The sequence below is a fragment of the Lactuca virosa genome, chromosome 4 (assembly GCF_052849685.1).
Source record: "Lactuca virosa cultivar CGN04683 chromosome 4, Lactuca_virosa_CGN04683_v6, whole genome shotgun sequence".
In the NCBI taxonomy this organism is placed as follows: Eukaryota; Viridiplantae; Streptophyta; class Magnoliopsida; order Asterales; family Asteraceae; genus Lactuca; species Lactuca virosa.
Genome location: NC_136429.1, coordinates 248758224 through 248830312, shown reverse-complemented (window position 1 = coordinate 248830312; position 72089 = coordinate 248758224).

The following is a 72089-nucleotide window of genomic DNA, read 5'->3' as shown; positions in this document are numbered from 1 at the left end:
CCTCCACCGGTCAAGGAAGCGGTGAGTGAGAGTGGACACCCATTAAACTGCCATTTTATAGGCAGTAACCTTATACCCCCCTTATAGACCGGCTTCGTGAATGAGGCCTACTAATGGTAAGACGACTTTATCTTATACATATCTATATAATTAAAATTATAATAATAGTATAAGGGTTGAATTTTAAACTTTTAAAATTCTAAGGTCTAGTTTGGAATTAAAGTATACATGGGGGGTAACTTTACAAATTCCAAAACTTGAGGACAAGTTTTGAAACCTTTCAAAACTCTTGGATTTTTCATAACTTATGAGTTTAATTAAGGTTTAATGAAAAAAAAAATCAAGTTCCATAACTTGAGGACAAGTTATGGAAGACATTAAATCATTTAATGATGACATTAAAAATAGCGACTCTTCTATTTTCATAACCTATGAGACTTAATGACACTTTAAAAGGAAAAACTCTTCACTTTCCATAACTTGAGGACAAGTTATGGAGTTCATAAAAACCATTAAGATCAAATATTCCAATTAACACAATAATCAAATAATTTTTCTATGATCTAGATTAAACTCATAAGTAAAGATAATTCACATCAACAATTTTCAAGAAATTAGATAATCATATAAACTAATACAAATCTTGAAACTTTGACAATTATCCTTTGAAGACTCTTGGAATTCATAACCTAAAGAGTTAATAAATGAGACATTTCACATCCATAACTTATGGAAGTTTCAAAACTCTTAAGATCATAACTTAAAAAAAAAACTTTTGAGTTCCAAAATTTTATGACAAAATTTGTAACTCCTTAAAACCATTTAGATTAAACTTTTAAAACAAATAAAATAATCATATCATTCTATCTTTTAATAAATTAACCTAATTCAACTCTTGTAGTAAAGTGACTCAAATTTTATAAATAATTAGTTTTTCACAAAACAAGTAATTATCTTAAAATTTGACAAACGTCATGTTTTTTTTTCCTTTTTTTTCCAACTTGAAAATAAAACATTTGCATCAATATAACAGAAAACAACCCATGACTCTGATACCACTATTGGGTTTTGAGCATTCTAACACTCCTATGGTGTACATGCAACCCTATAAACCTTGGATCTATGTTTTCTCTATTATACATGCAAATATTAACTATTCCAAGGTTTCATCCTAACTAGCATATTATGAAGCACCTATACTACAAAGTTCTAGTTAGATGACATACCTTTTGATGTAGCTTGATGTCTTCAAGCTTTAAGAGCTTAGCCCCAATAGTGTGGAAGCCTCAAATGGAATCACAAATCACCAAAACACCTTGGAAGAACTTGAGAGAATATGTATGCACACTAAAATCGGCCCACTCTTATTTTCACACACTTGTGCCAATTTTGTGAGCCAAGGACCCCTTTCTATATTATGGAGGATTACGGTTACATCCATGTAAACCCTAATACCCATGACCTTTCATTTACATAGGATCCATGGGTTAAAAGCTCCTTGGACCATCCATGAAAGCTTGGCCCAACCTAAATGAACTTGGCCCATTCATATATATAAGAGTCCATATTTAATTAGTTCTTTTTGATCACTTAATTAATTCTAAATTAATTCTTGATCAATACTAATTAAATAATATGATTCCATATTAATATATTAGAACTTATAATATATTAATATAAATCATAAATATACTATTCTCAAAAGACTATCCATATAAATTGTGCCGGTGAAGTGCAACCCAAATGGACCATGCCGGGTCGGGTCAAGTACATACCAAATATAGTTATGGACTTAGACATTAATCCAACAGTCTCCCACTTGGATAAGTCTAAAACTATTATTGAGTATGACTTCAAAACCTAACTGGCAATCGTAGCTCTTAAAGCCGCTGTCGAACTCTGACCTTGTCAATGACTTGTCCATTAGATAAGAGATCATATATTCCTCCATTCTAGATATCATATGGACTGAGACTTGTGAGCATAAAGAAGGTGTTTTTAAGTGCTTTGGAGTGTTCTTGGTGCATCTTGGAGAAGAAGGAACTCATTGGAGAAGTGTTGGTTGCATTGGAGCTTGTAGATCCAGACCTAGTTATGGGTGTTATGTTATTGATGCATTTGTTAGATTTAGCTAGTTTTGGGTGTTATGAGCTTTTGGCCACTTTAGTCCATAAAGTTTAGATCTTGAAAGTTTGTGGCCTTTTTATGGATAAATTTGGAAACCTTATCCATCTAAACATCCTATTGATTCAGATCTAAAGGTTGGAGACTTGGACTTAAGGAATTAAGTTGAAAAAGATGCACTTTTGGTCCCTTTGAGACTTAAAGACTAGATCTTGTTTGCTCTGATCATTATAATGGATAAAGTTGGAAACTTTATCCATTATGAAGCTATTAGGAACCATAAAATGTGATCTTGGTCTGTCTATCCCTTCCATGCAAGAGTTATGATTTCTTAATGGATTAATAAGTTAGGGTTTTGGCTTTTGGACTTTTTCTTGCCATTTAAAAGTCATAAAGGTGGAAACTTTATGATATAAGTCGCTCTTTTGAGTCTACATCTAAGCTCTAGACAAAAGGTCTTAAGTGATAAACTACTTAATGGAGAAATAAGATCCGGTCGCGTACGTTGGGCATACGAGGAGTACGTTGGACGTACGCAACTTCAATGGACTCTGACTTTGTTGACTTTTGTTGACCTTTGACTTTTGACCAAGTTTGAATTTAGGTCAAAATTGAGAGTTTTGGACGCTTAATTAAAGTTTTACTTGATTTTGGTGATTAGCGGATTCGCGGTAGAATACAATACATAAAGGGAAACACGTCTCAATTTCTCAGGTTTCTTCATTTCCGGTGAGTTTTGCCTCATTGTACCCGTAGGTCGAAGGCACCAATGTCGGCCCACTAGTTTTGATTATCTTTTAGTAGTGGGATGCCATAGGGACTGTATATAATCATGTAGGATAGACTTAGGACTCTTGATCCAGGCTTTCTTGCTTGTTCCTTGTTTGGTTGTGGCTCTAGGGTACGATCACCTATCCGGGTGTCTATCTTACCTATCAGTATATACGGTTATGTATTCCTTAGATCGTTGGTATTTAGTATGGTTCTATGTTGTAGTGATCTGTTAGATCTTTATCCTACTATATAGGATGTTGTTATGTTGTAGTGATATGTTAGATCTGTATCCTAGTATATAGGATGTTGCTATGCGGTAGTGATCTGTAGATCTATACGTCTACATGTACTTGTTGGTTATCATCTAGTGCAGTTCCCTAGGGATAATATGTAGTCATGTTAGGATAGCCTGAGAACTCTTGATCTAGGCTTTCTTGCATGTTCCTTGTTTGGTTGTGGCTCTAGAGTAGGATCATCTGTTCAGGTGGCTATCTCACCTCTGGTTACTTATAGTTACGCATCTCATGGAGGTTAGCTGGTAGAGGGATAGTACGTTAAGGAAAGGACTAGTAGGCGGTAGTGAACTGTATGATTGTTGTTTTCCTGTATTCTATGCCTACTTGATCCTTGATTGTTTATATGTCGACATATGGTGGTAGTGGGTTGAGGTGGTCATGATTTGTGATGTAGGCCAAGATACTTGGTGCGGGCCGACTATAAGTCGTAGGCACGGAGGCTCAGGAAAAGCGTTTGGGTTGAGGCAGTATGCCAACAAACCCTGGGTATTCCATCCCGATGGCAGATTTGACCCGTTGCATGTTGGCATTCCAGTATGTTGGCTGATTTAGCCTGTGCATTCCAATCCGATGATTGTAGGCCATTATGCATGCTTGTATGTTTATCGTATGGGGTATTTTGGGGGAACTCACTAAGATTTGTGTTTACCCAATTGTTTATTGTTTCAGGTATCATCAGTTATCATGGGAAGGAGAAGGTGTGACTGTACACATTCATCAGTAGCAATGAAGATTCCGCACTTTAATATTACTCTGATTTTAAATAAATATATTTGGAATAAACGGTTTTCTTCATAATGGATTTATAATTGGGAAGCTTTACTTTAAAAAATGAAAAAAAATTGGTTGTGAAAATGGGACGTTACAAGTTGTATCAGAGCCCTGGTGTGAGTGAATTGGAGGAACACTTGTGTGAATCCAGTCTCAAACTAGGATCCGATTGAAAAAGAATTTATAATAAAAGGGTTGGGTTAGGAAGATAGGATCGGTCTCTTGTCATGTTCTTGTTTGATTATTGTCCTGGGATAGGGAACATGGACCTCGACTTATCTTTGGTTGTACAGGAAGACATAGTGTGTACAGTCAGCCGGATCCCAAACAGGAAAGTGGTTCCCAAAATACCCATACTTGTTATGTTTGCTGAGTTTTGATTTTGTTGATATATGGATTGTTAGAAACACATGCTAGTAGCTAAGGTTCTTTTAGAATCTGTTGAATAGAAGTGCCCGAGTTTGGTATTGCCTTATGATATAGGGAACTGCTTGTTATATGTTACTTGATTTTATGATTATGTGTATGTTGATTAGTTGTATATGGTCGGGATTGAATAGCCTTCGAATAGTCGACTTCCCCTTACTTCTTGTTCCTTGTTTGATTGTGGACTTAGGTCAGAGTCGATTATTCGGCAATCTATCTGATCCCGTATTGTGTACAACAAGCATGCACAAAAGCAACAGGTGGTGCGGGAACGAGGATAATCCTAGGAAGAGTTCCTAAGAAGTTAGTTGTGGCTCGTAAGAGAAGTAGGTGTTAGCACGCCTAGGAGTGGTCTGGTGCAGTGACTTTTGATCTTGGGTTGAATTCTGAATTAATTACAGATATGTGTGGAAGGTAGTATGGGCCCGTACTACTGAAAGCACAGGATCCGTATGAGGTTCGGGAGGAATCCCGAGGTTAATAGGAGTGTGCAATGGTATGTTGAGCACTGTGTTTCGATGTCTGATCTTTCCTTGGTATATTTTCAGAATGACGACTTTTGAAGGTTTGAGATCAGAAGTTGGCGGCACTAGGAGAGCAGGTCAGGTGAGGAGGAGATCTGTGGGATCATTGTTGCAGAAGTGGTTAAGGCATTCGGGGAGGCAATTCTGGAGTTGTGTGGGCCGGTCAAGACCATGTTGATCGAGGAGTTTGAATGACACTATGCCGCCATCACGCAGATATCTATTGTCGAATACACAAAAACAGTCACCCTTGCAGGACCTTAGAGAGGCGAGGCGATGCAGTGCCGGGTGTTCAGTTATACGAAGCCTCCAAATTTTAGAGGCGACAGGGAACCGATCATCGCTTCAAGGTGGATTTTTTATGTGTAGGGATGTTTCTTCACGTGTTCATGTCCCGAGGGCCAGAAGGTGAAATTTGCACTGAATCTTCTTCGCTAGGGTGCGGAGGATTGGTTGGTGTTTTTTGACCTAAGGCTTTTCGCAGGCCGATCGAGCCGCTGTGACTTGGGAGCAATTTATGGACATGTTCCAAGCGGAATATATTCCTCTTGTGGAGCAGGAGTGATTGACTCAGGTGTGCCTGGATTTAAGACAGACGACCGAGTCTGTGACGGAGATCACCAATATGTTCACTGAGAGGGCTTTGATCTGTCTTGGGTTCGTTGCTTCAGAGTAAGCTCAGATGACTCAATACTTGAGCATACTCAAGAATGATATTCTGTAGTTTTTATCTACCCATCGATACAATATCCTCACTGAGCTTCAGGATGTCGCGAGGAGGCGAGAGATTGAGATAGAGACATAGACGAGGGAGCAACGTCAGGCTCCAGTTCAGTCCCAGCTTGCAATAAAGCGGTTCAAGTCTGTCGGCCGGAGTTCAGGATTCGCTGAAGGGAGGTGCAAATCTTTTGTATGTCACAAGTGTGGCAAGGAGGGTTATTTAGGTAGAGATTATTGGATTAGTGTCTAAGCCCATAACTATTTTGGTATGTACTTGACCCGATTGCGAGCATGGTCCTTTTGGGTTGCCTTCACCTAAGCAACTTGATAAGATGATTTATGGAGAAAGAGATTAATTATGATTTATTAATATATTATATGAATAATATATTAAAGGAGAAATCATATTGTTTAATTAATATTAGTCAAGAATTAATTAAGAAATTAATTTTGTGGCTAAAAGACTTTAATTAAACTTGGGGGACTGATATTGTAATTATAAGATTGTTGCAATTGGGCTATGGATCACCTTGGAACATAGGTTAGACAAATTGTATGGGAAGCCCATAAGGAATTCGTCCAAGGGGTGTTCTAAAGGGAGTCCATGGGCTGCTTAGGGCCTAAGCAGTCAGATTAGGGTTTCCTAGTTCAAAACCCTAATAGCCTCACATATATAATGACCCCTAGAGCACCAAAAACGTGTGGAATGATTCCTTAGGGTTTCTTGGACGTTTTTAGTGCCTCCTTCTCTTCTCCTAAGTCATCCTCTTACTCTTGGTGTTTGTGAGCCATTAGAGGAGTGACACTTGTGACTCTAAGCTTTTAGAAGCCAATTACAAGAAGGAATAGATTGTTATTACTACATAACAATCAAAGGTAAGATCTAAACCCTATTCTTATGTTAATATTAATTATCACATGCTAGATCTATGGTTTATGGATTTGGATGATTATTGCATGTTCATTAGACAAACTAGATCCAAATCTTTAGGGTTTGCTTGTGCACCATAGGAATGATGTAGCGCTCAAAACAATTAGAGATTGTAAGCGGAGTGTGCTAGTATGTTTGTATTGTGGCCATGAGGGCCACATCAGAGCTCGTTGTCCCTTTCTCATTTTTGGTGAGGTGTTGGACCCTTCACCCCTAGCTTGGCAGTTACCCGATGGTCGTCATGGGACAGTGGGAGTTTTGACGGTCGAGGTTTGAGTTGTCAGTTCTTCTGTTTAGTCGGTTGTTGCAGTGTTGGTATTCATCTGTATTATATGTTTAAGTTTTGAAGTTAAGTTGTAACCTTGGATGATCAATCGAATGTAATTTCCTTATTAGCTCTATCCTAATTGAATTCTTATTATGCATGGATTAATTATCATTGTCCTCGATTGTATGTGTGTTGGAATTTGTGAATATTGTGTGGGAGATTATCCTGTGTATGTGGATATCAGTGGCTGGGATCAAGTAGTAGAGTTCAAGTGGGTCTGGGTATCAAAGGACTATGAAGTTGTCAGATTCTAGCATATTTCAAGTGGGGTAGAGTGGAATCTCGCATCAAGAAGACCTTGTGCCAAGGTTCGGTTCTCAGTCGAATTTCTCCAAGCTCAAGACTTTGGCACAACCTTTGAATCGTCCGATTTTTGCTTCAAGATCATCGTCAGCTATTGGATTTCCGTTCGCTTCGTATTAGTTTTAGTTGTGATAGCATCAATAGGGTGTGCTTGTTCTTTACACTCTAGGATGTTAGGAGCCCAGGTTAAGATATGTGATGAGGGCTTCCTTGTTTGTTCTTGTTCGGTTGGGGCTTGGAGGTCTAACTCACAACCCGAAGACCTGGTAAGGTCAGTTAAGTCTTGTTGGGCTCGATTATTGTCAGCGGTTAGTACATCGGGGGTAAGTCAGAGTGTTTTCATCGGTTAGTTGATCAGGGTTAATCCCGAGTGTTGTTGTTGATTAGTAGATCAGGGGTAAGCTTGAGTTTTGTCAGTAGATAGCTAAGCATGGCTGCGGAGCCGAGTAGGAGTGTGGCCTAGTTTGGTATGTGATCAGTTGATTATCGTTGTGATGGTGCACTTATGTGCGAGATTAACATGAAGGTGATTGGCCGAGGGGTTTTACAGCCAATCAAATCCTCAGGTTTTTGGTTAGGTTTTCGATCGTGAAGCAGAAGCGAGAGCTGATTTCGAGGACGAAATCTAATTTTAGTGGTGGAGAATTGTAACATCCTGTTTCCTGCCATTTCTGAGTGGTGTGTCGGAATTCGATTGTGTACGCCTTTAGGCCTTATAGAGTAAAAGTTTAGTCCTCGTGGAAGGAGGTAATGATAGTTAAGATATTTTATCCTTGAATTACGTTTTAGGCCGAAGGGTAGAAACAGAAAATTCATAGCCCGAGTTCTTGAATGAAATATGGATTTTTGTTTGAGAAGCTTTTAGTCCAATATATCTATATAATATTGTGGGGATCTTCAACACCTTTCTGTGGATATAAAGAACGTCGAAAATGAAGTTGTAATGAAGAAGTCACGTCCGATTGAAATTAGGACGATTTTGGGTTAGTCATATATGATGGGCGTACTGGGTGTACCATGGGCGTACTAGGCATCCCAGGTACATTGGGCATACCAGGACTACGTTGGGCGTATGCGATCAGAACCCAAACCATATTTTCGTTGTTTGAGCCCTTCAATGTCCTCCCTTGAAACCCTAACCCTAGTTTGAGCCTCGTAAGCATAAAGAAGGTGTTTTAAAGTGCTTTTAAGTGTTCTTGGTGCATCTTGGAGAAAAAGGATCTCATTGGAGAACTGTAAGTTGCATTGGAGCTTGTAGATCCAAACCTTGTTCACTTTGATCTTTGTTCTGGAGGTATAAAGTTTGAATATTGATGATGCATTTCTTAGATCTAGCTAGTTTTGGATGTTATGAGATTTTGGTCACTTTAGTGCATAAAGTTTAGATCATGAAAGTTGATTGTGGCCTTGTTATGGATAAAGTTGGAAACTTTGTCCCTCTAAACATCATATTGATTCAGATCTGAAGGTTAGACACTTGGACTTAATGGATTAAGTTGAAAAATGTGCACTTTTGGTCCCTTTGAGACTTAAAGACTAGATCTTGTTTGTTGGGACCATTCTAATGGAAAAAGTTGGAAACTTTATCCATTATGAACCTCTTTGGAACCATAAAAATGTAATCTTCGTCCGTCTATCCCTTCCATGCAAGAGTTATGATGTCTTAATGGATTAATAAGTTAGGGTTTTGGCTTTTGGACCTTTTCTAGCCATTGAAAGTCATAAAGGTGGAAACTTTATGACTTAAGTCAGTGTTTTGAGTCTAGATCGGAGCTCTGGACAAAAGGTCTTAAGTGATAAAGTACTTAATGGAGAAATAAGATCAGGACGTGTACACTGGGCGTACGCAACTGCTATGGACTTTGACTTTGTTGACTTTAGTTGACTGTTGACTTTTGACCAAGTTTGACTTTAGGTCAAAGTCAAGAGTTTTCGACTGTTGATTAATGTTTTACTTGGTTTTGGTGATTAGCAGATTCGCAAGAGCATGTAGTGCAGAAAGGGAAACGCGTCTCAGTTTTTCCGGTTTCTTCACTGAGTTTTGCCTCATTGTACCCGTGGGTCGAAGGCACCAATGCCAACCCACTAGTTTATGTTATATTTTAGTAGAGGGATGCCATAGGGACTATATATAGTCATGTAGGATAGATTGGGGACTCTTGATCTAGGTTTTCTTTCCTGTTCCTTCTTTGGTTGTGGGTCTAGAGTAGGATCACCTGTCCGGGTGTTTATCTCACCTCTGAGTATATACGGTTATGTATTTCTTGGATCATTGGTATTTAGTATGTTGTTATGCTGTAGTGATATGTTTGATCTTTATCCTGGTATATAGGATGTTTCTATGTTGTAGTGATCTGTTAGATTTGTATCCTGGTATACATGTTGTTTATCATCTGGTAGAGTGACCTAAGGACTATATGTAGTCACATAGGATAGCCTAAGAACTCTTGATCTAGGCTTTTTTGCATGTTCCTTGTTTGGTTGTGGCTCTAGAGTAGGATCATCTATTCGGATGGCTATCTTACATCTGGTTACTTGTGGTTATGTATATCATGGAGGTTAACTGGTAGTGGGACAGTATGCTGAGAGAGGACTAGTGGGCAGTAGTGAGCAGTATGATTGATGTTTTCATGTATTTGGTGCCTACTTGATCCTTGATTGTGGGCCATTATGAATGTTTGTATGTTTCTTGTATGGTGTATTTTGGGGGAACTCATTAAGCCTTGTGCTTACCCAGTTGTTTATTGTTTCAGGTATCATCGGTCACATGGGAAGGTGAAGGCGTGATTGTACACATTCATCAGCAACAATGAAGATTTTGCGCTTTAATATTACTCTGATTTTCAATAAATGTATTTGGAATAAACAATTCTCTTCATAATGGATTTATAATTGGGAAGTTTTACTTTAATAGAATGAAAAAAATGATTGTGAAAATGGGACGTTACATCCTACCTGAGTGGCACAAGCACTTCTGAACGCCATCTCTGTTGTCCTAGAAGGGACAACCGGCTACCACAAGGTCTTTTCCTGAAAAGCTTCCAATGCGAGGACCACATGCACATCCCTGAAAACATCTCGAATTCTAATAATCCAATGAACTTACACTACAATAAATCCCTCTAACCTATTGCGCTGAAACCAACAAATTGATCCGGTTCCTAATCCTCCGAGCAGGACACTCAAATCACTCCCAGTTAGGGCTCACACTAACAATGACTTTTAATATTCCATATTTATACATATTTTAGGCATTATTTTAATACATTTAAGATACATTTTCGTTAAATATAAAGATATCTGGTACTTATTGAGTTAAGTTGTATTTTATAGTAAATAAGGACACTCTTGAAGAAAAAGGACTGAAACCGAAAAAACCTAGAACCTGGGAGGACTGGAGTTGAAATTTGGAGCTTAAAGGAGAAAATCATGCAAAAATACACATCCCACGCTGTGGATTTATCAAGTCAACGACGTAGCACCTGGAAAGATCTCGATACATTGTGTGACAAAGAAGCTCACGACATGACAATTATCTCTTAACGTCGTGACCACGAATGTCCCAAAAGATTTCTACACGGAAAAACAAGTTTCCTTGTCGAATACGGATATCTACTGAACTCACATCATGAAACCCTATTGGTAACAACCTGAGGAGCGTTTTAAGGAAACTATAAATATTTATTGTTATATCGACTTGGAGGAGGATTGGAGACATATTCTAGAGATCTTAGTCGAATTTTGGGACAGAAAGTTGCGCAAATCAACCTTTAGGAAGAGAGGAATATTGAAGTTAAAGAGTTTTGAAAATTGTTGAAACCATTGACACATTACAATCGGTTTGCATTATATTAATTATTTCTAGCTTAAATTCTTATATTTTTATGTGTTTACTTTCTAAAATGAGTAGCTAAATTATTAGGCTTTTGTTTAGTGTAGATGAACCCTAATACTATGTGTTAGTTTCTAGCTTTCATGGATTTTGATGAAGTTGGTTTAGCTTGTGTTTGATTATCAATTTCTAGCATGCTAAAGTTTTAATCTTTGTTGCTTATATACAAGTTAAGTGTAGTTGAATGACCAGTTTAAGTTCATGAACTTGTTGTTGGATTAGGTGTCTAAGACCATAACTATAATTGGTATGTACTTTACCCGAGAGTAGCATGGTCCATTTCGGGTTGCTTATCACTAGGACAATTTGATAGGATGGACTATAGAGAAGAGGTTATTTATGATTTATTAATATATTATAAGTTCTAAAATATTAATATGAAATTATATGATTTAATTAGTATTGATCAAGAATTAATTTGGAATTAATTCAGTGATCAAAAGAGACTAATTAAATCAATGGGGAATAATTGTGTAAATTAGTCATATATATATATATATATAGTTAGGGCTTCTGATACATGATGGACTAAGTTTATGGAAGAATCCATAAAGAGTTAGCCCACTTCATGGATCATGGATAATAAGCCCAAGGGTATGGATTAGGGTTTACCCATGACCTTTGGAATCCTACACTATATATATGTTACTCCATACCCTAAAATCGGCCCCTACATGTTCTAAGAGTTCCTAGAGTTGATTTCTAGTGCAAGAATACTCTCTCTCAAGTTATCCTTTGTCCTAGGTGTGTTGTGAACCGTTTGAGGCATCACACTTGGGGTGTTAAGTTCTTAAACGCCAAATACAACAAGTTCTACAAGCTACATGAAGAGTTAAACTCATAACTAGTATTTTATGTTATTTATGTCAATTGCATGCTAGTTGTACGCTTAATGCTTTCGAAACAATATTGCATGTATAATTAGAGAAAACATAGATCCAAACAATTTAGGGTTGTATGTGCACCATAGGATGTTGTAGTATACAAAACCCAACAGTGGTTTCAGAGCCTAGGGTTGTTTTCTATTTTATTTGATGCTTTCTGAAGTTTCAAAGCTTGAAAAATCGTTTTTCTGCATTCTGATTGGTGAACTCGCCGACTCCACTGGGTGACTCGACGAGTCCACTTAGAAATGGACAAATTCGACGAGTCTAGTTCATGTACTCGCGGAATTGGTGCTCCAGTGTGCAGAATTTCGAGTTTTGGCCAGAAATTAGATTAGGATCATTACCCAAACTGTATTTTGAACCATGAAGTCTTTTTTTCATAAGGTAATGATCATGCTTGTCCAATTTAAAGATAATTGTCATAATTTCAAGATTTGTATTAGTTTATATGATTAGGCTAATTTCTTGAAGATTGATGATATGAATTATCTTGTTTTTATAAGTTTAACTAGATCATGTATGTATTATTTGATTATTGTGTTAATTAAAATAATGATCTAAATGTTTTTAGTGAAATCCATAACTTGACCTCAAGTTATGGAAAATGAAAGGTCTCATTTTTAAGAGTCATTTTAAATGGTTTTAAAGTCTTCCACAACTTGTCCTCAAGTTATGGAACATGAAAAGTTTTTCATAAAATCACATTAAACTCATAAGTTATGGAAACCAAAAGTTTTGACAAGTTTCAAAACTTGCCCTCAAGTTTTGGAATTTGTAAAGTCTCACTTTTGAATACTTTAATTCCAAACCCTAGAGTTTTAAAAGTTAAAATTCAACCCTTATACTATTATATTATTATAAGTTTAATAATTATATATATATGTATAAGACAAGTCAGTCTTACCATTAGTAGGCCTCAGTCACGAAGCCAGCCTATAGGGGGGGGGGGTACAAGGTTACTGCCTATAAAATGACATTTAATGGGTGTCCACTCTCACCCACCGCTTCCTTGACCGGTGGAGGGTCGTTAACCGAACGGGTAGGATAGGACATTAATTCTCCCTCATTAAAAGTATAATGATAAATATAAAGTAACTAAAATTTTATTAAATTCCCACTCTTAGTTACTTTAGGAAAAATGTGAAAATGGTGCTAATCCATGATATTACACTTTGTACCTTGTTAAGTCGTTAGTGGAGCATGTGTGGTTAACCGGCACACTAATCTGGGACTGATAATGTGTGGCAAAGGGTAACTTGATGTTATTCATAGATCAATAGAGCGTGTGTGGTTAACCGGCACATTGATTAGGTGATTTGTAACATTAGGTGTACCAAGCTAATTTGCATGGTTATTCACACCTTGTTTGTGATCCTTGACATCCCAATCACGAACTTGAAGGGCACAATCGAGATTTAAACATGCCATTGAAAAGTTCAATGAATCTCAAAGGATCTAGGAATTTCAAATCCAGTTAAAACTTAATATTCTATTTCGTTTTTCATGGTGGAAATTGGTAAATCGTCATTTACCTACCTTCAAATATTCTACAATTGGATTACGACATCCCTTTTCGCAATTGTAGAATATTGTGTTGGGTCCTAGCCTTAATATTTCATTTTGGGTGTTATATTAAGGACTTAAATCAACTAACTTGAATTTCTCCCTCATAGATGTCTAGTTCTGACAACTATGGTCTTCCTTATGCTTTTGGAAAACGATTTCTAATGATGATGATATCTCACATGGCGATCAAGGTGAAAGATTAATCCCTTTGTCATGCATTAATGGGACTAGAAATCATACTTCACTTCCTCCACCTCCTCCAATTATTCTCCCTAACTCACAAGTTCAAAGACTTGAAAAGTTTAAGGTCATTCAAGCCCTATTGGCAAGCAAACACAAAGATGGAAGTATGTATGTGCCAACATCTTGAAGATGAAGTTACATATTGACAGACTGGGATAGTTGGGTGTCGAAGTCTCAAGGAAGTTGGCTGTTGACTGGGTTCTTCAATCACTTCCTGAGTCATATAGCGGGTTCATTAAGGACTACTATATGACAGACCGCGACATGACCCTTATCGATCTTACCTATTTGCTTGTTGCTGCTGAATCATCAATGATTTGGTGCACTGGTAAAGCAAATTTGATTGGAAGGTATACTCCCCAAACTTCCATGGACATTGACAATGGTAACATTGGAAGTCCAGAAAAGCTTTCTCTTCCTAATGGAAAGGGATCGACCATGGTAAAGTCAATTGACCAAATGGTAAAGAGAAAGGCTAAGTCTGAGATAGTCCAGTATACTATTCCCAAAAGGTCCATAGGTTCCTAATGCCAAGACAAGGGGAATTGGTTGCGAAGCTGCTCTATTTACCTGAAAGATTATAAGGATGGTAAAGTCAAAAAGTTTGAATCTACTTAAGGTAAGTCTAATATCTAACTCTATTAAGTTCCTATTTGGAGATTCTTAATACATGATGTAATGTAATTACATTTTGATGTTTTGGAGAATCGAAGAAAAGAAAGGAAACTTAAAGGAAGAGTAAGCTGATTCTGATCGCGAAGAGATGGATTTCGATCGCATGGTTCGATGATCAGAATTTTGAGCTGTTGCTTAAGAGTTGTGATGGATTGCTTCGGAATAGATAACAACATATTTTTCATTTGTAATTGCATTGTAAGGAAAAGTTTTTCCGCGGTTTTATGAATAAATAATTTTTTTATTATTTTATCTTATTTTATGTCACACCTCCAAACCAAGGATGGCGGAAACGTCCGGGGGTGGAGGACTTCATGTATCGTATCACAACACGAGTATAATAGTGCTCAAAGTAAATACAACCATCATAAATATAATTGAAAAGGTTACACCATAGTATATGTTTACATGTTTCAAAATCAATTACATTATGATGACAAAATGAACTGTTTGACGATTTAACGTCTCATCCTCAAAATGCTGTTGGTTTCCTGTTTCACTGATTTCCTGAGAATACAAGTAGTTTTGAAAAGTGTCAACAATTAAGTTGGTGAGTTCATAAGAGTTTTGTTTGAGGAAAGAGCTGTTTTCCTTGTAAAAGCGATAGACTATGATTCCAGAAAATTCATTATTTTCTTTGTTAAGTGTGAAATGAATGCTCCTATGTTATGCGATAATGAACCCTAGAAAGACCTGTAAATTCCTTCTATAATCACCCAATGTATATAAGTTATATAAAACTTCAAGTTAAATAAATCGTCGAATATAATGGAAGTAAGGCGGGCCCACCAATTCTAAGTCGATTGTGACTAGATTCTTATATAACTCTAGCATATACACTTAGCAATTTTAGCTGAAGCCTAACGATTCTAGATGAAATGTAGTTTTAATAGTAATGTGTTTCCAAAGAAAATCCAATATTTTCCTTATGAAAGTCATGTAGTCCTAAATCCCAGGACCGAGAATATGTGTGTGTTTTGTACTTATAATGTTCCTAATAGTAGTGTGTTTCCAAATAAAATCCAATATCTTCCTTATAAGAGTTATGTAGTCCTAAATCCCAGGACCGAGAATATGTATGTGTTTTGTACTTATAACATATTTGTAGTTTTAAATAGATAAAACCCTTTTTCAAAGTGGAATTTTCCTGTAAACTTGAAAGATTGTTAACTCCCTATGTGAGTCGCTATAACCATACTATAACATAGATGCCTGCTGCGACGTTCTTCAGACGTCGAAACGTTAATAACTTTTGTCACCCGTAGACCTGCAAGTCTTGCTGTAGCTAGCAGCGAGGTGTGGGGTGTCAATCCCAATATAGATCTATACATAATTATCACGCTCTCCCTATAAGAGACTCTGGTTATAACTAATTCAGGAATTTTAACCAGTACTCAAAGAGTACAATGAAGACGTGTCTCACAATATACGTTAACTAGTTTACATATAGTTTGAGTATTAAACCCCTTCCGTGGTGGAAGTGAAATCACCTTTTATAAAAATGATTTAGTTATATGAATCCATAAACTATTACTATTATAGTTTATCAAGTACTATGTGAAAAAAAATAAATGAAGAGTTCTTTTTATGAATGACTAAATTTCAGTTTATGATGATAAACTAACAAGAAAATACATTCAACATTTAGAACTTATTGTTATACACTTTGCTCAACATACTACAAAGTGTTATGAAAGTCATAAGCTGTTAACTAGTTTTTAACCTTTCTGCACTGTTCTAGAAAAATCATAGAAAAATCATATGAAGTCGAAAACTGAATCCGTAAATTCGGAGAGTTCATAAAATGTGTCTAGTTTATTCATAATTTTTAGAAGTTTTTAACTTGTGCTAAAATGTTCATATTCACAGACCGGTCCGAATTCGTTTCTGAAAAGATAGGCAGTTTTGTAAAAATCACCATAAATCCTAGAAAAATCGTAGGGAGATGTGCAAGTAGTCAAAACAGTTTGTGAATAAGACTCAACTTTTCTGATGAAAGCTGTTGGATGAGCTTAGTTGTGTTCTTGGTGTTTTAACTTGTATTCCCCCCCCCCCCTAAAAACTTGAAGAAAACAATGAAAATGTAGGGGTATGAACTCACCTTGAGTGATTTCAGTAGATGGATGATGGAGAAAAGAAGTGTTCAACTCAAGAACACTTGAGAGATGCTTGAAGATTTGAAGATCTAACAACAAATATGACGATATTTGTGTAAGCAATCTATGATTTGGATGAAGGATAGTAGAATATCTAAGTGTAGGAGGAAGATACTTACCAAATGTGGAGGAAATACCCAAGACCAGCCTTTGAATCTCGAATTTTAGAGAGAGAAAGTGAGAGAGAAATGGGTTTGATCCTTCTTGAGAAAGAGTGAATATTGAGGGAAGTGAAGTGAAGATTTCTAGCCCTTTGATCTGATTATGGGCTAGTGAAATAGTGTGAAAAGACAAATAATTGACTAAGCATGGAGGGATAGTGACTGAGGGTTGTACTATGAAGGTATGGGGAGGGGTTGCTTGTGTCATACTCTAGATAAAGTCAACACTCCACCCATAAATCTTACCTACTAGATTTTTATTCTTAGGCAAGGATTTTCCCCAAAATATAGTTAAAATATGAATATTTAGGGTTTATTATGTTAAAATACGAGTTTGGGTGAAAATCCCGCGTTAAAATCTCGAAAAACGGGTTTAAAACGAAGTTTGGGTAAAAAACCGGCAATAGGGACCGAACCTGCAAGGTTCGGCTCTTAGAAGGGTGAGAACTGAGAGAAGGGGAGAAGGAACCGAGAGAAGGAGAGAAGATCGAAAGTGCGAGGGGGGGAGGGCCGAAGGTTAGGCCTCGGTCCGAAATGGCTATGGAACCGAAATAGACCGAACCCTCGGTCCATTTCGGCTGAGAGGGTTTTAGTTCTGCTGCATGTTCGGTCCGAGAGTTCTGACATCTTCGCTTCTGACAAGTTCGGTTCCTAAGAGGTTCGGTTCCTTAAGAGGTTTCGGTTCCTTAAGAGGGTTTGGCTCCTTAAGGCTGTTTTTCGCGTAAACTTCCGTTTTCGAGCGGTTTTCGACTAAATTGAGGGTCGGGATGTCCCGAGTGATTATAAAAAGTTGAGAGAGATTTTGAGAGAGAATTGGGAGAGATTTCACACACTTGGGAGATTTCTCATACAGAGAGAGATTTGGGAGAGATTTCATGCTCTTGGAGAGATTTCTCATACAGAGAGAGTTTTGGGAGAGATTTCGCATACTTAGAGAGATTTGGGAGAGATTTCACACTCTTGGAGAGATTTCTCATACAGAGAGAGTTTTGGGAGAGATTTCGCATACTTAGAGAGATTTGGGAGAGATTTCGCATACTTAGAGAGATTTGGGAGAGATTTCACACACTTGGAGAGATTTCTCATACAAAGAGAGATTTGGGAGAGATTTCACACTCTTGGAGAGATTTCTCATACAGAGAGTTTTTTGGGAGATATTTCGCATACTTAGAGAGATTTCACACACTTGGAGAGATTTCTTATATAAAGAGAGATTTGGGAGAGATTTCACACTCTTGGAGAGATTCCTTATTCAAAGAGAGATTTGAGAGAGATTTCACACTCTTGAAGAGATTTCTCATACTTAGAGAGATTTGGGAGAGATTTCGCATACTTAGAGAGATTTGGGAGAGATTCCGCATACTTAGAGAGATTTGGGAGAGATTTCACACACTTGGAGAGATTTCTCATACTTAGAGAGATTTGGGAGAGATTTCACATACTTAGAGAGATTTGGGAGAGATTTCATTTGCGACCTTTTTGAGTGTTTGGCTTCGTAACGCAAGGTTTGTACATCCCGTTAAGCCTCGTTATGAACGTTATATGCCCCCGAGGGTTAAGGAATAATGTTTTATCGAGTAGTTTCATCACTTGCCCTGATTAGGGTTTAGAATTTCCGAACACGTGAACACTCTAAGTGATACTTTGTATTTGCACAATAAGAAACATAATGGAAACCCTAATATACAAGGGTTAGATGAGTTGACCGGTTTGACTTGTTGACTTTAGTTGACTTTGATTTGGCCAAAATTGACGGTTGTCACATCATCCCCCCGTTAGAAAGAATTTCGTCCCGAAATTAGTGTTTTGACTGGAACTTCAAAAATCTGGAGGAAAAATGGGGGAACTTTTCGTAGTACAAGAAATTTATTATGGTGGGGACCAACCCGCCTGTTGTTGAATGACGACCTTGGAATTTCTTATTGTAACTTGAGCTGAGTCGATTTAAAAGAAGTTATTGTTTTGGAATGATAGAGTATTCTGTGTGTGCCTTTATGTTCCCCATTCTATCCTTGTTGTTACTATTATGAATATTCTAAGTTGTGGTTAGTGAGTACTAGTATTACGAATGCTTCAACAATTTGTGATGAAATTTGCATTATAAGTCCTACCATATCTTTTACAATCGCTTGGTGTAAACTAGTCGTATATCATTAAGATTGCAAGGGCATTCCGATGGGTGACCCCGCCTTAAGCCCATAACCAGACAAGGAACAGGAAATAAGGCGAAATCATGCATCCTAAGTCCATAGAATATTAATGATATATGACCATAATGTTTACACTAGCCATCATAGATTCACTAGTAAAAACCCTGTGTTTTTATATAGATGATAAGACTTATTCGGGTTTTGCCGTGTTCTCGAGATGCTTTCAGCCTTTCTCGAATTTGTACTAAGTCATAGGTGATAACTTCTCCTCAGAGCGCTGCATATGGTTTGCTTTATTGTTTCTCGTTTGATTAGATTGGTAGGGAACATATGGGTTCGGCTTACCCGACTAGACTTATTTGGATGGTGGAACGTTCACTCGCTCTCCTGGGTAGCCTTGTCCCGAAGTTCATGGTAGGACTCGTACCTGGTCCATCCATCATTAACTTGCGCATATAGGTCATATGTAATTAAGGTTGGTAAGACAGTTGGATGGGTGACTCTGCCCCAAGTCCACAACCAGACAAGGAACAGGAAACAGGGCGGAAACACACATCCAATGTCCGTAGAATCTTAATTATATATTATCCTTGCGTATACACTTAGTAGTGATAGACTAACCGTATTTGTCCCAAGCTTCTGCGCTTGAACCTTATCTGTTGTATGCGTGGCATTCCCGAAGGGTCTTCTAGAAATACTTGTGGAAGGGTTTCGGAAGGTATAATACTCCTCTGGTGAGTGTTTTGGGGTTTCACAGCGAGAGATGACTCGAAGGTTCGTGTCGGATTGGCGTTTATAAGAGACGGGGGTTTCGAGGTTAGGTGAAAGGTTTTTTCATAGCTGTTTAATCGAGAAAGTGAGGATTATACCAATCGAAATCGAATGACGACAACAATATCTTTTTAGGTAAAACATGTGTTAAGCTGTATTCGCACAAAATGTTCGTTAGAGTGATAGAGTATCTTGTGTTCCTTTTCAGTGTGTTCCGTTTTGATCGATGTTATTATTACTGCAGATGATTTATACCACAGCAGCTAGCACTGGTAGTGAGTGTGTTCTGATTAGGTAGTAATGATACTTTATATCATGATCCCCGACAAGTTACTCTATGATCGAGCCGTATATACAAGTCGCATGCGATTTGGTATCGGTGAGTTCGTCGAGTGAGTGGCTCTACCCTAATCCCACTACTAGACATGGAACAGGAGTCGGGACGGAATTATTCTCTTTAAGTCTTTAGTATCTTGATTATAATTAACCCCGATGTATGCCCAAAGTCATCACCGCTTACCGGTAATGATTCTAAGGTCATACATGAGTGTCTTTGATTTGATTTGAACGAGAGAGTATTTTAACTACTTTTTGAAAGACGGTAATTTTAGCAAGCATACCAAATTCATTACAAACATATGGTACTTAAACGTTTTTGTCGTTGGAAACATTACAAAAGTCCTAATAGGGTTCCCTTGTTGCTCCTGCTGTTTTGTTCGTCATATTCCTCCTGCTCCCCTGTCATTCTTCTCAGTTGGACATTCTCTCTTGAAGTGTCCCGTTTCACCGTATAGGTAGCATACTGGGCCTACCCTGGTGTTGGTGATTGAAGGGAGGTGCTGGGTCTGGTTCCTGCAGAAACGTATGTCCGTTCTCATTGCAGTTTTTACAGTGCATCACCCGGCAAGCCCCATTGTGATGGAAGTTACACTTGTTACATTTTAGGAGTGTTCCATTATATGGTCAGGCCGGTGCTTGGGTGACAGACCTTGTGGCTAGTGTTGAGGCATGTGTCGTGACTGATGTTGTAATGGCAGGGGCAGCCTCAGATTGTTGTCTGTTCATGCGTTTTTGAGATAGGTTGCGCTCCTTTTTGTTCCAAAACTTTCGTTTCTTGTCCTTAGGTTTGCGGCCTGAGGCGCCTTCGTTGGTGGACACCCGCCGGTGTTCCTGATTGTTACAGCGATTCGTATTGTCGATACCACTTCCATATCTGCTGGCATTGTTAGCATTGAATTGCGCCATAACGGCTATCACGGCAGCCGTGACTGCAGCTTGAAAAGTAGCAGGATCTATCTGCAGGATTGCTGCCTTGCTTGTTGGCTGGTTACCTTCTTGTGAAGACATAATCCTGTTGCATGGAGAGAAACGATGTCGTGAGTGAGGATGATTATCTCTAGTTATATCCTTACCATTTATATACACATATATAAATTTCACACTTTACTAAACTATTCTCGGTGTTTCTGCTGACGCTCCTGTGACGGAGTTATGGTAGTGGGTAGAAGTAGGTTTCGTATAGGCGTTAAGCTTTACCCATCTTAGGATCATGTTTGTCCAAACACACTTAGCTGAGGAGTTTTGATGGGATCCGGTGCATTAGTGCTGGTATGATCGCACCCTCATAGGTCTACGAAAAGGGCACCTTTTAACTATGAGGCTTAAAAAGGTGAGATAATAGTGAGTCTTGAATAAGGGCTTATACGTCGGGAGTTATTTATCTTAGTTCTGAGTGTATCGTGTTCCGGTTGTTTATGGTGTTCTGAAAACAGTTCATAACGGGAGTCTATATATGATAAACTTATGAATTTTTGTAGTATTGCTCCCAATGAAATAATACGCATGCCCCTTTTATTTGTATGATTTTAGCATATTTAGTTTTTAGAGGAAGGTTTTAAGCCTGATGCAGGTCCACACCACATCATTGCAAGAAAAAGTTTGGACCGCAATTAAATCTTTCGACTAGTGTAATCACTAACTCGTGGGGTCGGGCCTACACATGGAGGGGAGTAGCACCAACGCATACTCATAGACCTAATCTACAAGGTCTTGTGAGTAAAATGAACTTTGCTTACGACAATATGTCCCCAAATGGCGATTGCTGTTGTTGATGGCGACTCCATCCCTCGATCAATGCTGCCCAACGAGGCACAAGTTCGATGGAGTCGAGACGGTTCGCGAGAGCCCAGGCTATGTGAGGAGAGTTGCCGACCTTTGGCTCCACCTCCGACTCTTTTCCTCATCACCCACTAACTTTCCAGGTTCGGAAAGTTGGGGCCTCATGGTATATGAGATCTTGTCGTGATGTCCATGCGAGAATAGGGGTGGAAGAGATAATTAATAGACGTCTAGTCCTATAATTACTTATAGGGGGTGATCCTTATTAGTCACGTCTATAATCACATAGTGCATACTAGTTATACATAATCTGAGATAGAAGTAGAGCAATAGCCATAGATTCTGAGTCCACAACCAAACAAGGAACATGAAGTAGAGCAATAGCCATAGATTCTGAGTCTATAATATCTTTAATTATGTATAACCTTAGCGTATGCACTCAGTCATTTATAGACCCACTAATAGGGGTCTTTAGTTTTCACATAAGTTGATTATAGTATCACCAAATACTCCTATAGTATTTCAATGTTTGTCTTATGTTTTCAATGTTTCTTTGTAGATAGAGTTGGTAAGTTTTTAGACTTGTTGCAACACCACAACCATTCCCGGGCATATGCTAATCACTTCTGGGATAGACATAGTTGATCAGGCTATGTCATTCCCAGACCTGACTATACATCCCCAAGCCTACTTGTTCCATTCAACAATCATTACTTTTGTTTTGTTCTATTATGATGATGTCCTTAGTATGTATGCATGCATGTATACTTTTAACACGAAACTATTTATTTCTGAAAGTATAGTCTTTTGAAAATGTTGAATCAGAGACTTTAGTCCCATTGCATTTATAGTTTGTATATCTTATGTGGTTCGATATACTTTGTTCACTATAAACAATGCTCTGATACCAATCTGTCACACCCCCAAACCAAGGATGGCGGAAACGTCTGGGGGTGGAGGACTTCATGTATAGTATCACAACACGAGTATAATAGTGCTCAAAGTAAATACAACCATCATAAATATAATTGAAAAGGTTACACCATAGTATATGTTTACATGTTTCAAAATCAATTACATTATGATGACAAAATGAACTGTTTGACGATTTAACGTCCCATCCTCAAAATGTTGTTGGTTTCCTGTTTCACTGATTTCCTGAGAATACAAGTAGTTTTGAAAAGTGTCAACAATTAAGTTGGTGAGTTCATAAGAGTTTTGTTTGAGGAAAGAGTTGTTTTCCTTGTAAAAGCGATAGAGTATGATTCCAGAAAATTCATTATTTTCTTTGTTAAGTGTGAAATGAATGCTCCTATGTTATGCGATAATGAACCCTAGAAAGACCTGTAGATTCCTTCTATAATCACCCAATGTATATAAGTTATATAAAAGTTCAAGTTAAATAAACCGTCGAATATAATGGGTCTGCCCTAGGTCCACAACCAAACAAGGAGCAGGAAGTAAGGCGGACCCACCAATTCTAAGTCGATTGTGACTAGATTCTTATATAACTCTAGCATATACACTTAGCAATTTTAGCTGAAGCCTAACGATTCTAGATGAAATGTAGTTTTAATAGTAACGTGTTTCCAAAGAAAATCCAATATTTTCCTTATGAAAGTCATGTAGTCCTAAATCCCAGGACCGAGAATATGTGTGTGTTTTTTACTTATAATGTTCCTAATAGTAGTGTGTTTCCAAAGAAAATCCAATATCTTCCTTATAAGAGTCATGTAGTCCTAAATCCCAGGACCGAGAATATGTGTGTTTTTGTACTTATAACGTATTTGTAGTTTTAAATAGATAAACCCCCTTTTCAAAGTGGAATTTTCCTATAAACTTGAAAGATTGTTAACTCCCTATGTGAGTCCCTATAACCATACTATAACATAGATGCCTGCTGCGACATTCTTCAGACGTTGGAACGTTAATGACTTTTGTCACCCGTAGACCTGCAGGTCTTGCTGTAACTAGCAGCGAGGTGTGGGGTGTCAATCCCAATATAGATCTATACACAATTATCACGCTCTCCCTACAAGAGACTCTGGTTATAACTAATTCAGGAATTTTATCCAATACTCAAAGAGTACAATGAAGACGTGTCTCACAATTTACGTGAACTAGTTTACATATAGTTTGAGTATTAAACCCCTTCCGTGGTGGAAGTGAAATCACCTTTTATAAAAATGATTTAGTTATATGAATCCATAAACTATTACTATTGTAGTTTATCAAGTACTATGTGAAAAAAAAAATGAAGAGTTCATTTTATGAACTCTCCGAATTTACGGATTCAGTTTTCGACTTCATATGATTTTTCTAGAACAGTTCAGAAAGGTTAAAAACTAGTTAACAACTTATGACTTTCATAACACTTTGTAGTATGTTGAGCAAAGTGTATAACAATAAGTTCTAAATGTTGAATGTATTTTCTTGTTAGTTTATCATCATAAACTGAAATTTAGTCATTCATAAAAAGAACTCTTCATTTATTTTTTTTCACATAGTACTTGATAAACTATAATAGTAATAGTTTATGGATTCATATAACTAAATCATTTTTATAAAAGGTGATTTCACTTCCACCACGGAAGGGGTTTAATACTCAAACTATATGTAAACTAGTTCACGTAAATTGTGAGACACGTCTTCATTGTACTCTTTGAGTACTGGTTAAAATTACCGAATTAGTTATAACCAGAGTCTCTTGTAGGGAAAGCGTGATAATTGTGTATAGATCTATACTGGGATTGACACCTCACACCTCGCTGCTAGCTACAGCAGGACCTGCAGGTCTATGGGTGACAAAAGTCATTAACGTTCCGACGTCTGAAGAACGTCGCAGCAGGCATCTATGTTATAGTATGGTTATAGCGACTCACATAGGGAGTTAAAAATCTTTCAAGTTTACAGGAAAATTCCACTTTGAAAAGGAGTTTTATGTATTTAAAACTACAAATACGTTATAAGCACAAAACACACACATATTCTCGGTCCTGGGATTTAGGACTACATAACTCTTATAAGGAAGATATTGGATTTTATTTGGAAACACACTACTATTAGGAACATTATAAGTACAAAACACACACATATTCTCGGTCCTGGGATTTAGGACTACATGACTTTCATAAGGAAAATATTGGATTTTCTTTGGAAACACATTACTATTAAAACTACATTTCATCTTGAATCATTAGGCTTCAGCTAAAGTTGCAAAGTGTATATGCTAGAGTTATATAAGAATCTAGTCACAATCGACTTAGAATTGGTGGGCCCGCCTTACTTCCTGTTCCTTGTTTGGTTGTGGACCTAGGGCAGACCCATTATATTCGACGGTTTATTTAACTTGAACTTTTATATAACTTATATACATTGGGTGATTATAGAAGGAATCTATTGGTCTTTCTAGGGTTCATTATCGCATAACATAGGAGCATTCATTTCACACTTAACAAAAAAATAATGAATTTTCTGGAACCATACTCTATCGCTTTTACAAGGAAAACGACTCTTTCCTCAAACAAAACTCTTATGAACTCACCAACTTAATTGTTGAAACTTTTCAAAACTACTTGTATTCTCAGGAAATCAGTGAAACAGGAAACCAACAACATTTTGAGGATGGGACGTTAAATCGTCAAACAGTTCATTTTGTCATCGTAATGTAATTGATTTTGAAACATGTAAACATATACTATGGTGTAACCTTTTCAATTATATTTATGATGGTTGTATTTACTTTGAGCACTATTATACTCGTGTTGTGATACTATACATGAAGTCCTCCACCCCCGAACGTTTCCGCCATCCTTGGTTTGGGGGTGTGGCATTTTAAGTTTCCTTACAATGGCATTTGTGAAAATTGTTGTTTATATGATTCCATTAATAGCATTATTGGAAAATGGATTTGATTCTTTCATTTGTGGCAGCGTCATAATTTACCAAATAAGGAAAGATTCTCATCACCCGAAGTTCAGTTGGATAGAAACTTAGAATCATGCAAGTTGTATTCTGTGATGAATGAGATTTCTCATCTTTGGAAATAAGACTAATTCCTTGTTCACATGTATATGTGAGTCAAGTGAAGGACTAGAGGATTGGGTACACTTGGTTGTGCGCTGGTCAGGTCTACCACAAAGAGCGATAAGACTATTCGTTATAATTTACTAAAATTTAGTAAATATGGTTATGCTTACAAGTTTAAGTGTAATTCTGAAACATTGGAATAGTTTCAATGTTTGGCAGAACGAATGAGAAGAATCAAATTAGGCAGAAAGATAAAAGTTTCTCCAATCTGAAAAGATGGGAGAGTACTTTAGTATCGTGTTTTATGATCATCTTAATGATTATGGAAAACCATATCACAATTGATCCTCTAAGGATATCTTAGTGCATTTCTATGGCTAAGAAGAGCAATTGTGAGATGTTGAAATGGTTAAGTCAAGAAGATGAGTCATACTTCATTCCAAAAACATGTCTTAGAGTCATACTCCAAGATTGTGCCTTGAGTGACATAATATTAAGAAAGGTTTATGACACTTATCAAATGTAGAGTCTAATGTTTTCTACTTTTGTACATTTGAAATTGGTAGGTTGTGATGTCTTGGATAAGACAAAGACCAACTAAGACTAATTATGTAAAGTGTTTTTCTTGATAAGTAACCACACTAACTCTTGAATATTTGTTTGTCAAGTAATGTCTCTTGAAAAAAGAGAATCTTATATGTCAAGAGGTCAGTGGGAGTCTTAAAGATCTTGAAAAGGTTCAAGAACTAATCAAGAGTAAACCTGTTGTTAATCACTAGCACACGACCTGAGGTTTGTAACCTATCGTGTTGACATATTCTTGTTTCTATGCCCATTCCAGTTAAAGTTGACTATGCCATTGAGTTCTATGAGTTCTCAGTTGTTTGCGTAACAACCTAGGAAGCAATGGTAGGCCCTTGTGCTTCCAGGTGGCAAGAAATTAAGATTGAACAAGTTCAGTCCATATAAGTTTGGATTTGTCACTAACCTTGTCTTGTGATTATGGTTATGACAGATTCACATGGATAGGAACACATACACCATAAAAAATCTAAGTTTCATAAGGTTTCTCTCCAATTCATGAAAATGATTGTGAGGAAATGCTTTCACTAAGAAGATTTTAAAGAGTTATTAATTATGATATTTGCATTCTCAATTTCGATTATGATTAAGGCATCCCTCTTCGTAGTTCGAATTGTGAGAAATGGAAAAAGGTCTAAACATTTCAGACTTATGGCTGTAAGTTCTAAAAAAGTTTAGAAATACATGTGAGCTATCTAAGGAAAGATTTATGAGTTTGAGAAGCCTAGATAAAGTCTTATCGAAGCATCTTATATCAGATATCTGAAATTTGGTAAGAAAGTCAAACTGATTTCTGGGTACATGTCAAAGCTAGTGGGATCATAAGTCTTACGCTAATAAGAATATAATTATTATGCTAGTGGAAGCACAATTATTACGTTAAGTGTTGCGAGTTAGCAATGTTAATTATAGAAAACAAAGTTTCAATTCGCAAAGTTGCATGGTTGAAAAGTTTTTTTGCTATAATTAAGGGAGAGGAATTCATACTTCATTTGAAATCTAAAAGCTTAGATTGAGATTTTTTTATCAAATTTAGTCAAGGATATATATGAATGCTATGTTGGAAATGTTAATTGTGTTCTCAAATTCGATTATGATTATGGCATCCCTCTTCATAGTTCGAATTGTGAGAACATGACAAATATAAATATTATAGCAAAAGACTGATCAAGTATCATGTCTTTATGTAAGACATTATGAATCGTGTCCCATATGCTTCGGGTATAGGATCGATTGCATATGCTATAATATTCTCGTGTTCTAATTTTTCCAAATGCCTAGGGCATTAGGAGAGAAAAACGACTAGAACGAGATATGACTAAAATGGTTAAGAAATTGTTCAGGACAATCTGAGGTTCACCAAAGATGGGTTCCTTATGGACAATTGGAAGTATAGTCAAAATGGGAATATAGAAATGTTTCCATAAGTGGAAGTTACTCTTTAAATATGTGTAAGATTAGAAAACTTAATGGAAGAAGGATGTTCAAATGAATGTACTTTGAATGTGAGACTTCGTTTCCTTGGAATTGCTCTCCATTGGAATACTTTGTAATGTCAGTTGCCAAGTCTCTATGACTTTTGTGCATAGTCATTACAAGAGGATCATTGTATATAAGCTTAGAATCTAACATATTTTAGTAAATGACAAAAATTTGGTATTCTTACATTTATCATAAGGCTTTGGAATTGTGAAATGAGCGTCATTGAAATGTTGTCAATTGATCTATTTCACAAAGAAAGGACCATAGGCAAACATAGCGGGCATGCTTGGAGCATAGGATAACTATTGTTTTAATTCAAGTATTAAGTTGATTATTCGAAACATTATACAATGAATAAAGAGTAATCAATATGGCGATTAGATAAAAAGGTGTTTTATTTACACTCAAAAGTTTTGGGGCTATATAGGATTAGTATTATTCTTGTGTTTCACTTTGCATGTTTTGACTTCCCGAATAACTAGGTTATTTAAACCATCCACAGTCGATCATACTTTGGAAGTAGGTATTGAGGCAAGACTGTAAGATTATTTAACCTTTCGACTAAAAGACCCAACCCTACAACAGTTAGACTCATAATTGAGTTGCACAATATGGCCAAATTAATCACTCTAAGATTATTTAACCTTTCAAGCATGTAACTGAACATATTCATGAAATAATCAAATCACATCAATATGAGTCCTACAAAGCACAAATCAAGAAATATTCTAGCAGTAGAACTTTATAGGCCACAAACATCAGAAGGCATCCCCAACTCACTTGCTGCTACGATAATAGGAACTTCCACTAACACTGTCGCTTGCCTTGTGCACGAGAATTATGCACAATACAAGATCAAATAGAATGTCGAATAAAAGATTCTACCTTAAGCCCACAACCATACGAGGAATAGGAAATAAGGCTAAATCAATAATTCTAGGGCTATATGATCTGAACCATATAGAATTTTCAAACATACACATAGCAATCAATTCCAACAACATAGACATAACATCCTATTCCACCTGGCTACAAGGCATCGCGAATCAGGGCATTCTATCATGAAATACCTAAATGTATCCTTAGCCTTATGCTAGGATGCAAACATTCCATATCATATAACATATACACATGTATGGGTATTTTCGGAATCACTTACTTGAGCTCGGTTGATTGCACGTATCGTACCCATTTCTTCATAAAAGTCTTTTTAGAAAACTTTCTTTTCTTTTCGAAAATATTACCAACTCATCAGTTTGAGTTCAGACGCACCCGAGAGTGTGCCCGAATCCATAAAACCAAGGCTCTGATACCAATTAGTAACATCCCAAAAATAGTAGAATTTTTTTTTATTTTCAAATCATTGAATCCATACAAAATTTGTTCCAAAACCAATTAGAGTCAATCGTATTTATCAACGTCAAAGTAAAACATTAATAATTAATGTGGAAAAAGCAATCAGGGGATGTTGTGCAGTCAAGCCAGACCCTTCCCTTTGGAACTGGAAGTACTTGAAAACTATTAAACCGCAAACCGTAAGCACAAAGATTAGTGAGTTCCCTAAAATACCACATATCATACAAATTAGTGGGCCCAACCCTGGGTGTATTTTAACCCAATACACATCCATGGGCCTAGCCCTGGGGCCCAACCTTGGGGTATATTCCAACCCAAACATACAATAGTGGGCCTAGTATTGGGGTGTTTTCCAAACCAAACATACATACAAAAGTCACAAAGACAGCTACCATCATACAGAACACTATCTAGTGGGGCGACAGTGGTGCCTTCGACCCACATGTATAATGAAGAGACTCACCTGTCTCATGAAATCAGGAAAAACACAACTCACAGTCACCGTAACGATGCTATGACCCACCTATTACCTCAAACAGGGTCCTACCTTAGTCTAACCTCTAAATTGGACCAAAGGTCAAACTAGGTCTACAAGTCAACGTTCGAGGTCAAGGTCAACGATAAATCCTTCCATCAGTTGACACTAACGTCGTGACCATCTCATGGCCACGTCGTGAGAAACAGATCCCACCCGGCCCCAACCGATTTACGATTCAACCCAAATCGGCTCCACTCATAATCATTGATGTTATATATTTTGATGGCTTCCGAAGATCGGCACCGATCGCAAAAGCTCCGACGGGCTTCAAAGATCGGAACCAATAGCAAGAGTTCTAACGAGCTCTGAAGATCAGAACAAATCGGAATCAAAAAAATCTTAAATGGATTCTGTTCCAAAAATCGAAACTTAAAAACGTTTTTCCAACAGCTTCCGTTCTGAACATCAGAACCAATCGCAACTATAGCAGCAGTCGTGACAGAGCCAGCCAAAATAAGTTGGCGAAATTCTCATTGTCACGTCGTGACCACCAAATTGCCAGGTTGTGATGAACGTAGAATGGCCATCCTAATGCATTTATCCCTAATCCTTTAACCCATGCATTACAACTTTAGAGAAGGTCTTATAACCCATGCTTGTCGAGATCTCATTTTGGGTAAAAATAAAGAAAATCACCAAAGCTTCCTATACAAGGGTCCAAATTACAATTACTTTCCAGATCTGACCATAAGATAAACATAAGACCTTAAGGACCGATAAAGTTTCCAACTTTATGGAATCCCATCACTTCAAGTTGCTCAAACTTGAAGATAAGGTACAAGGGATTAGCTCTAGCAACCTAGAAGTATAAAGGTTGAATCTTGGACATTTACAAAGGCCCAAAATATGCACAAAATGATGATGATGATGCTTCTTTGATGGATCAACACTCTAGAACTCTTATTCTTCTTGAAGCCACCAAAACACCAAAATAGGTCAAGAACCACCAAGAGGGATTAGGGTGTCACATCCCCAAATTCACGACCATTTTAAAAAATTTATTTATGCTTATTTAAAAAGCAGAGTATTCATTTTAAAGAATAATATTACAGAATTTGTTTCCAGAAAACATGATAAGTATATTATCAAAGCATTTCTGAAGAAATATATTTTGTTTATATTAAAACTTTGGGAGTCATCGTCAATACAGAAACATAAGCAGAAACAGACCTTACATTCATTTACACTAATGATTTACATCTCCTTTAATCTCTCAGTGTAATGTGTCTTCGTATCGATACATGTGATACAAATAAACTGAGTGGGTCAGGTTAGGAAACCGGGTGAGTACATAGGGTTTTCAACCCACAATAATAAATTTATTATGTTTCATCATCAAACAATTAACCCAATTAACCATCCCCATTATCTTCTTTATTCTTAAGTATCTTCCCTAAGAATCATCTATTCCTCAATATTTATTCCTAAGGATTGTCCTAAGGAATAGGCACGAATTCCATCGCTGACATGGTTTATATAACAGGCACTAAGTCCATAGTTGTCGATGTTATCTGTTAGGCACTAAGTCCATAGCTGCCAACGTTTATTTGTAAGGCACTAAGTCCATAGCTGCCAACGTTCATTTGCAAGGCACTAAGTCCATAGCTGCCAACGTTCATTTGTAAGGCACTAAGTCCATAGCTGCCATGGCTTTTATAGTACATTTGGCGAACGTATCATTCACAAAACCTACAGGTTGCGAGCCTGCTAGCATTCTACTGGACTGACTAGAATAATCTGTGGTTTTCATCTATACTCTGCTAGATGACTGGGTCATCGCTTGGGTCAAGGCTTCTCATCATCTTTCACCTCTCATCATCTATATCGTCTTTCATCTCTCATCATTCATATCATATTTCATCTCTCATCTTTCATTTACCCATCTTTACCCATCATAATTATAGGTATAAAATACGTATACAATTTAAATCGAATCAAACATGTATATTTTGTTCATCCAGCATAGATATTAAGAACACAGATAATATGCACACATAGCAAGTAATTTATATTAAATACTTCATATCTATATGTAAGATGAAAGTAACTATCCAGTCACTTGTTAAAGTGATGACTCGAATTTGGACAGCGTTTCGCTTATAACAATCGTCTTTTCCTACGACGAAACCTAGCATTATTATTGCTAGGTTTAAGTCTACTATTTATTGTGACTAATTAACTCAAGCTCTACGAACGATATTGTTTTATAAGTTTTAAATAATACTTTTCAACTGCTATGTACAGACAGGGGCCAGACATGAAACACCGGAGGGCTGGACCATTTTGGCATTTAAGCCGTTCTAAAATCCAACAACCCTATGCGGCCCTTCAAACCAGATTCCCCGTACCGCGAGCAGTTACAAGGTATTATAATAAAACTTTTTATATTTTATAATACTTACATATATTGTTTATAGTATCATAATAACGATAAAGAACTTAAACATAAGCTATACTTTTAGTAGGGTGAGCATAACTCACTTGCAATGGAGTTTAGCGAAGAACCGGTCTCTGCGCGGGAAGAACTTCTGAGCCAAAATCTCTTCTTCTTGGAGCCTTCTTGCACTCTAGGACTCGCTTCTAACTCCTAAGAAGGGCTAGAGAAAAACCTTGAGGCTTTGGGAGTGTTTGGGAGAAGAGAAGTGGAAAGGTGTGAAGAAATGGGATGATTTGCGCCTTTATTTATAGGATGGAAATGGCTCAACATGACGTGTTATTAAGCCCAACACATCCTGTTGGGGTTCCAAGTGTCACCATCTGGTGGCAAGTCGTGGGGAGGAAGCAGTGGTCAGGATTGTGCCATGTGTCACTCGCAGATAACTCAAAAAACTAATTATCTTCTAAAACATGTAACTTTTGCATACGAGCTCCGTTTTTGACGTTCTTTATATCCACACGTAGGTATCGACAGGATGTACTACTTTCATTTAGACGCTGTTGGCTAATTTTGAATTTATTTTTAAAGTTATATTTTAACAGGCGTAGACAAATAAAGTCCATTAAAAATTCATAACTTTGTCATCCAACGTCCGTTTTCATCTATCTTTATATCGTTGAGCTCCTATTAATGATATATTTTTTTCTTATTTAGGTTGTGTCGGCTAGAAATCAATCGATCTAAAATTCGATTTTCAGGCTGTGTATTGTTGTGCAAAATCTTAGAAAAATCATAACTTCCTCAAACGAAGTCAGATTTGGACGTTCTCTATATGCACGGTTTCGGTTTAATGTCTACTACGACTTTCGTTTAGATCACTAAGGCTAAAAAGTAATTTATCAAAAATTCATTTTTTACGTTACGCAGTGCCATGCCGGTTTTGTCTAAAAACTTCGACGGGTCATAACTTCTTCGTTATAACTCAGATTTTAGCATTCTTTATATCTACGAAACCCTTGTGACATATAATATAACTTCATTAAGATTATTTATTCTTAATATTCTTCTATCAAAAAAGTCATTTTTGACGCTTATTGTCTTTGAATCGACTAGCCCGAATCTGCAGGCGTTACAATTATCTCCCCCTTAAGGATATTACGTCCCAGAATCATCAACAAAATAGGGCTTGTATAATGCCTCCATAAGTTGTCTTTTTCATCCTAGGTAATAACGTAACTCTTATGTCTTTTCTAATTAGTTTCTAATTCTTGGACTTCTTGACTGTTGGCGGTGCTCAATCTTGCACCCGCTCTCTATCTCACGTTGGACTTTCAATCGTGACCTTCAAGTCACAATCTCGATCCTTATTGGAGACTCCTTCTCATTCGTAATGATCTCTCGTCGTATGATGCAACACTTAGACTCAGGTCTTTTAGAGTCAAATTCCAGAACAGAGTATACCTTCCTTCATGTTCTAATGTGATACAATCACATTCTAGCATGTAGCATTTCTAGATACAAGTTTCTCACTTTCATGGTGATTGTGATACTTCTATTGATCGCTTTGATTATCTTTCACTTAAATCTTCTAGCTTAAGTCATATGCTACATCGATCTTGGTTCTCTAAACCACGTAACATACTCTTCTTATTTGGATTCAATTTGATATGACCACTAGGGTCGGAATAATAATCATCTTCTTAGTCATTACCGAAACGATGGTAACGAAAGACATGAACAAAACATAATCAATTACTAGCGCCTTGGTAACCTTATGACTTTCCCTGATCCAAGTGTGAGTCCTATGCTTCTGTAGTATAGGCCTCTACTACCTTTCACACCTACTCATACTTGTCCCAAGTATTGTCTCGCAGTTCTCCAAGTCACCATACAAGAAATTTACATAGTCATTTAACACATCGGATAACATAAATAAAGTTTATATTATTTCTTTAAATGATTACATAGATGTTCAAGTTGACTCCACACTTGGCCTCTTCTAATAGGCTACACCACATGATACTATCAATATGGCTACTTCATATTGTAACGCCCACAGATTCGGGCTAGTCAATTTAGACATAATGCGCGTAAAAAATGACTTTTTGATAGAAGATTATTTAGAAGGAATAATCTTAACTAAGTTATAGTATATGTCAAAAGGGTTCCGTACATATAAAGAATGCTGAAATACGAGTTATAACGAATACGTTATGACCTGTCAAAGTTTTTCGGCAAACCCGACACGACACCGAGAATCGTGAAAAGTGAGTTTGCGATAAAATACCTTTTAGCCAGAGCGATCTAAACAAAATTCATAGTATACGTTAAACCGAGTGCATAAAAAGAACGTCCAAATCTAGCCTTGTATGAGGAATTTATTATTTTTCTAAGAAATAGCATAACAGTATGCAACCCAAAATTCGAATCCTAGATCGACCGATTTTTAGCCAACACAAACTAAACAAGAATCGAATATCTCGTTAATAGTAGCTCAACGATAAAAAGGCAGACGAAAACGGACGTCGGATTAAAAGGTTATGAATTTTTAACGGACTTTACCTGTCCGGGTCTGTTAAAATATAAATTTAAAAATAAAGTCAAAATTAGCCGACGGAGTCCAAACAAAAGTTGTATATGGTAAGCAAGTAATGTCACACCCCAAAACCGGAACGACGGAATCGTTCAGGGGTGGAGGACGTCATGTTTAGTATCACGAGATATGTATATGGTAAGCAAGTAATGAACAACCATTTCATTTCGAAAGAAAGTGTTTACAATGTGTGTGTTCACAAAACATAGAATTCATAAACAAATAACAAAACAAGAATTGAAGCTATAATGCTCCATCTTCTGAATTCCCAACACGAGCACCTGTCTAATAGTCTCCTGAGAATACAAGTTATTTGAAAGAGTTGATCAGCAATTAAGCTGGTGAGTTCATAAGAGTTTAGTGATGTAAGTAAGTTGTAAAGTGTTGTTGAAAATGTAGATGTAAAATGGTGTTAGTTGTAAGTTCTGTTTTGAAAAGTTCGCCTGTACCTCTAGAAAAGCCTATATTTCCTAATTTGATGGAAGTTTAAGTAAATGACACTACAACCCTTTCTATGGGTACTAAGTGGGTACAAGTTATATAAGACTCAGAGTAAACAAACAATCGATTGTGCGCATCTGCCCTAAGCTCACAACCAAACGAGGAACAGAAATTAAGGCGGATAGCACACATCCCATTGGTTGTTAGATCATCGTCATATATAACCCTGGTGTATTCACTTGTTACTCATGGAGTTAATTGTAATGGTTCCTTTATATCTAATGAAAAAGTTCTTTAAGAAAACCCTTATTTCTTATAATAAAATGGTGACCACAGTGATTACTTTTATAATAGCTTAGTTTATACTGCTATATATAATCTAATATCGGATAGAAAGTTAATTGAGTGAATCTGCCCTAAGCCCACAACTAAACAAGGAACAGGAAGTAAGGCGGAAAGCACACATCCAACTACCTATTGGGTATTAGTTTTATATATAAACATGATGTATATACTAAAGTATTATAGAGTTACTCACCTAAGGTCCTTTAAATTGTACTGGTTTAATAAAATGGATTAAACCCTTTACTGGGAAGTTTCTAGTTTTGTATACCAAAAGTACTGATTTTGGAAAGTATGTTTTGTACTAGAAAAACTGTGCTTTGACTCTGTGTCCTATAACCTGACCCATACCTGGTACTCTTATGATGACTTAATGTATACTGAGCATACATATATATAGAATCGGATAGAAAATAGATTGGGTGAATTCGTTCCAAGCCCACAACCAAACAAGGAACAGGAAATGAAGCGGAGAGCACACATCCTATTACCTATTGGTATATATATATATATATATATATATATATATATATATATATATATATATATATATATATATATATCCTGTGATGTATGCATTAAGGAATCATAAGACTAGCATTATGGTCCTTTCTTTTAAACGTAGCCTTCTACCAAGGCATCTTCTGTTATGTGCTAGACTCGACTGTTCTGTTTGTCGTTTGTAAAAATGTATGTTTTCCCTAGTTTATAACTATCTTAACTCGAAAATAGTTTGAGTTTGACTTTCAAGTGGTACTGTCATTTTATGAAAGTAATGGGAAATGTAAGTACACAGTTGTCGTTTATAATGACATGCGGATGTACTAATGACCTAAAAACATGTTTGTTTTAATACGGTCATAATGTGAAGGCTAGAACCCCTACTAAACGTTCTCCCTGTCAAGAGATTAAGGGAACCAAACGCGACCTCTGCAAATTCTTGCAAGCCGTGTAATTCATATTTGTTATATGATCATGTATACCGAATATAACTATCACTTTTTGTTTAAAACAATGAGTTAGTGATCGATTGGTATAATTAGATCCTGTGTGTGTTCTCATGCTATAGCAACCTAACTTGTTTGTTTTGTACTGTATATTGTACGTTCTGTTTGTTTCTCGTAATTGTGTGTTCTCTCTGTATGGTATAGTTTGTTTCTCTTCACTGTATGTTCTATATGGTATTGTTTGTTTCTCTTCACTGTGTTTGACTCATGTAAGAACTGACTCTTTGGGTGCTTCATTGTACTAGAAGTAATGAATAGAATTCTCCTAAACTATATCTATTATAGTTTGCTAATGTTCTACTTGGACTGTTACTGAAAAGACTCATTTATCTACTAAGTTATGTTTGTACTTTAAAAACGGAGTTTTGTATAACTATAAAGTAACACAACTTTAAAAGAGTTTTTGAAATGTTTTGACAACTTATAAATGACATAAGTAACATTTTGAAATATGTTTATAACAAAAATTTACACAATTATCATTGCGTTCAACTTGTATCCCCCCCTTAAAACAGTTAAAACAGTTAAAAGATTCATTACGGGGTATGAACTCACCTGATGTGGGTGATTCAAACGGGTATGCGTGTAAGGATGAGAAGTTCCACGTATGAAGTCCTGAGACACAATAGGTCCTAAATTACATATAAGGACACATATTGACATGAATATAGTGTTTATAAACAACTATATGAAAGGAAACACCTTTCGGAACTAGGAAACACCTTTACCAAGTGTTGGAATCACATGTGATTCAACAAAGGAAAGTGAAATAGCACTAACATGAGTTTATGGCCATGTGTTTACGGCCAAAGGGAGTTTACGGCTGTAAACTCATTGTCACTCATGTACAAGTGTAAGTTTGAAGGCTAGGGATGCTTTAGGGACTTTTTCTCTACACAAGTATGAGAAAGACCCACCCAAATGAGGCCTTTGATGAGTTTACGGCCAAGCATGGAGCTTACGTCCATAATATCATGGACATTATGAAATGAGTGTGGTTTAAGGTCCTACAATCATCAAGGAAGAGTTCTGGGTCACTTGCTTTACATCTTATACGGTTTATGGTCCATTCATGCTTCAACATTGAGTTTACGGCCAAGGAAGATCTTGGTCCGTAAACTCATGATGTTCTTGGGAAGTGCATGTTTCAAGGGTGTGATTCAAGGCTTCCTAGTAGATATGAAGTGTAGGAAGGAGTACTTATGATCTAGAAGCTTGAAATGGTCGCTTTTGGCCAAGAACACTAGTGTGTGTTCTTGGTGGTTCTTGAAGATCTAAGAAAAGAATGATTTCTATGGATGAAATCATGGAAGGATACTAGATTAAGAGATGTATCAATAAATATAGGAAGAATACTTACTTATATGAAGATCTTGGAAGAAAGTCTTGATGATACTTTAGAGGATTTGAAGGAAAATCGGCCAAGGAAGGAAGAAATGACTAGAAATGGCCCAAGTATCATATGTATGCACTTGAGTTTACGGCCACATGAGTTTACGGCCGTAAACTCATGGTCTTGTGGCCATGAACTAATTTAGATGAGGTTATGGTTTGATTTGCTACACTGTGGTTCTAGCAGGTACTTTCTAACACTTAATCCTTAAGTGTATTAGGCTCAAAACTCCTTAGAATGTCCTTTAACCGGGCTAGAACTCAGTACTAATGAGTTTGACACTTAGTTGAGTTGATTGACTGGGCTTTAAAATCAAAAATTTTCCCGGGTTGTCACAATAAATAACGTCAAACACGGATCACGTATGTGAAAGTTATGGAATTTAGAAGTCGGAAGTGGTTGATGCGAGATGCACATGAACGCCCCGCGCAGAAGAGCCCTACGCCCCTCGTTCTCGCCAAGCTTCGCTCCAGAATGACCACGTCGCCCCATCGCAACGTTGACACATTCCCCCTTGTATGTGCTGCGTACCGTCGTACGCGCAACGTACATCTGAGGTACGCCCTGCGTAGACCGAGGACCAAACCCCTATATAAAGGGTGCGAGGGTTGCCTTCATTATTCACACCATTACCATTCTATCTCTCTCTCTCTCTCTCTCTCTCTCTCTCTCTCTCTCTCTTTCTCTCTCTAACCTCTCTCTAAACATCCCCCAAACTCTAGTAACATCTAAGTACTAGAGGAAAGCCCCGAAGCGCCAGAAGGCTCAGAGAAAAATAGCTTTTCGGCTCGGAACTTCTGCCCCCGCACAGCCCGGTTTCTAGCCAAACCTCCCGGTTAGTGATTTATGCTTACCCTACTTTAATTATAGCTTCGATTTAAATTTATTAACGTTAATATGAACCTATAAATAATATATATATTACAAAATATAATATATAAAGTGTTATTATAATATCTTTTAACTACTCGTGGTACGAGAATCTAGTTTTAAGGGTCGCATAGGGTTGTTGGATTTCAGAACTGCTATAATGCCAAAATGGTCCTGCCCTCCGGTATTTCATGTCTGAAGCCTGTCTGTACATAGTGGTTGAAAAGTATTATTTAACACTTATAAAACAATATCGCTCATAATTACTCGCAATAAATATTAGACTAAAATCTAGTAGTAATAATACTAAGTTTTGTCGAAGGAAATTATATTGTTAAGAACCAAAGCGCTGTCCAAGTTGGACTCACCACTTTAACAAGTGAGTGCGTAGTTACTTTCATCTTACACATAGATATGAAGTATTTAATATGAATTATGTGCTATGTGTGCATATTATTTGTGTTCCTTATATCTATTATGGATGAACGATTTATACATGTTTTAAATGACTTAAACTGTATATGTATTTTATATCTATTAATATGTTGGGTAGAACATGGGTAGATGAATGATGAGGGATGAAAGATGATATAGATGAATATTGGCAGCTGTGCCATAGGAAACGACGGACTTCGTGCCTATTCCTTAAGAGAATCCTTAGGAATGAATGAGTGAATGATAGATGATTCTTAGGGTAGATCCTTAAGAAATAAAGAAGATAATGGGGATGGGTAATTGGGTTAACTGTGTGAAACATAATAACTGTATTATTGTGGGTTGAAAACGCTATGTACTCTCCAGGTTTCCCAACCTGACCCACTCAGTTTATTTGTATCACATGTATCGATACGAAGCTACATTACACTGAGAGATTAAAGTAGATGTAAAACTCTAGTGTAAATGAATGTAAGGTCGGTTTATGCTTATGTTTATGTATTAACGTTGACATCCCAAAGTTTTAATATAAAAAAAATACATTTCTTCGGAAATGCTTTGATAATATATTTATCATGTTTTTGTTGGATTAGTGTCTAAGTCCATAACTATTTTGGTATGTACTTGACCCGATTGTGAGCATGGGCCTTTTGGGTTGCCTTCACCATAGCAATATGTAGGATGAATTAAGGAGAGAAAGGTTTAATTATGATTTATTAATATATTATGAGAATAATATATTAAAGGAGAAATCATATTGTTTAATTAATATTAGTCAAGAATTAATTTTATGGCTAAAAGAGATTAATTAAACTTAAGGGACTTATTGTGTAATTATAAGATAATTACATAGATGGGCTAATGGACTCCATAGAAGTTGGAGTGGACGAATTCTATGGGGAAACCCATTAGAAATCGTCCAAGGCTTCTAAAGAGGGAGTCCATGGGCTGCTTAGGGATTAAGCACTCATATTAGGCTTTCCTAGCTGTAAACTCTAATAGCCAGCATATATAAGGAACCCTTATGGCCCCAAAAACGTGGTGAATACTTCCTTTAGGGTTTCCAGCCGTTTTGGTGCCTTATCTCCCCTCCCTCTTCATCCAAGTTGCTTAGTGGTGTTTGTGACTCCATTAGAGGTGCAACACTTGAGGCACTAAGTTTTCTAAAGCCAAGATTGATTGTTATTGCTATATAACAATCAAAGGTAAGATCTAAACCCTATTTTCAGTTATAGTTTATTAGATCTAGGGTTTATAGTTTTGGATTATCAATTGCATGTTCATTAGACTAACAAGATCCAAAGCTATTAGGGTTTGCATGTCCACCATATGATTGATGTAGTGATCAAAACCCATCAGTGGTATCAGAGCCTAGGGCTGTTTGTTTGATGTATTTGATGCTATATTTGATTATTCAAGCTTAAAATCGAAAATTTTGAGTTTCTGAGGGCTGGACTCGCTGAGTCCATGGCTGAACTCGCCGAGTCCACTGTGAACTCGATGAGTCCAGTGCTGACTCGACGAGTCTGAGACGCAGAATGCTGTTTTTGCCGGATTTTGACCTGTTTTGGCTGTGGATAATTACCTAAAACGTTTTTTGTCAATAAAATCCGAATTTTATCTATATTGGGTGATTATCCTTGCCAAAATAGAAGATAATTGTCAAAATTTAGATAATCTTTTGTTTTATTAGATAAAGATTGATTATTTGTAATTTAGGTTTGAATTATCTTGTGAAAAAGTTTCAATTTTCCCCTTTAGGTTTTATAGTTTAAATTTGAACTTAAAAGTTTTGTTTTTGAAATTTGAATAGTTGAACCCTAATGTTTTGAAAGGTTTCAAAACCTGTCCTCAAGTTTTGGAATTTAAATTTTTTAATTAAAAATTAATTTGTGAAATATTTAAATTCTAAACAATGTCTTGAAAAGTTCAAAACTTGCCATCGAGTTTTGAAATTTAAAAGTTGATTAAAAGTTTAATTTTGAAATGTTAAATTCTAAAACCCTCGTTTTTGAAAAAGTTCAAATTACACCCTTATGGTTTTATTAATTAATCAAGGTGTATAATTAAAAGAGATTAAATAAACCCATAAAGTTTTGGTTTACATTTAATTAAATTAAAAGTATAATTTATTAAATTAGACCACTTAGTATTTTAAAAGTGTAAAATACACCCTATACTATATATAACATTAAAAAGTCTAATATTATATATATATATATATATATATATATATATATATATATATATATATATATATATATATATATATATATATATATATATATATATATATATATATATATATATATGTATGAGTAAACAGTCAGTCTTACCGTTAGTAGGCCTCATTCACGAAGCTGGTCTATAAAGGGTGTTTAAGGAAATTGCCTATAAAATGGCGATTGAATGGGTATCCACTCTTACCCACCGCACTCTTGACTGGTGGAGGGTCGTTAGGCGAACGGGTAGGATAGGACGAAGCCTTCCATTATAAGTATAATGAAGTACAAAGTAACTAAATGCTTTTACAAATTCCCAAATCATAGTTACTTTAGGCAAAATGTGAAATTGTATGCTAATCAAACGTTAGTGGAGCGTGCGTGGTTAACCGACACACTAATTTGGGGTTGCCATTGGTAGTGAAGGGTGGCTCGATGTTTATCATAGATCAATGGAGCGTGTGTGGTTAACCGGCACATTGATTAGGTGATAGTATCATTGAGTGCATCACGTAGATTCGTATGGTTATTCACACCTTGTTTGTGATCCTCGGTATCCCAGTCGCAAATTTGAAGGGCATAATCGAGATTAAACATGCCATTGAAAAGTTCAATGAATCTCAAAAGATCTAGGAGTTTCAATTCATTTAAAACTTAAACCTTTTTTGTTTTTCATGGTGGAAATTATTGGTAAATCGTCATTTACCTACCTTCAAATATTCTGCAACTACATTACGACATCCCTCTTCTAGGTTGTAGAGTTTTGTGTTGGATCCTAGCCTTGATGTTTCATTTGGGTGTTACATCAAGGATTCTTATCAACTAACTTGAATTTTCTCCCGTTTTGTAGATGTCTAAATCTTACAATGGTCTTCCCAAGTCCCTTGGAACAAGCTTTCCAAATGAAGATGACGTTCCACGATGCGATCAAGGAAATGAGAGTCATTCTTCACTTCCTCCACCTCCTCCAATTATTCTCCTTAACCCACAAGTTCAAAGGCTTGAAAAGTTCAAGCTCACTCAAGCGCTATTAGCAAGTAAACACGAAGATGGGAAACCTCTGTGTGCACACGTCTTGGAGATAAAGCCACACATTGACAGGTTAAGGATGTTGGGTGTCGAAATTTCAGGTGAGTTGGCTGTTGAATGGGTTCTTCAGTCGCTTCCTGAATCATATAGTGAGTTCGTTAGAGAGTACTATATGATGGACCATGACGTGACCCTCATTGATTTGACCTATTTGCTTATAGCTGCTGAATCAGCAATGATTTGGCATTCTGATCAAGCAAATTTGTCTGGTGAATCAAACTCCCAAACTTCAATGGACATTGAAAATGGTGACATTGGGAATCCAGAAAAGGTAAATTCTGAGATAGTTCCTTGTGCCATTCCAAAAGAGTCCATTTGCTTCTATTGCCAAGAGAAGGGGCATTGGAGACGAAGCTGCCCTGTTTACCTAAGAGATCTAAGAGATGGGAGAGTCAAGACGTATGGCTCTACTTCAGGTAAAATCCATTAACTAACTTTATAAGTTCCTATTCTTTGATTCTTAATATGTGATGTGATGAGATTACATTTTTAAGTTTTGCAGGATCGAAGAAAAGAGAGGAAGCTTAAGGAAGGAGCGTGCTGAATCTGATCATGAAGAAATGGATTTCGATCGCATGGATTCGAAGATCAGTTTTTTGAGCTGCTACTCTAGACTTAGGATAGATTGATAAGAAATATGTAATAACATATTTTTTCAGTTGAATTGCATTGTAAGGACAATTTTTTTTCCGCAATAATATAAATTTTGATTTTGTCTTATTTATTTATCCTTGCAATGGTGTGTATGAAAAATTGATGTTTAATTGTTTCTATTATTAGCAATAATGGATTTGATTCTCAATTATGTTATTTGTCGAAATGTCGAGAATTTGCCAAATAAAGGAAAATTCTCATCGCCCAAGTTTCAATTGGACAGAAACTTGGAATCATACAACTTGGTTGCGTGATGAATGAGAAGCTTCATATTTGGAAATTAGACTATTTTTGACAAAGTGTCAAGAGAAGGACTAGGAGATCAAGTGCACTAGGTTGTGCGTTGATCAAAGTCCACCACAAGAGTGATAAAGATATTCGTCATGATTTACTAAAGTTTAGTAAATATGGTTCTACTTATAAGATTAAGTATAATTCTGAGTTGATTAAAAGAGTTTCAATCAATGGCAGAACGAATAAGAAGAATCAAGTAGGCAGAAAGATAAAAGTTTCTCTATTCTAAGAAGGAGGGAGAGTACCTTTTATTGTGTTTTATGATAAGCTTTAATGATTAAGAACTATTTCTCAACTGGTCCTCTAAGTGAGTCTTAGTGCATTTGTATGTCTAAGAAGAAGAATTGAGAATTATGGAAATAGTTAAATCAATAAGTCAATCATACTTCGTTCCAATATCAAATCTTAAGAGTCATACTCCAAGATTGTGACTTGAGTGACAAGTCTTAAGTAGGTTTATAACACTCGTCAAATGTGGAATTTGGAAAAGTTTTCTTATTCTTGCACATTTGAAATTGGTAAGTTGTGATATCTTGGATAAGACAAAGACCAACCAAGACCAATTGTGTGAAGTGTTAAACTTGACAAAAGGCTACACTAACTCTTGAATATTTGTTTGTCAAGAAATGTTTCTTGACAAGAGAATCTTATATGTCAAAGAGTCAGTGGGAGTCTTAATGGTCTTGAAAAGTTTCAAGAACAAATCAAGAGTAAACCTAGTTAATCATCACTAGCGCACAACTTGAGGTTTATAACCTATCGTGTTAACATTATTTTGTTTCTGTGCCATTCCAATTAAGCTAAATATGTATGTGAGTTCTATGAGTTCTCATTTGAATGCATAAAGACAAAGCACCTTGATCAATGGAAAGTACATTGATAAGTAAGGATGAGTTGCTAAACCACTGGGAAGACATGGTGGGCACTCGTGTTACCATGAGGCAAGAAATCAAGATTGAACAAGTTCAGTCCATATGGTTTTGGATTTGTCGCAAACTTTCATTTTGACAAATTCACATGGATAGGAACACATACACCATAAAGTCTAAGTGACATAAGCTTTCCTCCTTCATGAAAATGATTGTGAGGAAATGCTTTCACTAAGAGAGATTTTAATAAGACAACAATTGTGAAAATTGTATTCTCAAATTCGATTATGATTACGGCATCCCTCTTCATAGTTCGAATTGTGAGATTTGGCAAGTAGTCTGAACATCTCGGACTTAGTAACATAAATTCTGAATTGTTTAGACACACATGTGAGCTATCTAAGGCAAATGTGTATGAGCTTAAAAAGCTTAGGTAAAGGCTTATCAAAGCATTAGGTATTAGAAATATGAACTTAAGGAATTCAATAAGCATTGTTTTCTGGAAGTTCAATTGCTTTCTGAATACATGTCAAAGCTAGTGGGAGCATGATTATTATGGTAGGTATTATAAGTTAGCAATATTAATTATAGAAAAAAAAGATTCACTTTTCAAAGTTGCAAGGATTGAAAAGTTGTTTTGCTATAATTAAGGGAGAGAATATTATACTTCGTTTCAAAATTCTAAAGCTTAGATCGAGAAATGTTAATAAATTTAGTCAAGGATACATAGTGCATTCTCAAAATTCGATTATGATTACGACATCCCTCTTCATAGTTCGAATTGTGGGAACATGGCACATAAAATATTATGGCAGAAGGCTGATAAAGTATCACGTCTTTATGTAAGACATTATGCATCGTGTCCAATACACTTCGGGTATAGGATCGATTGCATATGCTATAATATTTGACCATTCTAAAGTTTTCCAAATGCCTAGGGCATTAAGAAGGAAAAAGGACTAGAACTGGATTTGACTAAAATAATTAAACAACTATCAAAGGATGATCTAAGGTTCGCTAAGGATTGGTCACTTATGAGTAGTTGGAAGTATAGTATTGGATGGACTATATTGACATTATTATAAATAGATAAGATTCTATTTAGAATGAGTTGTCATATAGCAAATATGGAAATGTTTCCATAAATGGGAGTTGGAAATTAAGAATCTATGTAGATTAGAAACTTTTATGCAAAAGGATGTTCGAAGGAATGTACTTTGAGTGAGAGACATCACATCTATAGAATTGTTTTGTGACAATTTCTGATAGAGTACTTTGTGATTTCATTGGCCAAGTCTTGATGACTTTTGTGCTATGACTTCACGAAAGGATCGTTGCATAAAATGTTAGAATCTGACATATTCTAAAAGTGGCAAGAATTTGGTATTCTTACACTAATGATAAGGATTGGGGATTGTGAAATGAGTTTCATTGAAAAAGTTTTTCAATTGATCTAATTTTACAAAGTATGGACCATAGGAAACCAAAGTGTTCATGCTTGGAGTATGGGATAATTGTGGTTATAATTCGAGTAATAAAGTTGATTTTCCGAAACATTAAAAAATGAATAATGAGTGATCAATATGGTGACTAAATAAAAGATGTTTTATTTATACTCAAGAGTTGGGACCATATAGGATTGAGTATTATCGTTGTGTTTCACTTTGCATGTTTTGACTTCCAGAATAACTGGGTTATTCAAACCTCCACGGTTGGTCATACGTTGGAAGTAGGTATGAAGCAAGACTGTCATGAATTTTTCTGTAGATTGTGTAAAGTGTTTAGACATAGCACAAGTTTGCTGCAGAGTTCATGAGTGCTTTGATAAGATTAAAGTATTGGATTAAACCCACACTCACTTGAATCACTTCACGGATTTATCACGGGTGATTAGTGAGACGATAACATTGTATATTCTTGATACCGAGACGTGTGAGTTGTTATTTGCTGGTCGATTGCACATTGATGATAAGTAAACACGCCAGTAACTTGGCGTTATAAAACTTATTGTTGTGTGTGATTCGATTAGTAGGTGCAAGCAAGCATTTGAGTCGAAGTTTATCCATTCCTTTTACCCAAAGTGGGATAAAAGCGATATTTGTGGGCCCCTCGATGATTTAGTGATGACACCCTAAGCGCTTGGCCAAGCCGGGACTAAGTTTATGTGTTCAATTGTAGTCTGTTGTCAGTCGTCATAAATCAGATGTCGGGAAACAATACATAGATAGAGAGAATGATTTAAATCCATGTCTCATGTCTATACGATATCTTGAGAATGGAGGAATATATGATCCCTTATCTAAAGGACACACGTATCTGATAAGATCAGAGTTGACAGCAGTTTTTGAAAGCTACGATTGCTGATCAGGTTCTGAAGTTATGCAATATAGTTATTAGACTTATCCAAGTGGGAGACTGTTGGATTAGTGTCTAAGTCCATAACTATTTTGGTATGTACTTGACCCGATTGTGAGCATGGTCCTTTTGGGTTGCCTTCACCATAGCAATATGTAGCATGAATTAAGGAGAGAAAGGTTTAATTATGATTTATTAATATATTATGAGAATAATATATTAAAGGAGAAATCATATTGTTTAATTAATATTAGTCAAGAATTAATTTTGTGGCTAAAAGAGATTAATTAAACTTAAGGGACTTATTGTGTAATTATAAGATAATTACGTAGATGGGCTAATGGACTCCATAGAAGTTGGAGTGGACGAATTCTATGGGGAAACTCATTAGAAATCGTCCAAGGCTTCTAAAGAGGGAGTCCATGGGCTGCTTAGGGATTAAGCAGTCAGATTAGGGTTTCCTAGCTGTAAACTCTAATAGCCATCATATATAAGGAACCCTTATGGCTCCAAAAACATGGTGAATACTTCCTTTAGGGTTTCCAGCCGTTTTGGTGCCTCATCTCTCCTCCCTCTTCATCCAAGTTGCTTAGTGGTGTTTGCGACTCCATTAGAGGTGCAACACTTGAGGCACTAAGTTTTCTGAAGCCAAGGATTGATTGTTATTGCTATATAACAATCAAAGGTAAGATCTAAACCCTATTTTCAGTTATAGTTTATTAGATCTAGGGTTTATAGTTTTGGATGATCAATTGCATGTTCATTAGACTAACTATATCCAAAGCTATTAGGGTTTGCATGTACACCATAGGATTGATGTAGTGATCAAAACCCATCAGTTTTCTGGGAACAAATTCCCCAATATTATTATTTAAAATGAATACTCTAATTTTCAAATAAGCATAAATAAAATTTATAAAATAACCGTGAATTCGGGGATGTCACAGTTGGTATCAGAGCATTAGTTTAAGCGAACTAGGAATAAGGATTTATTTTTAGACATAAACTTAGAATGCTAGGAGGTGGTTGAGAGTTGAGTATGTCTAATATATTTTAGGTAGTACACCTGAATAGACACAAGCACTAGCTTATTTAAGGAAGATGCCTAAAACGCTTTTATGTGCTAAATTATTTGTGATGCTTTATGATATCATTATTTGATTGGATGTATGGTCTGTTTCCGACCGAATATGGAAACTTTATGTGTTCAGCTTTCTAAACGTTTAATTACGGTATTAGAACTCGCGTGTAACTTTTCGAAAAGATAAGGAGAATTATACGTCTATCGTAAATAAAACTTTCCTATCTAAATTCTTCTCACTGCACACCGAACGTCTGATTTGGTGTATAGATCGACATGGGAAGAACCCGAAGTGGATTCGGAAATGCTAATGGAAATGTTAATCAACCGCCTGTGATTGAGCGTGCACCAGAAGTAGCAGCTACACCTGAGCCAATCACGATGGCAGGAGTGCAAGCGATGATCCAAATAATGTTGGATCGCCAGATGGAGGAAACAAGGCGTTTACTTGAACTGAATAGGGATGAGCCTATTATGCCTGTTGAACAACCCAAGCTGAACATTGAGCAATCTGATAAAGGGAACTATAGTTAAACTGTCAGTCAAGCTGAACCACGAGTGGGTAGGATAAACCACCCCAACGGAGGGAATGATGGACGTGGATGCAAGTACAAGGATTTCATGGAATCCAAACCATCGAGTCTTTCTGTACGTCCAACACCAATGGAAATCATGGATTGGATCTCCGAGATGGAGATGATTTTTGAAAGTTGCGACTGCAACAACAAACAGAAGACCGCCCTCGCGGTTACACTGTTAAAGTCAGGAGTACTAAGCTGGTGGAAGCTACTAGTTGATACCATTCCCAAGGGAGAAGCTAGCAAGATGTCTTTGGGAAGACATTTTGGTACAAATGAAATGCAGTAGTGCTCTGAGCAGGATCTATAGAAGTATTGCGATGAAGCTTGTTCCTTACCTAGTTCCGACTGAACTCTCCAAGGTCAACAAGTTCGCTAATGGATTGCCAATAGACTTTGGTCCGATGCTCAAGCAAGTGACCACTTTGAAAGCCATCGTCTGGGCAGCAAGGAATGTTGAGACCCAGATAAGGGAAAAGGGTCTGGAGAGAGATGAAGTTGGCGAGACAAGAAAGTTTGAAGGGTCTTCAAGGTCCCAAAAGAAGATCAAATTCTCGAAGTCTGGAGGAGGAGTAGGAGGAGGAGGTGAAGCAAGATGGTGCGATAAGTGCAAGAAGAAACACTTTGGTAAATGTGGCGAGGAGGTGACATGTTTCAAGTGTGGAAAGTCTGGGCATTACGCCAATGAGTGTACATTCAACAAAAGGGTGTGTTACGAATGTAAAGAAGAATGTCACTTCTGTTGGATTAGGTGTCTAAGCCCATAACTATTATTGGTATGTATTCGACCCGAGAGTAGCATGGTCCATTTGGGTTGCATATCATCAGGACAATTTGTTAGGATGGACTTTTGAGAGAAGGTTATTTATGGTTTATTAATATATTATAAGTAATAATATATTAATATGAAATCATATGTTTTAATTAGTAGTGATCAAGAATTAATTTGGAATTAATTTAGTGGTTGAAAGAGACTAATTAAATCTATGGGGACTAATTATGATAATTAGTTATATTTATATGTGTTGGGCTTATGATCCATGTTGGACCAAGTTTATGTATGGATACATAAAGAGTTGGGCCACATGGACCATGGATCATAAAACCCATGGGTATGGGTTTGGGTTATATCCATGACCCTAGAAATCCCACATATAAATAGATACTTCATTGCCCAAAATCGTACTTGTATCTTTTTAGAGTTCATGGTGTCTTTTGTGTGCATGGAATTCTCTCTCAAGTTCATCCTTTGTCCATGGTGTGTTGTGATTCCATTTGAGGCTTCCACACTATTGGGGCTAAGCTCTTTAAGGCCAAATACACCAAGAATTCAAGCTCCATCAAAAGGTATGTCATGCTAACTAGTATATTATAATTTTATGTTAAATGCATGCTAGTTGTAAGATTAATACCTTGGAAACCATTTGCATGTATGATTAGTGAAAACATAGATCCAAGGTATTTAGGGTTGTATGTGCACCATAGGATGTTGTAGTATACCAAAACCCAACAGTGGTATCATAGCCATGGGTTGTTTTCAATTATACTTGATGCATGTTGCTGAAAAAAAAATTGAAAAAAAATTGAATTTTTTGCTGTCGGGACAGCAGACTCGACGAGTCCAGTGATGGACTCGACGAGTCCATGAACAAATTCATCCAACTCATCGAGTTGGTTCATGCACTCGACGAGTTGGACCCCCTGACAGCTTATCTTCGAGTTTTTTTGGCATGTTTTGGATTAGAATCTTTACCGCAAAGTGTTTTTGTTCATAAAATTTGTTTTTTGATACTATGGTAATGTTTATTCTCATCCAAATAAAGGATAATAATCAAAGTTTCAAGTTTTATACATGTTTATATGATGCTTGAAAAATGTTGATTATGAATGTTCATGTTTATGAGTTTGTTTAGATTAATAGGAAAAATTATGAGATAGTTGTTTTCAATCCAAATTAATCTTGAAGTTGTTCATAATATGTGTTTTTGTAACTTGTCCTCAAGTTACATGAAAAGTCACATTTATGAATTTTAAAACCCATAAAAATTCCATAAGTTATGAAAAAATGAAGAGTCACATTTTTAATGCTTTTAAAGTCTTCCATAACTTGTCTACAAGTTATGGAACTTGAAGGGTTTTTTCCATTAAACCACTTTAAAATTCATAAGTTATGGAAACCATAAGTTTTTTGAATTGTTCAAAACTTGTCCTCAAGTTTTGAAATTTGTAAAGTCAAACCCCATATACACTTTAATTCCAAACCCAAGAATTTTAAAAGTTAAAGTTCAAACTTTATGGACTTCATTAAATTAATTAAAGTGTCTAATTAAAAGAGTTAATAATTCCATAAAGACATGGTTTAAGTTTAATTAAATTAAGAGTATAGTTTAATTAATAGATTAAACCACCAAGTATTTTAAATGTTTAAAATACACCCTTATACTATTATAATATTAATAGTTAATACTTATATATATATATATATATATATATATATATATATATATATATATATATATATATATATGTATAAGAACTAAGTTAGTCTTACCGTTAGTAGGCCTCATTCACGAAGCCGGTCTATAAGGGGGGTATAAGGTTACTGCCTATAAAATGGCAGTTTAATGGGTGTCCACTCTCACCCACCGCTTCCTTGACCGGTGGAGGGTCGTTAGCCGAACGGGTAGGACAAGGACTATAATTCTCCCTTCATTAAAAGTATTAATGATAAATACTAAGTAACTAAACCTTTTATAAATACCCAATCTTAGTTACTTAGGAAAAAGTGAATAAGGTGCTAATCCATGAAATTACACTTTGCACTTTGTTTAAGTCGGTTAGTGGAGTGTGTGTGGTTAACCGGCACACTAACTCGTATTTAACAAGGTAGGCAAAGGGTAACCTAATGTTTATCATAGTATCGATGGAGCGTGTGTGGTTAACCGGCACATCGATTGAGGGGTAAACACTTAAGGGTACCAAGTAATTTGCATGGTTACTTCACACCTTGTTTTGTGATCCTCGGCATCCCAGTCACAAAACCTGAAGGGCACACTCGAGATTGAAACATGCCATTGAACAGTTCAATGAATCTCAAAGATCTAGGAGTTTCAAAAACCAATTAAAACCTAATAATATATATTTCGTTTTCATGGTGGAAATTGGTGAATCGTCATTCGCCTACCTTCAAATATTTTATAGCTTGGATTACGGCATCCCTCTTCCAAGTTATAAAAGTATTGTGTTGGGTCCTAGCCTTAATATTTCATATTGGGTGTTATATTAAGGACTTTAAATCAACTATCTTGAGTATCTCCCAAAAGATGTCTGGTTTAGACATTTATGATCTTCCCAAATCTCTTGAAACAAGTTTTCCTAAATGAAGATGATGTCCCATGGAAATCATACTTCTTTCACCTCCTCCAATTATTCTCCCTAACCCACAAGTTCCTGAAAAGTTTAAGGTCACTCAAGCCTTATTGGTAAGCAAAGGTCTATGTGTGATCACATCTTGGAGATGTAGTCACATATTGACAAGCCGGGAGAGTTGGGTGTCAAAGTCTTGAGAAAGTTGGTGGCTCAACTACTTTCTAAGTCACATAGTGAGTTCTTTTGGAACACCTATGAAACAGACTATGACAAGACCCTTAATGATCTTATCTATTTGCTAAGATCAACTTCCTAAAAACTTTATGGACATTGACAATGATGACACTGGGAATCCAAAAAAGCATTCTCTTCCCAATGGAAATGGATCGGCCATAGTCAACTCGGTTGACCAAATGGTAAAGAGAAAAGCTAAGTCTGAGATAGTCCCATTACCAAAGGGTCCATATGTTTATATTGCCAAAGAAAGGGGCATTGGTTGCGAAGCTGTCAAATTTACCTAAGGATGTTAAAGTCAATAAGTTTGACTCTACTTCAGGTAAAGTCCACTATCTAACTCTGCTAAGTTTCTATTCTGAGATTCTTGATACATGATGTGACTGGGTCACATGTTGATGTTTTAAGAATCAAAGAAAAGTGAAGAAACTTAAAGAAAGAATATGTTGAATCTGATCGCGTAGATGGATTTCTATCGCATAGTTTGAAGATCGGATTCTTGAGCTACTTCTTAGGAGTTATGATATTTTGCTTAGGGATAGATAACAACAAGTTTTCATATGGATTGTAAGGATAAGTTTCTCCGCAAAGTTTTAAAATAAAAGGTAAATCTTTTGATTTTATTTATTTTAAAATATCCTTACAATGGCATTTGTGAAAATCTGTGTTGCTTATAAGATTCCATTAAGAGCAAGAGTGGAAATATGAATTTGATTCTTTCATTTGTGGTAGTGTCTAAATTTACCAAATAAGGAAAGATTCTCATCACCCAAGTTTCAGTTGGATAGAAACTTGGAATCATGCAAGTTGTATAGCATGATGAATGAGAACTTTCGAGCATTGGAAAAATTAAGACTAACTACTTGTTCACATGGGTGTGTGAGTCAAGTGAAGGACTAAGGGATCGGGTACACATTCTTGTGCACTGGTCAGAGTCCACCACAAAAGATCTATAAGACTATTCGTCATAATTTACTATAGCTCAGTAAATATGGTTATACTTACAAGCTTAAGTGTAATTCTGAGACATTGGAAAAGGTTCCAATGTATGGCAGAGCGAATAAGAAGAATCAATTTAGGCAGAAAGATAAAAGTTTCTCAAATCTGAAAAGATGGGAGAGTACTTTAGTATCATATTTTAAGACCATCTTAATGATTTTGAGACCTTATCACAATTCATCCTCTAAGTGCATTCTGATAGTTAAGAAGAGGAGTTATGAATTATTGAAGTGGTTAAATCAAGAAGATGATTCATACTTCGTTCCAAAAACAATTCTTAGAGTTATACTCTAAGATTGTAACTTGAGTGACATGTCTTAAAGAAGGTTTAAAACACTTATCAAATGTAAGAGTAAAAGTTTTCTACTCTTGTACATTTGAAATTGGTATGTTGTGATGTTTTGGATAAAACAAAGACCAACTAAGGCCAATTGTGTGAAGTGTTTGTCTTGATTAGAATCCACACTATCTCTTGAATATCTGACAAGAAAGTCTTATATGTCAAGAGGACAGTGGGAGTCTTAAAGGTCTTGAAAGTCTCAAGAACTAATCAAGAATAAAACCTGAAGTTCTTCACTAGCACACGACTTGAGGTTTATAACCTATCGTGTTGACGTATTCTGTGCCCATTCCAGTTAAAGTTGGATTTGCATATGAGTTCTTAGAGTTCTCAATTGGTTTTACAACAACTTGGAAGCAATGGAAGGCCCTTGAGCTGCCAGGTGGCAAGAAATTAAGATTGAGTTCAGTCCATATGAGTTTGGATTTGTCATTATCCTTGTCTTGTGACTATGGTTTTGAAAATTCACATGGATAAGAACACATACACCATTAAATCTAAGGGTCATAAGGTTTCTCTCCGATTCATGAAAATGATGGTGAGGAAACACTTCCACCAAGTAGATTTGAAGTAGATAGCAATTGTGATATTTGCATTCTCAAAGTCGTTAGTGGAGCTGTGTGGTTAACCGGCACACTAACATGGACTTGTGAGAAGTGGCAAAGGTCTAAACAATTGAGACTATGATTACGACATCCCTTTTCATAGTTCTGAAATTGTTTAGACACACCTGTGAGCTATCTAAGAGAGGTGTACGATTTTGATAAAGTTTTATCAAAACAATCTAGTATCAGAAATCTGAACTTTGGTAAGAAAGTCAATAAAGTATTGTTTTTTCTAGAAGTTCAACTGATTTCTGAGTACATGTCAAAGCTAGTGGGAGCATAAGTGTTATGCTAATAGTCATCATGTTAGTGGGAGCATGATAATTATGATAAAGGTTGCAAGTTAGCAATGTTAATTATAGAAAACAAAAGGTTTCAATTGGGAAAAAGTTGTTTTGCTATAATTAAGGGAGAGGAAATTATACTTCATCTCAAATCTAAAAGCTTAGATTGAGGTTTTAATTGTATTTAGTCAAGTATATATATGAATGTTATGTTGGAATGGCTCAACATAAGAAAATTCTAATATAGGGTCCATTATTTGCGTTCTAAAATTCGATTATGATTACGACATCCCTTTTCATAATCTGAATTATGAGAACTTGGCAAATTGAAATGGAAATATTATAGCAAAAGACTGGTTTAGTCTTTATGTGATACATCATGAATCGTGTCCCATATGCTTCGGATATAGGATCGATTACATGTGCTATATTCATCCTTTCTAAAATTTTCCAAATGCCTGGGGCATTAAGAAGGGAAAAGGTCTAGAATTGGATAAGACTAAAAGGATTAAACAATTGTCGAGGACAATCTAAGGTTTACCAAAGATTGGTTGCTCAAGGACAGTTGGAAGTATAATGATAATTCTGGAAGGACCATATTGACATAATCTGTAAGGTGGAAACTCTTGTTCAGAAGTGATAGTCAAAATGGAATATGGAAATGTTTCAAAGTTAGAAATTATTCAATCTGTGTAAGATTAGGAAACTTAATGCAAGAAGGATGCTTCCAAGGAGTTGATCTCCTTTGGAATGCTCTGTAATGTTCGTTGTCAAGTCTATCTGACTTTGTGCATAATCATTACAAGAGGATCAATGCATATAAGTTTAGAATCTAACAAATTTCAGTAAATGGCATGAATTTGGAATTCTTGCATTTGCAGTAAGGATTTGGGACTATGAAAAGAGGATCATTGGAGTTATGTTCAATTGATCTAATTCACAAAGTGAAGATCATAGTCAAACATAGTATGCATACTTGGTGTATGGCATGACTAGTGTTTAGAAAACATAGTGTACATGCTTGGAGCATGGGACAACTATTGTTTTAAATTCAAGAATAAAGTTGATAGCTGAAACAGTATACAATAAATAATGTGTAATCATATGGTGATAAATAAAAGGTGTTTTATTTATGTTCATAGGTTTTCATACCATATTCGATTCAATTATTCTTGTGTTTCATTTTGCATGTTTTGACTTCCAGAATAAACTAGGTCATTGATCTGGATGACTAAGTTATTCAAACCATCCACAGTCGGTCATATGTTGGAAGTAGATATGAATTAAGACTGTCATGGGTTGGCTTGTAGAGGTCTAAGATGTTGGACAAAGGGCTACAACACTCATGAGTGCTCATAAGTTCTGAGTATTGGATTCAACCCGCGCTCATTGGAATCACTTCATGGATTTTATCACGAGTGATCATGAGACGATAATATCTTATATTCTTCAAACCTAGAGATATGAGTTGTTACTATGAGTTGGTTATACATTGATTACACGAAAACGCATTGGTAACTCGATGTTATAAAATGTGCCTTTGTGTATGATTCAACAAGTAATAGAACAAGCCATATGAGTCGAAGTTTATCCATTCCTTTTACCTTCGGGATAAAAGCGATATCTGTGGGCCCCTCGATGATTTGGTAATGACAAACGTAAGTGCTCGGCCGGGCCTGGACTGATTTGATTTGTTCAATTAGTCAGTCGTCATAAATCAGAAATCGGGAAACAACAAATGGACAGAGAGAATGATTATAATCCATGTCTCAGTCCATATGATATCTAGAATGGAGGAATATATGATCCCTTATCTAATGGACATGTCATTTGATTTGTTCAGAGTTTGACAGCGGCTTTAAGAGCTACGATTGTTAGTCGGGATCTTGGAGTCATACTTGAATAATAGTTTTAGACTTATCCAAGTGGGAGACTGTTGGATTAGGTGTCTAAGCCCATAACTATTATTGGTATGTATTCGACCCGAGGGTAGCATGGTCCATTTGGGTTGCATATCATCAGGACAATTTGTTAGGATGGACTTTTGAGAGAAGGTTATTTATGGTTTATTAATATATTATAAGTAATAATATATTAATATGAAATCATATGTTTTAATTAGTAGTGATCAAGAATTAATTTGGAATTAATTTAGTGGTTGAAAGAGACTAATTAAATCTATGGGGACTAATTATGATAATTAGTTATATTTATATGTGTTGGGCTTATGATCCATGTTGGACCAAGTTTATGTATGGATACATAAAGAGTTGGGCCACATGAACCATGGATCATAAAACCCATGGGTATGGATTTGGGTTATATCCATGACCCTAGAAATCCCACATATAAATAGATATTTCATTGCCCAAAATCGTACTTGTATCTTTTTAGAGTTCATGGTGTCTTTTGTGTGCATGGAATTCTCTCTCAAGTTCATCCTTTGTCCATGGTGTGTTGTGATTCCATTTGAGGCTTCCACCCTATTGGGGCTAAGCTCTTTAAGGCCAAATACACCAAGAATTCAAGCTCCATCAAAAGGTATGTCATGCTAACTAGTATATTATAATTTTATGTTAAATGCATGCTAGTTGTAAGATTAATACCTTGGAAACCATTTGCATGTATAATTAGTGAAAACATAGATGCAAGGTATTTAGGGTTGTATGTGCACCATAGGATGTTGTAGTATACCAAAACGCAACAACTTCAAGCAAGACTTCCCAAAGAGGGAAGGAGCTACAAAGCCAAATGCACAGCCAAAGCCAAAGGCAATATCATTCCAGATGATCCTCGACGAAGCAGGTGACAATGCACGAAATCATGAGTGAGGACCTTATATCCGAAGATCAAGATATAAAGTAGCCATATGGATAGTATCATGTGGTGTAGCCTATTAGAGGCATAGTAAATGTTGAACTTGAACATCTATAATATAAAGCTTGGCTAAGTTATCCGATGTGTTAAATGACTATGTGAATTTCTTGTATAGTGACTCGGAGAACTGCTAGACAATACTTGGGACAAGTATGAGTATGTCTGATAGGTAGTAGAGGCCTATACTACCGGGAGCACATGTCTCACACATGGATCAGGGAAAGTGACAAGGTTACCAAGAAGCTAGTAATTGATTCTGTTTTGTTCAAGTATGTCGTGACCATCGTTTCGGTAATAACTAAGTAGATGATTGTTATTCCGACCCTAGGGGTCATATCAAATCGAGTCCGACTAAGAAGAGTGTGTTACGTGGTTCAGAGAACCAAATTCGATGTAGCGTTCGACTTAAGCCAGAAGATTGAAGTGAAAGATAACCGAAGCAATCAATAGAAGTATTGCGATCTTTGTTAAAGTAAGAAGCTTGTAGCTAGAAGTGTTACATGCAGGAATGTGACTATATCACATTAGAACATGAAGGAAGGGAACTTCCATTTTGGAATCTGAATCAAACAAACCTGAGTCTAAGCGATGCATCATAAAATGAGAGGTCATTAGAACATGACCTATCGGTCAATTGTGGTAATCGAAGGAAAGAACTTATCTTATGCCTGTTAACAAGAAGAAGGAGTTTCCAATAAGGATTCATTTTGTAACTCGAAGGTTACAATTGAAAGTCCAACATAGGATAAAAAGCGAGTGCAAGATCGAGCACCGCCTGCAGTCAAGAAGTCCAAGAGTTAGATACTCATTCGAAGGAACATAATAGTTACGTTTATTACCTAGGATGAAAAGATAGCGTATGGAGTCATTATATAAGCCCTGTTTCGGTGATGATTCCGGGACATAATCGTGCTAAGGGGGAGATAATTGTAACGCCCGCAGATTCGGCCTAGTCAATTTAGAGACAATCAGCATCAAAAATGGCTTTTTGATAGAAGATTATATAGAAGGAATAATCATAACTAAGTTATAGTATATGTCACAAGGGTTCCGTACATATAAAGAACGCTGAAATCCGAGTAATAACGAAGAAGTTATGACGTGTAAAAGTTTTTCATCAAAACCAGCACGACACCGGGAATCGTAAAAAGTGAGTTTGCGATAAAATACCTTTTAGCCTTAGCGATATAGATGAAAGTCGTAGTGTACGTTAAACCGAGTGTGTGCATAAAAAGAACGTGCAAATCTGACTTCGTATGACGAAGTTATGATTTTTCTAAGATTGAACATGGCAGTATGCAGCCCAGAATTCGAATCTTAGATCGACCGATTTTTAGACGACACAACCTAAACGAGAATCTATGATATCGTTAATAGGAGCTCAACAATAAAAATACAGAAGAAAACGGACGTCGGATGACAAAGTTATGAATTTCTAACGCACTTTACCTGTCCAGACCTGTTAAAATATAACTTTAAAATAAAATCAAAATTAGCCGACAGAGTCTAACGAAAGTTGTAAAGTATGTCTCCACCTATGAGTGGATATAAAGAACGTCGAAAATGGAGCTCGTATGCAAAAGTTACGGAATTTAGAATTCAGAAGTGGCTGATGCGAGATGCACGTAAACGCCCCCCGCAGAAGAGCCCTACGCTCCGCGTTCTCGCAAAGCTTGGCTTCGGAATGACCACGTCACCCCATTCAAAGGTTGACATGCACCCCTTGTATGCACTGCATACTCTCGTACGCGCAACATACCTGGTATACTCAACGTACATCCGAGGTACACCCTACGTAGACCGAGGACCAGACCCCTATATAAAGGGTGTGAGGGTTGCCTTCATTCTTAACACCATCATCATTCTCTTTCTCTCTCTCTCTCTCTGTCTGTCTCACTCTCTCTCTCTCTCTCTAACCTCTCTCTAAACATCCCCCAAAAATCTAGTAACTTCTAAGTGCTAGAGGAAAGCCCCCGAACACCAGAAGGCACCAAGAAAAAGAGCTTTTCGGCTTGGAAGTTCTACCCCCACAGAGCCCGGTTTCTAGCCAAACCTCCAGGTAAGTGAGTTATGCTTACCCTACTTTAAGTATAGCTTAGGTTTAAATTTATTATCGTTATTATGAACTTATAAATAATATATATTATAAAATATAATATATAAAGTGTTATTATAATATCTTTTAACTACTTGCAGTATGGGGAATCTGTTTGAATGGTCGCATAGGGTTGTTGGATTTCAGAAGTGCTATAATGCATAAATGGTCATGTCCTCCGGTGTTTCATCTCCAGCCCCTGTCTGTACATAGTGGTTGAAAAGTATTGCTTAACATTTATAAAACAATATCGCTCGGAATTAGTCGCGATAAATATTAGACTAAAATCTAGTGGTAATAATACAAGGTTTCGTCGAAGGAAATTATATTGTTAAGAAGTGAAGCGCTGTCCAAGTTTGACTCTCCACTTTAACAAGTGAGTGCATAGTTACTTTCATCTTACACATATATATGAAGTATTTAATATAAATTATGTGCTATGTGTGCATATTATTTGTGTTCCTGATATCTATTATGGATGAACGATTTATACATGTTTTAAATGATTTAAATGTATATGTATTTTATATCTACGAATATGTTGGGTAGAACAGGGGTAGATGAATGATGAGGGATGAAAGATGATATAGATGAATATTGGCAGCTGCGCCACAACTTGTAGATGTTTTTGAACTACGATATACTATAAACATCCTTGCAGCTGGGCCTAAAGGATAATATAGGCAGCTGCGCCTAATAGAGAACGTCGTAATCCTGGAAGTTGCGCCTAAATGATAATATTGGCAGTTGTGCCTAGTAGATAACAATGGCAGCTGTGCCATAGGCAACGATGGACTTCGTGCCTATTCCTTAAGAGAATCCTTAGGAATGAATGAGTGAATGATAGATGATTCTTAGGGTAGATCCTTAAGAAATAAAGAAGATAATGGGGATGGGTAATTGGGTTAATTGTGTGAAACATAATAACTTTACTGTTGTGGGTTGAAAACCTTATGTACTCGCCAGGTTTCATAACCTGACCCACTCAGTTTATTTATATCACAGGTATCGATACGAAGCTACATTACACTGAGAGATTAAAGTAGATGTAAATCTCTAGTGTAAATGAATGTAAGATCTGTTTATGCTTATGTTTCTGTATTGACGATGACATCCCAAAGTTTTAATATAAACAAAAATAAATTTCTTCGAAAATGCTTTGATAATATATGTATCATGTTCTCTGGGAACAAATTACGCAATATTATTCTTTAAAATGAATACTCTGATTTTCAAATAAGCATAACTAAAATTTTGAAAATGACCGAGAATTTGGGGATGTCACACATATCCCGATCTTTGGATATATAGATCCTCACTCATGATCCCTTGTATTGTTACCTGTTTCGTCAAGGATCAATTGAGATGCTCTTGCCTTTGGCTTTTTAGGCGCATTCGCTCTTACTGCTTCATTTTTCTTCGGTCAGTCCCTAGAAATATGCCCATTCTTCCATACATTCATAACACACTCTCTTGTTAAATGTACACTCATTGGCGTAATACCCAGTTTTCCTACACTTGAAACAAGTCACATTCCTGCCATATTTCCAGAGTGTTTCTTTTTGCACTTCTCACACCATTTTTCTTTACCTCCTCCTCCTGCAGACTTTGAGAACCTGTTGTTTTTGTTAGACCTTGAAGATCCCTTAAATTGCCTCTTCTCGCCAACTTCAACCCAGATGGTTGCCTCAAGAGTAGGTTCCTGGCGTACTGGCACAATAGGTTCATCCTTATTTTGTTGAAGTAAACACCTTGTCTTTTCCATTTGATGATGCATCATCATCTGCATCATTTCTTGTACTCCTGCCATCGTGACTGGCTTGGGTGCAGTTGCTACTTCTGCTGTATGCTCAATGACTTCTGGCTCAGGTTGAGGGTTACCGATTTCCAATCCGCTTCGAGTTCACACCATGTCGATCTATACACCAAATCAGACGTTCGATGTGTGTTGACGAGAATTTATATAGGGGAAGCTTTCTTTACGATAGATGTATAAATCTCTTCATCATTTCGAAAAGTTACATGCCGGTTCTAGTACCATAATTAAACGTTTAGAAATCTGAACACATAAATTTTCTAGATCCGCTCGGAAACAAACCATAGATCCGATCAAATAATAGCATATAAGGCATCGTTATAGCTATAATATAAATCATTTAGCATATAAAAGCATTTTAGGCATCTTTCGTAAATCTGACTATCATTAACCAAAAATATAGTTTTTACATTAACCAAAAATATAGTTTTTACATTACTGTTTATTGTGTGAAGATCACAAAGTGAATGCAAATGGGAAAATGAAATAGTACTGTAGTGTTGTATTAAGTAACTATTGTTGTACTAACTACCTTAAACCAATTGTTATTTAAAGTACCCTGTGATCGGCCTGTACCATACTACCGACTATAAACACGACGATGTAAGACGTCGGAAGAAATGACGTTTGGCACCCGTAGACTTGCAAGTCCCACTGTAGCGAGCAGCAAGGTGTAGGATAGTCAATCCAGTATAGATCTATACACAAACTCAACGCTCTCCATTTAAGGAGATTCTGGATACAAAACGAGCCATGACAGGTGATGCCATACCCCGTTACGTGGCTCACATAACTGTATTAGTGCACTTGTGAATGTATTGTATGTACTAGCTGTATTGTATGTTCTCTCTCTGTCTAGTATGTATGTATGTTCTCTCTGTATGGTATTGTATGTACTAGCTGTATTGTATGTTCTCTCTCTGTCTAGTATGTATGTATGTTCTCTCTGTATGGTATTGTTTGTTTCTCATCATAGTATTCTCTATCTGTATGTTATGTTCTCTCTGTATGGTATTGACTCGTATATGAACTGACTCATTGTATGTTTCACTGTTCTAGTAATAGTATTAGTATCTTCCTAAACTACACCTATTATAGTTTACTAGTAATATGGTTTGTATGTATGAACATGTTTGTATACCTTTGCTACCCAAAGGTATTGAATAGAAAGAAGGAACTTTTATATCTATATACATATACATAATATATAACTAGGATTCAAACGACCTTCGGACAAACAACCGATACCCTAAGTCCACAACCAAACGAGGAACAGGAGGTAAGGTGAGCTATTAGTCCTAAGTCCTTTCAATCCTACTTATATAACTATATCTATATAGATACACATTTAACAGAATATAAGTTTAAAAGAGTTTAATAAAAGTATTTGACATGTAAAAGAGTTTGTAAAACAGTTTGAAGTAGTTTGTTTGATAACACAGTTCGAAAAGTAAGAAATCCCCTTGTTTGGTAGTTATAAATCACATGTGATTGATATAATAACTATAATAGATCAACTTGTATCCCCCCCATAAAAGCATTTAAAATCATTTAAAAAGTTGATTAAGGGGGTATGAACTCACCTGTAGTGAGTAGTTTGGATGAACGGATGGTATAGGATGCCAAGTGTCAAGTGAAGACTCGAACACACACGCGGATCCTATTTAACATATAATGATACATATATGAATATAATTAGTGCTTATAACAACTAATTCTTGAATTTGAACCACCTTAGGGACTAGTAAACACTTATTTTTGAAGTGTTACAACCATATGTGATTGTATATAAGGGGTATATGGCTATACGAGGGAGTGTATGGTCAAAATGCACAATATTTGTGTGTGTACGGCCAGGGTGTGCGGCCAGGGAGTGTGTGCGGCCGCACACTCCCTATGAAATGTGCCAAAACGTATTTTAAGGCTTTAGGACCCATCTAGGAAGGTTTCTTACTTCATGCTTTAGCCTTTTATGGAGTTCATTGCCATTTTTGGACCTAAAATGGTGTGTGCGGCTACACTTGGTGTGTGCGGCCGTACACACTTGAAGATCATATGAAATGGCGGTTTTCATGCATAAATTCAAGGGTCCTTAGCTTATAACAAGCTATTGCAAGTGTATACCCGATTTAGAGGCTTAAAAGTGTAGTTAAAGCCCCAACATGTAGTGTGTGTTTTTGGTGTTCTTGGTGTTCTAACAACAAATAGGTGTTTTCATGGAACAAATCAAGGAAAAGGCTAGTTAAGGTCATGTATTAGCTACTCCAAGGATGAATCACTCACTTGATTGGAGATTGAAGTGAAACTTTGGATGATACTTGAGAGAAAACGAGTTCTAGCTTTGAAGAAGTGGAAAAAGTGTTCAAAATGACTAAGTGTTGAATATATAGGGGAGAGTGTGCGGTTGGGATGGGTGTGTGGCCGTACACACCTTGTGTTGGTGTGTTTGGCTCATTTGCAACCCATAATACTCATCCCATGACTCATACCCTGATTATACTAGGTTTTAAACACTCTAATTGACTCTAAATAGTGCTAGAACATAGCAAAAACGAGTCTGACCTTCATTGATTTGAATAAGTGTATAAGATAAAAATTTCGGATTGTCACACATGAAGATAGTAAAGTCAGTTGCGAGTGTTAGACTCATGGGTCTTCGGTCATTGGATGTTCAAGAGAATTGCATTGCTCGCATGGGATGTGTTCGGTTAGAGTTCAATGGTGCTGCAAGATTGGAAGTGGGAATGAGGATTCGTCAGCCAGAGTGAAGATTAAGGCCTTCAGTTGACAGCATGGGAGATGGATGGAAATGTCAGACTGGACCAGATTTCAAGAGTACTCATCAAAATTTCCGAGGATGGGCGATCTCAAGATTTAACCGGTGATTAATCGCTAGCATTGGTAAGCACAGGTTATCATCAGTGGGATATCAAAAAGCGAGAAGGATTGGGAATCCTTCAATTCTCACGTGCCTTGAAGACTTAATCAAATCTAAGTGGGGGAGAATTGACCAGGTACTTAGGAGCAGTAATAGGTGTGAAACTAGGATTAGTTTCGCATCTCCGATAGGGAGAAAGGTAGTCAAGTGACCGTCTAGGTTGAGGATTGGGTGAGTTGGGAGTTTAGAAAACGTTCCAACTTTTAGTTCACGCTTTTCCATGGCATCAGATAGCAGGTTTTGGGAACCAGCTTACAGTTTCATTTAGGACTCAAGTTCAGTTGAGTGTTAGGTCGAGTACGTGTTTGACCCGGTATGGACAGTGTTGGAAGACTACGGGGGTAGCCGTAACATTCACTAACAGTCAGATAGTATGGAAAGTGTTATAAGACTACGGGGGTAGCCGTAGCATTCACTAGGAGTCAGTTAGCATGGAAAGTGTTGTAAGACTACGGGGGTATCCGTAGCATTCACTAGCAGTCAGGTAGCATGGAAAATGTTGTAAGACTACGAGGATAGTCGTAGCATTCACTAGCGGTCAGATAGTGATAGAATGTTGTAAGTTTGCAGGTGTAGCCGTAGCATTCATGAGGTTAGCAGATAGTGATAGAGTGTCGTGAGAATGCGGGTGTAACTGTAGCATTCACTAGGTTGGTAGATGGCATGAGCGTGTTGTTAGAATGCGGAAGGAACAGTAGTACCCACCAGTTCGGGTGTAGCAGTGAGGATATGGAAATCCACGAATTAGATTTCGGAATTACCCAGACGAATTAGATCTGGTTGAGCCAATGATAAGACTGTAGGTGCGCCACTACAGTTATGGGATCAGGGAAGCAATGGACCGTATAAGGTCGTTAATGATATAAGGCTACCATCGGTCAGGTAGCAATCACTTTTAGTCTTGGATTTGGTGACGTCAGGATTCGACACAGGGACCCATCGGTTGGAGACCCGGAAGGTCTCGGTAGATTTTGGAAGCAGCCACGTGGCAGCATACTACTTCAGGCAGTTCAGTGTTTGGGCAGTTCAGTGTTTGGGCAGTTCAACGTTTAGGCAGTGTTAGTATTTGTGTTTTAGGTTGAAAGTACAGACGGAATAGCTGGTTGATCGGGAAGTGACAAATCACTTACAGCGGGATTAGCTGAGCCTTGGCCAACTCATAAGTGATCTGCAGGGATAATTAGGTATGTGATCCTGTTTTGTAGTGAGAACCTCGAGCTATTAGAGGTTGAGTAGTCAGTTGAGGGATAAACGGACTAGATTCAAGGATAATGATTCAGTATGAGTGGTCTGTCAGGGATTCAGACCACCTCGAGACTGGAAATTTCAGACGGAATAGATGTGAAATTATTGCAAGAAGTTTGTTCACTTCCCGGTTTTAGAACCCTACGAGGGATGATTTAGAATGCCTTGGGAAGACTGAGGATATGCTCGGGGTTGTGGCCATAATACTAGAGTGGTTTATCGTGTAAACAATGGTAAGGAAAGATTTCGAGGACGAAATCTAAGTTAAGAGGGGGAGAGTTGTAACACCCCATTTATTAAATAAATAAATAAGTAAAATAATGAACGAATAGTAGCCCTAAAATCAATAATTTTATAGCAAGGTGTTGGTCTCGAGGAGCTAACTGTCATAATTTTAGAAGTCGGGGGTTAAAAGTGTAAGTTTCGGATTCAGGTTGTAAATATTTATGAAGACAGGGGCTCTGTGGTAATTATTGGAACTTAAGTTGAAAAGAATAAGAGGAGGAGGAACTAAAAATGTTAACATGGCTGAAGTTTGATTATTGGACCTAAATTGAAATGAATTTAGAATGTTGAGGGCTAAAGAGTAAATTTTGGACCTAATTTGAAAAGGATTTGTAGAGGGAAGGGCTGGTTTGTAAAATTTGGACTTAATTTGTAAAGGGTTTCAGGAGGCAGGGTATAAATGCTAAATTATGGGCTTTATTTGAGAGGAATTAGGTTGGAGGGGCTGATAATGTAAATATGGGAAAGTTATTCATGACCGGGTATATAGCCTTACCATCATTTAAACCCTAACCCTAATACTCAACATATTCGCCAGCCGCCAACCTCATGTCCAGCCGCCATCGTCGTCGGAGCCAGGAACCACCGGTCGAGTGCTGCTGTCGTCGCTCCGCTGCCGACGAAGGTGAGAAGTGGATAGATGTTGCTTCCACACCTCTAGCTTTCTTATTCTCCTTCTATTCTGTCACCATTCGTAGCCGTTCATGGTGGTCTCCGGCGTCCCATCTGCCCTTGCTCCTGACGTAACTTCGCAGCAGCCGGTCGCCGTCGATGCCGCCGTTTGAGCAAGTTGTTCCTTCAGTTTTTCCGGTCAAAGTTCACCACCGATAGTTGTCGCTGTTGAGGACGAGGATGGAGCGCCTCCTGCTGCCGCTTCTGTCGCTCATGGTTCCACCATCCCTCTCGTCCCTTCGCCGGTGATTCGTTCCAAGCCATAACCACGGTCTGCCGCCGCTCATATCGATCGCCAAGTGTACTACCAATCACTAGGACCGCCGCGGCCGCCTCTCCGTGATTCTGCCATCAAGCTGCAGCCACCAACCATCGCTGTTAAGTGATGGTGGGTGCAATGCATGTGTATGTGTTAGTTTCAGCCAATTGTTTGGTTTTAGTATGTGTTGTATGTGTTTGTCTAGTCGGAAAACCGAGAACAACCACCACCACCACCGTGAGGTGGTGGCTGCCACCATGTACCACCGTGTGTGTGTGTGTGTGTATTTTAGTGAGTGTGTGTGTCCATTTTGTATTTTTCATTGTAATATTGTAACCGGTGCCGGAATAATAATTAGAAAAATCAAAACCACCACCGTGAAGTGGCGGCTGCCGCCTCTTGCTGCCACCAGCCGCCGTGTTGGGTGGCGGTGTGCTTAGTTTGTGTTTGGTTTGGTTTTGGAGTGCTTGGACTCGATTGGACTAAAACCCTAAACCACCACCGTAAGTTGGTGGCCGCTGCCGTGAGCCGCCGTTGACCACCACTACCCGAGGTGGTAGTGGGTGGTGCCCGACTAGCGAAACCCTAATGGGCCTAGTCAAACCCTAATGGGCCTCATGAACCCCTAATGGATCTAAGGACTTAGCTATTGGGCCTACTGGGTTGGGAGTGGGTTGGAAACCCAAATTAGGATTTAGAAAACCTTAATTTTGGATATATGGGCCTTGGACTTATCGGGACTCACATTTGGGCCATTGGAATGGAATTATGAATTACACCAAATCACACCATATGACTTATCTAGTAGAGTGATTGACTTAATGGATTAAGTCCTTAATGGGTTAAGTGAGAAACACTTAACCCTAATTGTCATTTTATGTGAAACCCTAATTTCACTTGGGCTTTGAGTTGGGCCTTCCTATTGGGCTTTGGTGATTGGACTATTAATGGGTCATCCAAGAACAAGAAAATAGACTAGAATAATTTAATGGGCCTTAGGGTAAGGCCCATGTGAGGGGTTTGGGCCCAATTTGGAAAATTTGGCCATAGATGGGCCATATTGCGCCTTTATGATTTTGAGATATTGGGCCATTAGAAATTCCAAATGTTTGGACTGGAGTAATTGGTTGGGCCTTAGAATAAGACCATGTAAAGGATTGGCCCAATTTGGAAAATTGGGCCATATGTTGGGCTTGGACTCATAGTTGACTTTTGGGCCTTTAGATTGGGCCTTGGGCTTGAATTAAGCCAAGTTAGGGGTAGAGTAGTCTTTTACAGTTCGGGAATATGTCATCCAGCAGCTAGGGTTGGGTCTGCGGGACTTCAGCAGTGTGAAGTGAGTTACCTTCCAGTAGAAGTGGGTCTAAGGCCATAATGTCGGACCACTAGTAGGAGTTGTTTGTTAGATGATTGTCTTTGTGATAATTATCTGGTATGCCACTATCTGTATCTTTTATGTGCTAGTATGCAATGTTATATGTGGTAGTGGTAGGGGTGAAACAGTCCCCAGTTACCGGTTGAAAGATACCGAAGGGGTAGGTCAGGCACCTAGATATGCCTGACAGTATATTCATATATGTTATGCTATGTTATTATGTGGTAGCGGTAGGGGTGAAATACTCCCCGTTATCCGGTTGAAACAGGCCGAAGGGGAGGCCAACACCCAAATATGCTAGGCAGTTATCCGGTTGAAACAGACCGAAGGGGAGGCCAGCACCCAGATATGCTAGGCAGTTATCCGGTTGAAACAGACCGAAGGGGAGGCCAGCACCCAGATATTCTAGACAGTTATCCAGTTGAAAGAGACCGAAGGGGAGTCCAGCACCCAGATATGCTAGGCAGTATGTGTATTGTATGATATGTGGTATGATGGGGGGAACTCACTAAGCTTCGTGCTTACGGTATTCAGTTTTGGTTTCAGGTACTTCGTTTTCAAAGGAAAGGAGCCGACTTGATCGCAGTGCATCACACTATGTTTTTCGCAAATGAGATCTTTGGGATTACACTATGATTTTATTTTATGATAACATGTTTTGAGTATTGACACTTTGTTCTTGACATGTGACGTTATTATGGATGTTTTTATACTATTGGTTTTATAATAACTTAATTAAAAATGAAATTTTTGGTCTTGAATTTTAGGATGTTACAACTTGGTATCAGAGCCTTGGTTTGAGGGATTCGGGCACACTCTCGGGTGTGTCCAAACATGAAACACCGGAGGCCAGGACCATTTTGGCATTTAAGTTGTTCTGAAATCCAACAACCCTATGCGGCCCTTCAAACCAGATTCCCCGTACTGCGAGCAATTACAAGGTATCATAAGCTATACTTATATTAGGGTAAGCATAACTCACTTCCAATGGAGTTTAGCGAATAACCGGGCTCTGTGCCGGCAGAACTTCTAAGCCAAAAGTTTTTCTTCTCGGAGCCTTCTGGCGCTCCGGGACTTGCTTCTAAATCCTAAGAAGGGCTAGAGAAAAGCCTTGAGGATTTGGGAGTGTTTGGGAGAAGAGAAGTGGAAAGGTGTGAAGAAATTGGATGATATGCGCCTCCATTTATAGGCTGGAAATGGCTCAACACGGCGTGTTACTGAGCCCAACATGTCGTGTTGGGGTGCCAAGTGTCACCATCTGGTGGCAAGGCATAGGGAAGAAGCAGTGGTTAGGATTGCGCCATTTGTCACTTGCAGATTACTCCAAAAACTAATTATCTTCTAAAATCTGTAACTTTCGCATACTAGCTCCGTTTTTTACGTTTTTTCTATCCATGCGTAGGTATCGACAGGATCTACAACTTTCATTTAGACTCCGTCGGCTAATTTTGACCTTATTTTTAATGTTATATTTTAACAGACTTAGACAAATAAAGTCCGTTAAAAATTCATAACTTGGTCATCCGACGTTTGTTTTCGTCTGTCTTTATATCGTTGAGCTCCTATTGATGAGATCTTAAATTCTCATTTAGATTGTGTCGGCTAGAATTCGATCGATCAAAAATTCGACTTTCGGGTTGTGTACTGTTATGCAAAATCTTAGAAAAATCATAATTTCCTCAAACGAAATCATATTTGGACGTTCTCTATATGCACGATTTCGGTTTAACGTCTACTACAACTTTCTTTTAGATTGCTAAGGCTAAAAGGTAATTTATCAAAAATTCAATTTTTAGGTTACGCGGTGCCGTGCCGGTTTAGCCGAAAAACTTTAACGGGTCATAACTTCTTCGTTATAACTCGGATTTCAGCATTATTTATATGTACGGAACCCCTGTGACATATACTATAACTTAGTTAAGATTATTTATTCTAAATAATCTTCTATCAATAAATCATTTTTGACGCTTATTGTCTTTAAATTGACTAGCTCGAATCTGCGGGCGTTACGTAGGATTAGGGTTTTCTGAGGTTTGAGGGTGATAGAGGTTGATAATGAACGCTAAAATCAAGTTAGGGAGGTTTAAATATGAAGAAAACCCTAAAAGATCATGGGCTTGGGCTGCAGCCTTCCTCACATCGTGACCACAGATCCGATACGCGATTCTCATCTTTGCCTGTCACGTCGTAACACCTGATTTTCCCCAAAAACCAAGTTTTCGACTCCTGCCCTAACCGAACCATTCTGGAAAACAGGTATTATAGATTTTTTGTAACTCGGAAATAGGGTGGAAACATTAGTTCGGCAAGTAAACTTACACGGTATTTAAGGAATCCGGTTCTCTCTCGTCACCCTACTATTAATACTCCCCAACAAAATAAAGGCAAATAGGTAAAGGTTTGTGTCTTAGTGCATTGAGTCAAGTTTTTATTTTTTTTATTTTTTCTCTTTTGAGCTTAACTCATTAGATCACTCTATTTAAATAAAGTAAAAAAGAAACATTTTCGAGACTAAATGTTTAACATATTAAACTTATTAAATAAAAAATTGTGTCTTATATTCGTAAAGTTCAAACTTAAATATCTATGTTAATTATCAACTTTATATTAATAACTCCGTTATTAGAAAGGAACTGCTGCAAGTCCGAACATGGGTTTATTTTTGGTATAATTAAGTTTGATAAAATGAAAATAATAATATTTTGAAGGATGCTGACTTTAGATACTATATTGCAGCAAAAGATGAAAACACAAATATCACGTATTAATGACCATGTCGCTTTCGACTATTTGGACAATGCACAGCCCAAAACTACCTTCTGCCAAACGGCATCCAGAACTGAGAATTCCAGATGGAATTGGGGGCCATTCAAAATTAAAATGGGAATTTGACCATCACCAATGTATTTTATTTGTCCCTGATATAAATAAATAAATATCGGGAAAACTATAATAAAGTCCTTACATATTGGTATTATAATTGATTTAGTCCCTAAATATTTTTTTTATTCAATTAAGTACCAAATACCGCTAATCGTATTCAATTTAACCATTTGACCCGGTCAACAGGTCATCCAACTTTCAAAAGTTACATTTTTAGCACAGATTTCAAAATTTATTACATATTTGGTCCAAAATTTACACTTTTGGCCCTGATTTTAAATTTTGTTACAAATTTGTTCCAAACTTGATCCTTTTTGCCAAAATTTTAGAATTTTATTATGAATTCATTTTAACTTTAGTTTTTTTTCCACTTTTTTTCTCAAAAAATTGTTTCTAATATGTTTTTTCTTTATAAAATCATATTTATATAAAAAAACGTATTTTCACGTAAAAATCTTATATTTTCTATATAAAAACATTTTTTAAAAACTTTTTTGTATATGAAATATCTAGTTATAAAAATATGTATTTATTAATTATATAAATATATACAAATCCGTTTTTATAAAAAAATATATGCAAAAACGTATTTTACAAAAAAATATATACAAACACCTATCACTTATATATATATATATATATATATATATATATATATATATATATATATATATATATATATATGCACACAAATAGGTGTGTATCTATATATTTTTTATAAAATCGTGTTTGTTTTTATTTTTTTTTATAAAAACGTGTTTGAATAATTTTTTATATAATACGTGTTTGTATACATTTTATAAAATCGTGCTTGTATATATTTTATAAAAACGTGTTTGAATAATTTTTTATATAATATGTGTTTGTATATATTTTATAAAATCGTGTTTGTACACATTTTATAAAACGTATACAAACACGTATTATATAAAAAACTATTCGAACACGTTTTTATAAAGAAAATGTAAACAAACATGATTTTATAAAAAAAATATGGATAAAATAGGTGTTTGTATACATTTTTTTGTAAAATATGTTTTTGTATACATTTTTTTTATAAAAATGGATTTGTATATATTTATATACTTATTAAATACCTATTTTTATAATTAGATATTTCATATAAAAAAACTTTTCTAAAAAAGTTTTTATATAGAAAATATAAGATTTTTATGTGAAAATACTTTTTTTGTATAAATATGATTTTATAAAGAAAAAACATATTAGAAACAATTCTTTAAGAAAGAAAGTTGTAAAAAAAACTAAAGTTAGGATGAATTCATAATAAAATTCTAAAATTTGGGCAAAAAGGGTAAAGTTTGGACCAATTTTGTAACAAAATTTAAAATCTTGGCCGAAAGTGTAAATTTTGCACCAAATTTGTAATAAATTTCGAATTCTGGGCCAAAA